Genomic DNA, 63,705 nt, shown 5'->3' on the forward strand with positions numbered 1-63,705 from the left:
GCTCTGCGTCCTCTCCCTGGCACGCTGGGCGGGAGCCTCTGACCGGGCCTGGAGGCCACCCCGTGGTCCCTGCCCCCAGCAGCCCCCTGTCGGTGACCCCGGTGGCACCGAGGGTCTGGCGGCGCAGCTCGTGGGCCCTGCGCACACACCCTGCCTGGGGAGCTGGCCCTGGGGAGCCGGCCCTGGGACCGTGTCCTGGCCCGGCCGGCATGCTGCCATGGTACAGGACGTTTCCGGCGGGGAGGTCCTTGAGCCGCCGACCCCAGCCCCTGACCCGCTCCGCCCTCAAGATGCCAAGAAGCCTCTGTGCCCTCTCGACTCAGACCAGCACGCTCACCGTGAGCTACCTGTGTGACCCTGGATGGCTTCCCTCACCTTTCTGTGCCTCAGTCTCCCCCTCAGTGAAGCGGGGATACCCGTAGGGCCACTGTGGGGACTAAGGAGCAACTCAGCGGGTGTCTGGCTGTGCTGGTCATCGGGTGCGACAGGTCCTGCATCCTGCTGGGCAGAGGTCCTGCGGGAACTGGCTCCGGCCATCTGGAGACACGCGCCCCTCGCTCCTGCGCGGCCAGAGAACCCCCCGGGAAGCCAAGTCCTTGGCTCTGGTCGGCGGCAGCCACGTGGGCCCCTCCGCGGAGGAGGCGCCTCCTGGGCTCCTGCACCCAGGCTGCTGAGGGCGCTCACTCTCGGCAGGTGCGCAGGTGGGGCTGCCCGCCCCGGGCTGCAGGGGCTGTGTCCGTGTTTCCACTTGCACCTTGTTTGCCCTCAGAGGCTGGGTCCTGGGCACACACAGGCACACGCGGGCACGCCTGCACAACACTGCTCGGCTCCAGGCCTCAGGTGGGCCGATGAGGCCCCCCCCATGTAGTCCCGATCTTCTAATCAGGGCTGCTTCACATAGTTGTGCACGTTGCACACTGCACAATCCCATGCTGCGCTCCATTTACCATGCTGTGCACCAGCTCAGGACGGCAGCTTTTCCAAAGGGCACCAGGCCAGCCCTCAGAGACGGGGTTCTGGTGTGCGGGCCCCCCGTACCCCCACCCTGCAGCCGCACCCTCTTCTAGCCCCTGCCCGCACGTCTGGGCTGCTTCCTTCTGGTGCTCCCGCCTCCCTGTGCTGGGTGGTGCCCAGCGTCCGAAGCCCCTGCAGAGGGCACCTGCCTCCCTCCCACCTTGCTCCCTGCCTGCCTTCTGGAAACACTAGGCCCTGCCCCCACCCGGCCCCTGCCCGCACACTCGCTCTTTTGGGGACAGGCTCCTCTCTCGCTGCAGTCCCGTGGGTCTGGCCACAAGTCCCTTCCCCCCCCCACCTGCCCCTGCAGCAGTGGACTGGCCCCAGGAGGGCACAGGACCCCACCGCGCCCTCCGAGCTGTTCCCCGGGCTGTCGTGAAGCACAGCCAGAGGAGGGATGGGGTCCTCCGTGGGTGCTGACCATAGAGGGGCCCCCAGGGTCCGTGCTTGCTTCCCTCGTGGGACGGAGGGGTCAGAAATGCCAGGGCGGCAGTGCTGCTCCCCCGGGCTGTGCGCCGGCCCACGCGTGTCTGCTCGGCTGAGGGCCTTCCGTGGGACACGGAGGGGCTGAGACTGCGCTGCCGCGCTCTGGAAGTGATGCCCACCGAGGACTGTGGGCGGCCCTGGAGCCCGCGGGGGGCGTGCAGGGGTGGGTCGGGGTGGGAAGGGCCCCTCTCCCGCTCCAATAGCCCCCGGGCCCCCGCTTCCCCTCTCGCCGTCCAGAGGAGCTCGGACAAAACCCAACCAAAACCAAACACACCAAAAACATTGAGAAGAGCCCCCGGAATCTTCCTGAGACCTCCCGGGGTGTGGTCCGCCCTTCTCAGCCCGTGTCCAGGGGCCGGGCTGGGCGGTGCCCCTGTGAGGACTGTCCCCGCCGTGGAAGGTCTGGCCCCGACGCTCCTGACCCGGGGACCGCTTGGGGTCACTGCGACCTCAGCCGGGACGTTGGCGATGGCCGTGCTGTCGGAGTCCAGGACGGACCCACAGCCTCGGGTGCTGGGGCTCGGGCCCTGGCCGGCCCAGGGTGCTGCGCTGCGTGAGCTCGTGCCATCGCCCCCTCTCGCGGGCGGGGTGCCCCTGGGCCCTGCGCCTGGGCCCTGCGCCTGCGCCCTTGGCCCGCCCGGTGCACCCGGCCTCCGCCGCGACTCGACGCCTCACGCCAGGGAGGTGGCCCCTCCGGGGAGGCCGCCTGGGCACCCGCCCCTGCCCCGGGAGCCGCAGGAGGACAGGACGCCCCCCGCCCGCAGCCCCCCGACACCCGCCCGGCGGGGAGCCCGCGGAAATTACAGGCTGAGCCGCGTGTTGAACGGCGTCCACCTGCGCCGACAATGCAGCAGCTGTCCCCGCGCCGCTGCCCAGGGCCGGGGGCAGGACGCTGCTCTGTGGCCGCGGGAGCCTGTCCGGACCCCTCTGTGGCCGTGGCGCGTCCTGCCCTCCGGCCGGCCCGCGGCGGATCCTCACGCTCCCCGGCGACACTCCGGCCCGTCCCGGGAGCTGCCCGCCCCCCCGCCCCCTGCGCCGCCAGGCTGCGGCCCCTGCAAACTGGCCTTCTGGAACGTGCCGCATCCACGCTACCCCAGGGGGCTGCATCGGGGCCCACTGGCAGGGGCGCGTGGCCCGGGGATCGCGTGACCCCTCCCCCCAAGAGCCCCTCCTGATTGAACGTAGCCGCCTGCACCTGTTGGGGCGAGCCCGGCGGCCGCCCCGCTTTGTCCTCAGCGCCCTCCGTCCTTTCCGCCTGCTTCCCGGGCTCTGCGTGTGTGGGCCACTGTCCCCGGGCATCCAGGGGCGGCTGCGCCCTCAGACCCCAGCTCGGTGGCTGCCCGCTGAGTGCAGGGGACCGAGCCTCGGGCAGGGGCGCGTCTCTGGCACCCTGGGGGCAGCCGTGTCCTCGACGGCTCCTCCCCGGGCCACTTGCCCCTGGGAGCCCCTCGGCAGAGCCCCTGGCGTCACCTCCGCCCTGGCCTGAGCAGTAGCTGAGCCCCCTGCCCCCCCACCAGCTGGCCCCGTCGCGCCCCTGGTTTCCACGCGACAGAAGACCCGCGGCCCCGCACAGCCTCAGCCCCAGGCAGGCGCCTCAGCCCTCCGACGTGGTGCGCGCCCTGCTCCTCGGGGCACAGAGACACCTCCCCGCTTTCCACCTCGGTGGCCGGAGCAGGGCTTCTCCCCAGGAGCTCGTGGCGTAGGCCGCGCCCGCCAGACGTTTCCTCTGCCCCCGACAGAAGGTCAGCAGGGGCCTTTACGAGCACCCACCCGACGCCCCCGGGGCGTGGGCTCCACGTCCACCAGCCCTCCTCCCTCAGGCCTGGGGCCCAGCAGAACCGCGGCTGAGATGTTGCTGTGGGTGCGTGGAGCTTGTCCTAGGATGGGACAGGCTGTGGGGGGGTGTGGGGGGAGTGGGGGAGGAGAGGGAGGGAGGGGGAGGGAGGGGAGGGCAGACAGGCACCCCGGAGGCCCCCAGCAGGGGGTGAGCCAGGGCCGGGGCCCTCTCTCTGACTCGGGCGCTTCCCGCCCGTGCTGGGGTCCTTGGGCTGAGAACTGCCTCGGCTCCTCCTCGGGTGCAAGGGGCTTTCCCCGGGGAGGGAGCAGAAGGCCTCCAGCCCGTCCCACACCGGTGGACGGAGACACGCGGTGGCTTCTGGACCTTCTGGTGTCTCATGTGGTTGCATAAAGCACTGGGCAGGGAGCTTTCGGGCTGGAGCTCCTCGCGCCGCGGCTGGGGGGCAGCACACTTCCTCTGCCGCACACGGACTCGGGGTGTGAGGGGGCCGCCCTCCCTCGGGAGGCTCCTGGGGGAGCTCCGCGCTTGCCCTCACCCTCTCCCTCTGTTCTCCCCGAGTCCTCAGGGTCCCTCCCATCTCGGCCTCTGCCTCCCTCCCCACCGTGTCCCCATGTCTCTGTGCAAAGCCCCAATCCGCATAGGGACACAGGCGTGGGCTTCAGGGCCCACACGACCCCACGACGCCTGGGTTTACCGTCCTCGCCTCTACAAAGACCCGTACTTCCTAATAAGGTCACATTCACCGACAGGGCAGGGGTGGGGGGTGGGGGTGTCAGGACCTCCATCCATCTTTTGGGGGGGGACACAATTCAACCCACAATGCTCCGCATCCTCTGGGCAGTGAAGCCACCACTGCCCTTGAACCCCAGGAAGCAGGACCCGCCACACGGGAAACGTGCTCCACGTGGGGCAGCGTCCCCCCGTAAGGCCCGCGGAACCAGGGCAGGGAGGAGCAGGCTCTGGGAGCGCGGGGCGCGGGGTGCGGGGTGCAGGCCTAGCCGCGTGCAGCACCCACCGGGGGGCTGGGGGCGGCGGGGGCGGCGGGGTCCGCAGCCCCCTCTAGCACCCTCGGGCTGCTTTGCCTGCGGAGTGTCTTCATGAGCCACAGGTGACGCCCAGCTCAGGCTGCCCCCTCCTGGATCTCGCGTGTCCCGGGGGCCCAGAAATAGCCCCGAGGGCCAGCTCCCCGCCCCAGGGGGCCCCGGCCCCAGAGGCGCAGCGAGGGGGGCGAGCAGGGGCGGGAGGAGCGCCCAGCCAGCCGCAGCACGGTCGGGCCCGGGGCGTCGGACCCCTGCTTTCCTCACCTGGCAGGCTCCAGGCCCCGAGCAGGGGCCACCTGATGGGCAGGAAGGCCGGGACCTGCAGCTTGGGCGGGAAAGGGGGCGCACCCCTCCCGGTTTCTGCCTGGAAACCGCCTTAGAGGCCACACGGCATCCACAGGGAGTGGGACGGCCGGCAGCACGGGCCCGGCCGGCTCACGGTGACCGCCCTGCGGAGGTGCCAGCCTGATCCCGAAGGGCACGTGGGGACTCTCAGACACGTCAGTGCACGTTCTGGTGACTTTGACGCCTTTCCTTCCCAGCTGCAGGGGCAAGACGGTGTGGACGCTCGAACCAAGAATGTGTCCCTCCGAGAGCTTCTGCTGCCTGGTCCCATCTGGGTGCAGGGAGCTTGTCCGACACGACCGGCTTGGGAACGTGCCCCCTCCGGTCCCTGTGCCCGGGGCCAGGGGGGAGCGGGGGCGGGTGCAGACCCCAGAGGGCACTGGGCGGGCGCCCCTCAACCCTGCCGGGTGTCACGGCGGCCGGCGCGCTTCAGCAGGGCCAGTGCCACCAGGGTCTTTATTTTCTCAGAAAAGCAGGGAATCTTTCGTTTTTAATACCATTCCTCCCAATTTTTAAACATTGGCAACGATTTCGAAGTCACTTAAAACCCTGTTTTGAAAGCAAAAAAAAAAAAAAAAAAGAGTGCGCCTGATGGGGTTTGAGCCCCTGGGGGAGGAATTCAAGCCGGGCCTGGGACTCAGGGGGTGCTGGTGGGAGGCCACACCTGCTTCAGAACGGGTTTCTGGGAGCTCGGGGACTGAGCGCCCGAGACCCCGGCCTCCCCATTAGGAGCTTCTATCCTGCACCCAGGAGGGACCCGAGGTGGGAGAGGGGGGTGGCTGGCTGGGGGCCACCCTGGGGGCGGGTGACAGCTGGGTCTGACATGTCAGCTGACCCACCCGCCAGCCACCCGGTTCGTTAGCAACGGGCGTGCAAAGGGTGAGGATAGGGGTCTGTTTGGGGGAAGGTGTTTGGGGCCCTGATCGTACATGTCCTGTTGCCATTGTTGTGTGTTCAGAGCAACAGCCCAGTGGATGGGACACAGGGCTGGGGGGTGAGAGGTGGGACAGGTCCTGGCCTCTCTGGGCCCTGTAGGGCTCTGGGACAGGGACCCGCGATGCTCCCCCATCTACCGCACCACTTGGGGCTGGGGTGAAGCGGGATCCGTGGGCCCAGGACTCCGGAGGCTGTGGGAGGGCCCTAGGGGACAACACCTGGTGTCATCTCCCAGGTTGCTCCAGGTGTGGCTGCTGCTGAGCGCCACGGGCCCTGGACCCGCCAGCCTGCTGCCCTCCCCATCACGGCTCAGTCACAGAGCTTGCACACCTTTACCAGCCCACACCGAGTGCGTCCCAACCCCAGCCCTTGCACTCGCTGTTCCTCTCCGTGGGACAGCCTTCCTCCAGAGTGTCGCATGACTGACCCCTCCTCCCCAAGCAGGAGGCATCCCTCCCCAGAACGTGCTTCCCTGAGCTCCCTGCCTCCCCCATCTGTTGTGACACTTGCTGTCTCCTCTGCATGGGACCTACTGCTCTTGTATCTTGCTCATTGTGACCTTCCTGTCCTGGGAATATCAGCTTGTTGAACTCAGGGATCATGGACTATTTGTTCACTGCTCTAGCCCCAGTGCCTAGAATAGTGCCTTCTACACGGTAGGTACTCAGTAATTATGTGTTCTGTGAATTACGCTTAGCGGATTGTTGGATAGGGATGGATGGGTGGATGGATCATGGATGATGGCTAGGGATGGTTAGGGATGGATAGATGGGATGGTTGGATCATGGATGGAGGGATGAATGGATGGATGGATGGACCATGGATGGTTGGATCATGGATGGAGGGAGGGAGGGAGGGAGGGGCGGATGGATGAATCATAGTTGGAGAATAGGGATGGATGGATAGGGATGCGTAGATGGATGGATCATGGATGATGGATAGGGATGTTTAGGTATGGATGGATGGATGGATGGCTGGATCATGGATGGAGGGATGAATGGATAGATGGGTCATAGATAGTTGGATCATGGATGGAGGGAGGGAGGGAGGGAGGGATGAATCATGGATGGAGGATAAGGATGGATGGATAGGGATGGATGGATCATGGATGATGGATAGGGATGGTTAGGGATGGATGGATGGATGGATGGATCATAGATGGATGGATAGGGATGGATGGATGGACTATGGGTGGATAGATAGATGGATGAGCAGTTAGATGGACAGACAAGTGCATAGATAGGGATGGATGAACAGATGGGAGGAGAGGTAAAGAGGGAAGGAGACATGGACGGAGCTGGTCCTGGGCAGTGGAAGGGCCAGCTAGGTTGAGATAGTCACCATGGCAGGCTGGTGCAGGGGTCCCAGGCTTGGGCCTGTGGCTCTGGCTGCCTCCCAGAGCAGAGGAGGTGGCCCAAACTTGGTGCCTGGGGCTGGTCCAGTGCTTCTCCCTCACCAGGCGACTTCAGGAAAGTCTTTGCTCCTCGGGGCTCAGGTTCTTCCTTCATTGTCCATGAGTTGCAGTCCTCAGGCTGCCTTCCTCATGGGGTAGGGGAGGCTCAAAAAACATGGCATTTGTGGCTGCTTGGGGACCTCGAAGCAGAGGCACATGCATCCCAGGAGGCAAGGGCAAGTGTGCTTGTGGTGGAATCCTTTATGACAATCCATTAGGAAGACCCTAAATGGTCACCCACTCAAAGTGGAAGCCCCCACTTGTTGTCGGGTACCAGGCAGCCCTCACATGCTGGCCAGCCCGCGACACCTGTGTGGCTCCTGGAAAGGAGCTTCCCCCGAGCAGGTGCATTACAAAGAGGTGCCCCCGCCTCTAGGCCAGAGAGCAAGGCTGAATTCAGCCCCCACTCGCCCTTGGCCTGCCTCAGGACGCGTGACTGACAGCACACGGCGGCCACGGGAAGACCTCCAAGGCACGTGCTGGGGGGAAAAGGCAAATTGAGGAACAATGTGGTGCCGCCGATGAGAGGGGAGCCCCGGGAAAGTTGCTGCAAATCTCTGTGTCTATCGATCTATCTGCCGCCTGTTCTCTCTCTCTCACCTGGATCTACCTGTCTGCGGCCCATCCCTCTCTGACTACGTGTCCATCTGAGCTGGCAACCGGCCAAGTACATGCGTCCATGTACACACGCAGGATAACAATCCAGCAGTGACCCCCCCAGCTGGGTAAGACCGGAGAGGTGTGGGGCGCACGGGGTCCAAGGGACGCTGGCCTTACTGCCGTGCCCCATCAGTCCTGAGAGGAGGCCAGATTCAGGTCCCAAGCAGGTGCTTAAACGGTAATAAAACATCGAGCGCCGGCCCCGGCCCAGGTCTCAGTACCTGCTGGATCAGAGAGGAAAGCCGCGTCTCTGCCGAGTGTTCAAATGGCCCCACCAGTGTCACCCCTTCCCCGCCAGCTGTCAGGGGAATTCCGCAGGGGCCCATGAGGATGGCGGCGCTTCGTAGCCGTGAGCTGACGGGAGGTTGGTGTGGACGCTGTGACAAGTTTGCTGGTAACGATGCTTCAGTGAAAGAGGCTGTTTTTAAAAACACTTAGCCAAGTTGCTAAAAGTCACTTTCGTTATGAGGACTTGAAACCCTAATATGCTGCTGGCGTGGCCGTCACGGCAGGGGAGGAGGGCCTGGGTGCTTCCAGCTGCCCCGAGCCAAGGCCTCCGGACTGGAGGGTGGGGACACCCCTGTCGTGCCTCTGCTGCCCTGGGTCGTGGAGGGGCAGCCCAGGCCTGGGGCCGCCGTGGTCCCCTCTGACCCTCCCCCCTTCCTTCTGCCCCTGTCCTTTCGTTTATACGACAGCGTACATATGTATCCTAGGAAATAAAGGGAAGGCGTCACCCACAGGATTAAAGTTCTTCTTGACCCGCACCCGAACTCCCCAGGGGCTGCTACCTCCGTCACCGGGTTAACTTGAGTGTTTCCAGTTTTGTTCCTCCTTTAGAGCAGGGTGGTTCAGCCTTGGCACTACTGACACTTGGGGCTGGATGATTCTGTGTTGTGGGGACCGTCCTGAGCTCTGTGGGACGTTGACATGCTGGCTTCCACCTGCTCAGGGCCGGTCACACCCCCTGCCTAGTGGTGACAACCAAAATACCCCCCGACGTTGTTACGTGGCCGGTGGTGGTGGGGGGGGGGCAATACCACTCTGCTGTGGACCTAACCGGTTCTGTACCCAATTCCCGATGTCAATGTGTGTGTGTGTGTGTGTGTGTGTGTGTGTGTTGGGGGGGGGCTGTCCCGCAGCATCAAGCAACGCTCTGACGCCAGCTGGGTGCCCTCCCGTTCAGCCTAGTTCTGACGCTACCTACTGGGAGCCCAGGGGCAGATCCCACAGAGCCGGCCGTCCCCTTGTACTTAGACATCAGCCCATGTCTGGGTTGTCTCCTGCACTTGTGACCCAGCGGAGGTCCCTCGGCCTCCTCCTTGGGTTGGATCCGCTTGCTAGAGCGACTGGCAGAACTCAGAGAAGCATTTTACTCCCTCGATCACTGGTATATTATAAAAGGGTAGAACTAAGGAGCAGCCGGATGGAGGAGGTGCTTAGGGTGAGGTACGGGGAGGGGGCTCAGGGCTCCCGTCTTCCCCCAGTCCACCACGCCCCCCAAACCGCCACGTGTCCGCCAGCCTGCAAGTTCTTTGGGTTTTTATGGAGGCTTCAATGCATAGTTATGATGGATTAAATCACCCGCCACTGGAATTGGCTCAACCTCAGGGGGTCAGGGGGGTGGGGCTGAAAGTCGCAGCCTTGAAATCACAAGGTTGGTTCCCCTTGGCGACCAGATCCCACCCTTGGGTGACCTAGGGGCCTTCCCCAGGTCACCTCAGGAACATAAAGACACCTTTAAAGCTCTCATCACCTGGGAAATTCCCAGGTTTTAGGCGCTCTCTCTGGGACAGACAGGGACAGAGACCAAATACCTATTTCTCATTATAGATCACAGCATCACAGAGCCACAGCCCAGATGATGGGTAATAGTACTTTTTTTTTTTGCCAAAAAAAACCAAAAATAAGTAAAAATAAGAATAGAGTCTTGTCATGTGCATGTCATTCTTTATTCTCTAAGATAGTCCAGGACAGATGTGAAGAGTGGAACTGCTGTATCCTAGAGCACGTTTGTTTAAAATGGTTAAATACACTGAAAAGTGCACCAGAAAGTCCCCATTTACACTCCCGTCCTTGGCGTACTTGCCCAGGACCCTCGCCAACACTTGCTATTATCCTACTTTCCCATTTTCGCCAACCTCGTGTGTAAACGCGGCATCCCCTTGTTGTGTTCCCCGGTGTCTGCGCGTGAATTTGTGTGTGCACTCGGCTCTGGTTGAGCACCTCTGCTGGGTGCTGGGGCCGTGGGGTCAGGGCAGCAGAGGTCGAGGTCAGACTCCAGGTCGGGGCCGCTGCCCGGAGGAGGTGCGGTGGGGAGGAGAGAGCGTCCAGGCCGAGGCAGCAGAGGGCCCGGCCCGTGGAGCCTGCGCAGGGGTCCCGGGGCCGGCAGGGCAGGGCGGGGCTTAGGGACCCTGGCGGCCGGGCTGGGTCCTGAGGACGTGGCCACGGGAGCCCCTAAGAGTCTGAGCCAAGGGGACTTCACGGAACAGCGGGGCCACAGGCGTCTGAGCTGCCTCCCACGGATGCGCTTTCCGAGGCTGCCCTAACAGAGCACCCTCGGTGAAAACTGGGTGGCTTTTTCTCTTAATTCAATTAATTAATTTATTTGACAGAGAGAGAGAGAGAGAGAGCGCACAAGCAGGGGGAGCAGCAGAGGGAGAGGGAGAAGCAGGCTCCCCGCCGAGCAGGGGGCCCGCTGGGGGCTCGACCCTGGACCGAAGGCAGACCCTCGGCTGCCCGAGCCGCCCCGGCGCCCCTGGGTGGCTGAACCCACGGAACTGCATTCTCTGCCTGGGTTCTGGAGGCCCAAGTCCGAGAGCAAGCCTGCGCCCCGCCCGTGCCTCGTCCCGCTGCCGGCGCTCCAGGCTCTGGGCCCGTCTGTGTTCCCGCCTCCTGGTCTCCCGTCCCGTCCCGCGAGTGCACCTGCCACGGCTGCGGGCCCGTCGGGGGGCCCAGGGTGATCTCTGCGGAGCCTTCACACCCTGGCCAAGGCCCTGTTAGCTGACTAGCAAGGTCACAGTCACAGATTCCGGGACGTGGCCCATCTTCCCGGGGACCCCCCCATCACCCCCTTGCGGAGCCCGCCCAGCCCTGCTGTGAGCCTGGAGCAGAGCAGATGAGGCTGAGAGCCCACGGGAGCAGCAGGCCCCTGGAGCCCCGGGAGGCAGGTGGCCCCTGCCCTGCCGACCTCCCGAAAGAACGCCCCCCCCGCCCCCCGAAGCTTCGTGGTTTGTGGCCAGGTGGGGATCCGGCTCTGGGTTCCCAGAGCTTCTGAGTGCGACTACCAAGGCAGGAAGCACCCTGGATCTTTAGGTGAAACGTCTCCTGGCCTCAGGACGTTTTGAAGCCCCAAATAACGGGTCGTTGACCCCCCTCTGTTGGTGGCTGCTTTGCCCTGTGCGCCCTACACGCTCGCTGGCTCAGGAGGCTCACCCCTCTGCAGGCCTCACCCCTGTGGGACGGGTCTCGCTGTTCTCACCCCAGCCTAGGCGGGGCGCCCTTCCAGGTGAGGTCACCTGCCCAAGGTCAGGTCCGGCAGAGCTGGAGTTTGAGCCCGGGCTGCTCCCCCCTCTGCCCCGAGCTGAAGGGCTTCAGAGCAAACACCATAGGCCCCTTGCAACCTGCTGGCTCCCTTACGGCTCCATCCGCCCCCCTGCCCCCCCCCCCCCCCGAGGCCTTCGAGCCTCGGCCATCTGTCCGCCGTGCCTGGGCCTCGGATGGCCCGTCTGCAGTGCGGGGCTGATGCGCCCCGCCCGGTGGGGCACCCCGAGGCGCCTTGCCAGGAAGGGCCCCGGGGCGGTGCACAGGCCGGGGCGCAGCAGCCCGCGTGCAGGGTGGCGCCGCTCCCGCCGCTGAGGCTCTGGCTCCGGCTCCCCGGGACCTCCGGGGGTGCGCTGACGCTTTCTCGCCCGCCTTGGCTAATTTTCTCAAACATCAGGCAGAGGGGGGAAAGCTGCATTTTCAGATGTAAATTTTTCTCTGAACCACAGAAGCTTTAAAACCACCAGATGAAGTATAGAAAGTGCCTGACGATTTCTTTAGGACTCTCTCGCTCTCCGGGTTAGGGCATCGCGCGCGACTGTGTGTGTGTGTGTGTGTGTGTGTGTGTGTGTGTGTGTGTTTTAATCCTGCCATCATGAGCAGCAGGTAGCAAAATGTTGATCTTTAATGTGTTAGTAAAACAGCATACATTTGAATATTGGCTTTTTCTGCCATCTGCACCAGTTGACACTGTTTTTCATACCAGCTTATTACATTTCTTGTACAAACATACTTTTGGGTGTCTCTGTTGATTTATGCTATAGTTGCTCTGGTAGTTGTGCTAAAATAGCATTTTGAAACTTATAAAATATTGCTATTTATTCCCTCCTTGATTCTTTGCCACTTGACAAGCTCTGGAGCAGCGTATGCTTCCCGAGGACCACATCTTCCGCCGCGGTTGTGCCGAGGGGGCCGCGGGCGGGGGGCAGCGGCCCACGGCCCGGGGGTCGCGGCCAGCCGGGCGCTCCCACCCTGCTGCGCTCACCGCCGCCCCCGCCGCAGACCTGCAGATTCCCCAACGGTGATTTTTAAGTGCAAAGGAGAAAAATGGAAACAGCAGGGGCCGGGAGGGAGGGTCTCCATAAAGCTGGATTTGCTCAGTGTAAAGAACTTTTTATTCTTAAATTCTTAAATCCTCTTTCCCTTCCTCTCGGTGAACTGAAGACGACTTTGGATGATAGCTTTTGGGTTTGTTTTATTTATTTTTTTTCTTTTCTCCCCCCTCTCCAATAGCTTTCCTTGGCAAAGCCGGGAGCCCTGCAGTCGGTTTGGGGGAGATGCTGTCCCGTGTGCGCTGCGCAGCCCGGGGGGCCCGAGCCGCCTTCCAGGCTCGGAGCTGCGTGGAGGCTGCGGGTGGGGCCGGGCGGGCATCTGGGAGAGGGGTCCTCACCTCGGGGGAGGCTCTGCGGTGGCGGAGGGAGCCCGCCGCCGGCTGGCGTGTGGATGAGGCATCCTGCCACTCGGGGGGGAGATCTGTGCAAGCGACCACAGATGGGAGGAAGAGCCGGTATTCAAATTGGAGGCTGTTTTGCTAACACGTTAAAGATTAACGTGCTTTTACGGGCTGCCGCAGACTGTAGCAAGACGAGTTTTCTTCTTAAAAAAGAAGGAGAGGAAAAGAAAAGAAGGCAGAGAACTGGTGCTGGGCGCGGGTGGCGGTGCGGGGCGGCCGCCGGCCTCCTTTGCCCCCTCTGCCCGGGAGAGCCCCGCATTCTGCAGCCTGCGAGCCCTGGCCCTCTGCTCCGAGATGCTCAGCCCGCCGCGTGCCTGGGGGGAGGCCGCATCCCGCCCCCTGCGGCCAGGTTGCCGAGCCCTTCCACGGAGGCCCGGCCCCAGCGTCACACTGAGCGCCCAGAGCGCGTCCACGCGGACCTGCAGGCCCAGCACCCGCTGCCGTGACGTCCTGCCGAACTCCCTGACAAGCACTCCTAGCGCCCTCATTCTGTACAAGGGGGAAACTGAGGCACAGCGGTTAGTGACTTGCCCAGGGCCACGAAGCTGAAAACAGGGTTGAGTCCCGGCCGAGGGGATCCAGAGTCAGCCTCTAACTTTTTTTTTTTTTAAGATTTTATGGATTCATGAGAGACACAGAGACAGGCAGAGACCCAGGCAGAGGGAGAAGCAGGCTCCATGCAGCGACCCGACGTGGGACTCGATCCCGGGACCCCGGGGTCACGGCCTGGGCTGAAGGCAGGTGCTCGACCACTGAGCCCCCCGGGCTGCCCAGCCTCTGCCTTTTGCAGCAAAGCTCTGCTGCTCCCTCCTACCCCCAACCTGGCCCGCAAGACCCTCTCTTCCGTGGGCTTCATGCCCAGCTCACATTCTTATCCCAGGGGTGGGGGGTGGGGTGGGGGGACTCCTGACTTCTCAGAACTCCCCGCAGGGCCGCAGGGGGCAGAGCAGAGGTCCGTGGGTCTTTGTAGCTTGAAACACGGCTCCCCGTGAGGGATTTACTTTTGATTTTTGCAAAGTAGCACACGAGGTGGGGAGCTGGTCAGGGAGGTAGGACTCGTAGCAGGGGCGATGGCGGAAAGCCTGGTCTCAAAGCTCCCATGGGGCCCGTGTGTGTGTGTGTGTGTGGTGTGTGTGTGTGTGTGTGTGTGTAGATGCTGTCCCCGGGCCTGGGGTCCAGCCGGGCTGCTTTCTTCTGGAAGATGCTTTGGGCCAGCTCTCCAGGAAAAGGAGCCTCCTGAGCGGGTCTCCCAACCGGCGCCCTCGGAGGGCCCGTGGTGGTAGTTCAGCCCGCCTCACCCTGGGGCCCAGGGTCCCGGAAACCGGGGTCTGGGGCGGGCACCAGGCAGAGAAGGGCCTTCCAGTGGGCGAGGACGGTGGGGTGCAGAGGCGGGCACCTGCCCTTCCTCATGGTCGCCCCGGGATGCCCGCTGCGGAGTCAGGCCCCGACAGGCTCACCCCCAAGCCCCCTGCTCATCCCTCAGGCCCTCGTCCTGGGCTCCGAGCTGGCTCATAACACAGGCCCGGCTGGGGCAGGGCGACCCTAGTGGGTGCTCTTTAGTCTAGTGAAACAGAAGCAGGACCGGCTCTCAAAGACACAAGAACACCGGCATCGGTGGAAGCTCCCTCCCCCCGCGCCCGGGGCAGCCTGGGTGGGGAGGCCTGTGGCAGCGGCAGGAATGCTGTGGAAACTGGCTGATCTGGCTCGGCCAGGCCCGCCACGCCCCCCGTGCCTGGCCCCGTGCAAGTCGGAGCCTTGGTTTCCTTATCTCTGTAATGGGCACACGGGCGATCTCGGAGATTACGGCCTTGTGTGTCTGGACCCGGATTCCAGTGACCACTTGCCCTCAGGGTGACCCTGGCAGTGCCAAGCGTGGTCTACAGGGAGGCTCCCCAGCTGTGGACACGGGGTAAGGGTGCCCACGTGCACGCGGCCCCGGGCCTGGCTCTCCAGGTGCCCGCTGTGTCCTTCCCGCCCCCCCGCGGGCCGTCGCTGGTGGCTTCGTGCTGACCCTGGCCTCTCGCCCTGGACCGCCACGGCCCCTGCACCCAGCTGGGCGTCAGCAAGCAGTCGCCCAATGAGCAACCGGGTCCCAGAGGTCACCCCGGCCCGGGCCCCCAGCGCGGCCCCCCTCGCCCCTCCCCAGCTCTCTGGGGCCCTCGCGGGACCTCACAGGTTCTCAGCGGGAGCGAGGGCAGAGGCGGAGGCTGCGCGCCGCCGGCTGCGGCTTGGTTGGAACCAAAGCTCCACACATGCCGTGTTCCACCTGCCGCGACGGGTCCAACAGCACGACCACCCCGAAAGCCAGGTTCTGACTCAGCAGTCGGGCCCGGCCGCCCACCCGGCCTCCTGGGCCCCCACCCCTGTCCGGGCTGTGCTGTCCCCCTCGTGCAGGGGCGCCGCCGCCCGCGGGATGCTGGCTCTCTTCCCCCGACGCCGCCCCTCAGCCGCCCCTGGGGCCCAGGGCACAGCTTCTCCATCTGGACACCGCTGACACTTTGGGGCTGATGAGTCCTTCTCAGGGGCCACCCTGGGCACCGCAGGGTGCAAACACCCTACACCCTCGGCCTCTGCCCACCTCTGCCAGGAGCACCCCTCCTCCAGCTGCAAACACCAAACGTGTGCAGACACGGCCGAAGGGCCCCGGGAGGCAGTCACGGCCCCCGCCGACCCAGAGGAACACAGTGCTGAGGTCGGCTCGGGGCCCAGGAGCAGGCCTGGGGCTGTTCGGGCAGGACGTTCCAGGTTGTTAGGTGCCCAGCGTGGTCGGGCACGGGGCCGTGTCTGTGTGGGCACGTCCCCTCGGCCAGGTGGGATTCCCACCTCGCGGGGAGGGACAGGCCCGATGAAGGCCGTCCCTCACTCACGCACGGTGACAGGAGCCCACGGGGCCCACTGCCTCCCTCGTGGCCGGCCCTGACCCGTTCAACCTGCTTCCAGAATGAGGCCGAACCCCTCCCTCCCCACCCCCCTCCCCCAGCAGGTAACCCTGATCCCGGGGAGTCCGCGGCTCCCTCCTCCCTGAAGTCCCCCTTGCCTGCAGCCCCGGGTGGTGCGCGGCCGCCTCTCCGGGTGCCCAGGGTAAGTCTTGGCAACACACGGGCGAACGATGCTTATATTTTAATAGTTCCAAGTGCTTTGCACACGTGCCTAGAGAAAAATAGCCCATCGGGCCTGCGGTGTCCCTGGCGTCTTGAGGAGGGAGGGGCTTTGGGAGGGTTGGCTTCCTAGGGGCCGAGGCTAGAGCACGGCGGGAGCGGCAGGGATGGCGGCTGCAGTGACTCGAGACGCGCGAGCAAGGCGGGAATCTGTGTCTTCATAGTGACCCTGGAACACGGGGAGACCTGGGGGCGCCCGGGTGGCTCGGCCGGTCGACCTTCTGCCCCTTGGTTCCGGCTCGGGTCACGCTGTCAGGGTTGCAGACTCGAGCCCCGGGTCAGGCTCCGCGCTCAGCATCTCCCCCTCCCCTCCCTCCCCGCTCATGCTCATTCTCTGTCTCAGATGAATACAACTCACCAGCCCTAGGGACGGCCCCACACAGGGCTGCTGGTCCCGCCTGCACCCCGCTGCCTCGTCCACCTCAGCCCCCAACCACGTCCCCTGAGACATGCGGCTGGTCCCTCAACGTGTCCTCGTCGCTTGGAGGGACTGGGCCCTGTCCTGGACGTGCAGTTGTCCTGTTTCTGCACCCCGAGCGCTGGGCAGCATCCGTGACTCCTCCCCCGTCCACGTCCAGGCGGCCTCTGTATCCGGGGTGTGGGTCCCCCGCACCGTCCATCAGGATCGGCCCGAGGACTGCGTCGAGGCCGCTCCCGGAGCCCTGCCTCTCAGCCCAGCGGTGGCGGCCCGGCCGGGCTCCTCCTGGGCGCCCTGTGGCCGCGGCCCAGCCCCCCGCCTCCCTGACCGCCTCCTCCTCCACCCCAACCCAGGGCGCCGGCCACGGTCTGTGCGAGGACACCCCCTCCCTGACCCCGGGACCAGGACCCCTTGTGCAGGCCCCAGCCCCACCTGGCAGGTTGGGGGGCGGCCCCCGGGCCTGCTGCGGCCCCACCGGTGACCCAGGGAGCCCCCGCACTGGGCGGAGAGGACTCTGCTTTGAGGCAACATTTGTGAGTCTTAAAGTTGATTCAGGCTCGAGCTGTCAGAGTCGTGCGTTGGCCGAGTCCGCGCAGCTGCTGGGTTGTTGCTCCCAGAACCACTGGAGGGGTGGGAGCGCCTGTGCGAACGACTGTGGTGTGGTGGCCGCACTCCTGGAAGCGGCACTGGGCTCGGGGGCCCGGACCCCAAACCCGGCCCTGGCCTGCAGCCCGCCCTCCCTCGGGACCAGGGTGCCACGGGGGCAGAGCGGGGCTGGCGCCCTTCCTCCTTGCCCACCGACCCCGGCTCCCCGGCTCCCCGGCCCCTGCAGGCCGAGCCCCTTCCTCACGGTGCCTCAACACGGCCCCTGCTTTCTGGCTATTGTGAGAACCCCGGGCCCCCGCCTAGTGCCAGTTGGCTTCAGGGACCCCTTGTGTCATTGCTTGTACAACAGCCTGGGTGACACCGGATTTGGGGGAACAAAGAAGTAGGACCAGGCACCCAGCGATCCTAAGACGCATCATGATTCCAGCAGGTGAGAGGCTGGGGACCCTAACCAGGTAATCGGGCGTGTGCCCGGGGCCCGCATGCCGGGGTACGGTGGCCTCGGGACCACCTGCAGGCCCTCCCCAGACCCCCGGGGCGTGGGCGGCAGCTATGGTCCTCCCTGCCATCAGGGGAGCAGCCAGGCCGCTGGGGACGCCCCGGAGCTGCGGGGCCCCGACCTGTCCCCATGCTGGAGGTGACCGGCGGCTGGGGGTACGGGCGGCCTCCTGGGGTCGCGGCTCCTCTCTGGGTCCTTCCCCTCCTGTGACGTGTGGCGGCCCCAGGGGCCACGAGCTCCTCACCTCCTGTCCCCTCTGCGTTTGAACGGGAGGGGAGTTTCAGGTCGGGGGACGGTGGGCGGGGTTGAGGGCGCCGGGCACGGGGACGGGAGCCCTGCACCCCCTGCTGACCCGCGCCAACGTGCTTCTCTGACGGCTCGGATGTCCGTGTCGCCTGGGCCTTCCCACCTGTGGCAGGCGGCGGTCCTGCCAGTGTCGCGGAGCTGGAGGCCCGGTCAGCCCCGCTGCCCTTCCCAGAACTGCTGGAACCTTCCGCCCGGGTTTCCTCATCCTGCGTCCGGGGCGGTGGTGCTGCTTGTGGGCTGACCCCGGGGCGGCCGGACTGTCCCGTCGCAGCATCCCTGGGGCCAGCACTCAGGCCCCGCAGCGGTCGCCCAGGAGCCTCTGACCCGGGGCTGCAGCCGATTTCCAATCGGTTATCAAGAATCGAGAGCCGGAATCCTCCCCGGGAAATATTAGTTCTTAGTCTACAAAGTGTCTTGGTTGTAAATACACATAAAAACGACGTTTTGCGCGGCCGGATTTATTCTTCACCCGGTCGAAGGATGGCAGCACATCCGACTGCGTAAATCTGCCACCGCCTGGCACCTGCGGCCTGCGTGGGAGCTCACGGCGTGGCCCCGCCCGGCCCCAGGGCGCTGGCCCCATGGGGACCCTTCCCGGGGCTGCTGGGGGCTCCGAGGATGGGTGGGGACTGGGGGCGCCGCAGGGAGCCTGCCTGGGGGGCTGCGGGGTGGAAGGGAGCCCCTCCTGGAGGCCCCCCGAGACCCTCCTGGCCCGATGTCCACGGCCTGCCACCCCCGGGCCTCACCTCCACAGGCCCTCCTGCCTTCTCCACGATCCTGCCCCGTGGACGCGGCTCGCCCCTCCGCCTCCCCTGCCCGCGTGGACACACAGAGACCCCCGAGCATTTCTTCCTTCTCTGTCGCTCCCAGGAACACGCATCATCTGGAGGCCGAGCTGCAGCGTCTTGGCCCCGGGGTCGCCTAGGACAGGGCTGACACACAGCCCGGTGTCGCCGGGTCAGCGAGTCCCTGGTGGTGACGACCAGCGCAGCGATTGTCCCTATTCTCTGCCCACTGCGCACGGTCGGTCCCTGTATTCGTGACCCCATTTAATCGCCGTGGGCTCGGGGTGTCTACACTCGTTTGGAGACGGGCACACGGGAGCTCGGAGGCACCAAGTGGCCCGGCCAGTGACCCCCGGCCGGGCCTGAGACCCCGAGATGCGGGCGGCCGTCGGGTCCCGCCTGGCGCCCCCCTCGCGGCCGTGTGAGCGGAAGGGAAAACACGCAGAGGGGGCGGTTCCTGGAGCGAGTCGGGGGGCAGCGGTTCAGGAGAACGAGGTTTGGGCTCACTTCAATGCTCTCTTTGGGTGTAGACGTGGCTCCTGACACCGTGGCCGGTTCCACGTACTGATCTCTGCGTGGTGCGAAATGCAGGCATCTGGCCGGCATCTGCGACCCCGCTGACACGGGTGAAGGCACAGTCGGCGCCAGGGCAGGGGCCGGGCCCACGGGAAGCCCGGCGTCCCAGGGGCCGGGCTGCTGCTGGACCACGGCTTCCCCTCCCACAGACGCTCTCTGCGTTTTTATTCCAGACATTTAACTCGCACAGTTGACAGAAAGGCTATAGATTCCCCCCAAATATCCATTTGCCTTTGCCATTTATCTACTTCGATCTGAGATACAGAACATGATGGGTGCCCGAGGTAAATCAAGCATTTCCCGTCTCCCGAAATGGGTTTGCAAACGCTTATTTCATGCCATTACCATTTTTTTTCCCTGTTTCTAACAGTAAATCAAAAAAGTATCGCCCATCCATCCACTTTAAAAGTAATGCCTTTCTTATGCGTAATTACACATACCCAGTGGAGGTCTGTGCGTGCGCACCGTAAATCTCCTCCTTTAAAAGGTTTCCCCTTAAGTACATCGGTGACATAAATTGGTGTAGAGCGAATTTATTTATTTAATAGGTTTATTCTTTTAACTGGTCTGATAACCATTACTGTTCAGTGTTTGGTTTGGGGGGGGGCGGGGGGGAGGAGAGAGTTCTTACTAATTTATCTGATTTATTTCCGTGGCGGATATTTATGTAAAAGGGTTCCTCTGGAAATGAGGGTGAATGTAATTTATCGGTTTAGCAGGTTTATTCTTAACTGGCCTTCAGGCGGACCCGCGCGGTGCTCACGGGACCCAGGAGAGTTCTTGAAATAATCGAAGGGGGAGAAACTACCCTTCGGAAGCTGCTTTCTTGACCAAAGTCCTCCCGAACACTGCAGTAAAGGCGCACGAGTCTCAAAACCTGAGATGATTTAAAAAAAAAAAAAAAAAAAAGGAAGGAGAGAGAGAGAGAGAGAGAGAGAAAGAGAAAAGAAAGTGTCTCAATAATAACATCCCCAAAATGTTTTGGCAAATTGAAGAGAAAAGAGAATCTGCTAATCAGGCCCGTGTAAACTTGCTCGCTTTTGTAAATCTTGTTTGTAGCTCCTGATGGTGTTGGAGTGAAAGCAGACAGGCCCAGCTGGTGGAGGCGAGGGAGAGAAATGCTGAATTTTTAGCAGATCGGGGTTATTTTTAGGCATTTAAGAGTATCTTTAGCTTCCCAGTAAATGAGTCCATCAGAAGGCCGGGTATGAACTAATCAGAACGCAAACGTACGGAACAGAGAGCCGCCGCCCGCGGGCCCCGGTGTGCAGTGCGGGACCCGTCGGCCGGGCACGGCCGGGGACAGGCCCGCTCCCTGCGTCTGGCCCCGCTGCCCAAACCCGCCTGCAGGAGGCCCAGCCCCGCCGCTCACCGTCCCCTGGGCCCTGCTCCTTCTCCGTCCTTGTTCAAGGGCCCGGACTGGCGGGCGGGGGACAGTGGCCTTGCAGGGAGCGGGGCCGTGGGGGACGGGGCTGGGAGCTGAGGGGGTGGCCGTGGTCTAGAGCTGGCCGGGGACGAGCGTGCAAGGCCGGGCACCCGGGAGGCGTCTTTCAGGACAGGGGACGGGGTGAGTCTCGGAGAATCTTGGGAATCCGAAGAGAATCTGAGGTCCTGAGGTCCTGCCCAGTGGAGGCCAGAGGCTGGTGATGGAGGTGACCCACCTGCTGGGCCCACGTTGATTGGGTCCCTCTGCCCACGCAGAACCGGGAGGCCCGTGCCAGCCTCCACTCCGTCCCCAAGCGCCAGGTGTCCCCAGGAGCGCCGCTGCCACGCAGCAGGCCTGACCCGCGAGCCGCGCTGTACCTGGTGACACGGAGCGTCCTTTACAAGGAAAGAACTATGGAAGCGTGTGCCAGGCCCCGTGCTGGCTGTGGGGGTGACGCACCTCCAATCCGTGCTGGGTCCCTGCCCCCAGGGTGGGCTCCGGGTCCCGGGTGGGGGACTGGCTGACGGCGGCGAGGTGGGTGCATCCGTGACACGAGCCGGCTGCTGCCAAGTGCTGCGGAGGCCAGAGCTCTACTTTGAAACTTCTTCCTTCCAAACTTTGCTCCCGTGACCTCGAGCCGGGCCCACGGCAGGGGTTTCGAGTGCGCCCGTCGATGCCGAGCGACAGCAGCGAGGCCGGCAGGGCGCAGGCGGCCTCCCAGCTGCACGAGTGCGGGACCTGCTGAGGGCCGTCCGTGTCGGGCCACCTGCCTAGTGGCCCTGCCGCCCAGCCTTGCCCCGAGGGCCCCAGCCGCTGCCCGGGGGGGGGGGGGTGCGTGCGGGCAGCGTCCAAGCTGCTTCCAGGCGGCCTGGGTCGAGGCCTGCGGACCCGCCGCGGTGCCTCCCCGAGCACCTGCCACCTCAGCACAGCCACCACCACGCGTGCCGGGGCCGTGGGGCCACCGAGCGGCCGGCCTCCCACGGTGCTGCGGGCGCCCTCGGCGGGGTCGGGTCTGCCAACGTGAGCATCCAAACCCCCGACGGGTCACAACGACCGACGACGGACAAGACGACGGGCCGTGGTCCCTGTTCCCCCGGGGCCGGGGCCGTGGACTCGCTCCTGAGGTCGGAGAACGACGAGACCCCCAGGTCCTGCCCGGCCCGCTGAGGACCGAAAGGGGACGTTCCGGGTGGGAACTCAGGCCTAAGACGCCCGACGGGACGGCCCTGCGGCGGTTTATCATCTGTTTGTGTGGGTCTCGGGAGGCCCCGGGGTGCTGGCCCAGCCTCCGCCTCCCCCTCCCCGTGGACAGCAGGTTTGGGTGCCCTTGTGCCCAGCGGCCCAGGGAGCCCCGCGGGCGAGGCCCAGTGTGCAGGGCTCCTGGGCTCCCCACCATCCCCGGGAGCACCTCCGTCCTCTGGCCCTGGCCCTGGCGGTCCCTGTGCGCAGCTCCCTTCCTCAGCTCCCCGAGTCCCCACGTCACCTCCGGGAGGTCTCCTCGGACCCCGCGCCAAGGTGCCCTGCTCCCCAGCCTCTGACCGGAGCCTCCACTGTTATCTGGCTCGTCCTGTGCGTCGGCCACGTCCCTCAAGCAGGACGTGGGCTCTGTGATGGCAGTGACCTGTCTCTGCACCTACCGCTCGGGTCGAGGGTGGGGACGGGGCCCAGCAACTCCTGCCACGAGCTCCCGGGAGGCCCCTGATGGGTCCGTGCCTGTGCCCGGCCCAGTGGCACGCAGACACGTCTCCCTGTGTCCCCGGGGCTCGGGCTGGTCTTTGGCCATTCCCCTGGGGACAGAGGCCCCTCCTCCAGGGATGTGTGCACACAGTCGGGGCCTGAGAGCTCCAGGGCCCGGGCCACCCATGTCGGTGGATGGCGCCGACCACACACCCACGGGGCCTTGCAGGCCATGCACGTGCCGGTCACCACGTCCCTGAAGCCACGTGGGAAAGATGGCCCGGGACCCCGCGACGACACGAGGGCTGTGCGTGGGCTGGCGGGAGGTGGGGTTGGGGGTCCTCTGAGCCCCTGGCCTGGGGGCCCCGCTGCACCCCCCGATGTGAGGGGGGTGAGCCAAGGGCCCCGAGGGAGGAGGTGCAGCAGCGACGCCAACAATTAGGCCGTAAGCTCCCTGTGTCAATTTGCTCTGGCAGCGGCGGGCACGTCTTTGTCGGGTGGAAGCTCATCTTCGCACGCGGGGGCTGCGGAGGGTAAGCATTTTAAGCTGCCAATATTGTTATTCATAATAGGTTGGCAAATATTTTCCGATTAAGCCAAGTGCCAACCTCTGGAATTACGACGCTGAATCCTCCCGCCGTCCGGATCCTTCCTCTTGCCCCGTTCTTAGGCGGGGGCCGGGGCCGGCGAGCGCTGTCCTGGGGCTGTGCCCACGGCCTCCCCGCGGCAGGGGTGCCTCGCCCGCGTGCCTCCCGTGCGCCTGCGTGTGCCGCGGACCCCTCTAGGCGGGCCACCCCCACCCTCCGAGGCGCGCTGGCCTGCTCCGGCTCAGCAGATGCTCCGGCGACCGTGACCCCCAAGCTCGGGCGTTCGTGGAGCCACCCACACCCCTCCTCGTGTGTCTGCCCGGCACCTGACCATTTGCCGGGACTCGGACACGGTTAAGGAGCTCAGCCCCATCCCGGGGGCGCACACGTTGGAGGGGAGTGGGGGGCTGGGGAGCTCAGGACAGAAGGGGGGACAGACGGTGGCTTCGAAGGACGGATACAGCCTGAATGTGCAGAGGTGGAGGACGGGCATGGCTTGTCCGGGGAGCAGCTGCAGCAGGGCGCCCCGTAACCCAGTGCCGCTCTCTCCCGGCTCCCAGGCACAGCCCCAGCGGCCCCAGCACCGGGCCCTCCCCCCGTAACTCCGCCTCCGCCTGCGGCCCTCCAGGCGCCCCCCCACAGCAGGGCAGCCCGTCTCCCTGGGGCTCCAGCGGACACCTGGGGGTCCCTCCTGACCCCCTTCTCTTCTGTGCCCACAGCAGCAGGCGTGTCGTGCCCCCCAGCTGCCTCTGCCCAGGCCCCCCAGCTGTTCACAGCCAGGGCCCCAGCCCTCCTCCTGGCCCTCCTGGCCCAGCCCGGGTGCCTCCCGGAGATGCCGGCGGGGGCGGGGGGCCCGTGTTTCCCCACAGCCTCGAAGGCAGAAGCACAGAGCTGGGCTCCGGGCCACACCCGCCCCACTGGGAGGGAGGCCAGCTCTGGGCTCCCCGCTGATAAGGACACTAATCCCGTCAGGAGGGGCCCACCCTTGTGATCTCAGCTACCCCCGGCACCTCCCAAGGGCCCCACCTCCTAAGACCATCACACTGGGCTTTAGGGATTCAGATATGAATGGGGTCGGGGCCAGCCCCCCAGGCTCCTCGACCCCCAGTCCCTGCTCCTGTCGGGGGGCAGCTCTCCCGCAGGCCCCACCTGCCCCCACCTGCCCCCACCCCGCCCAGCGGCCCAGCATCCAGGACAAAGCCCCATGACCCAGTGGGGCCTGCAGGCCCGGCCGGCCCCTCCCGCCGCAGCTCGTCCTGACCCCCCCAACCCTCAGGACACGGGGGAGATGAGAGACGGGAGAGACTCGCGCAGCCGCCGTAGCAGAGATGCTGGACCGTGAGGGGCCGAGGGCCTGGTTCTCCCCGAGAGCCGGCCCCTCAGCCTGGCCACTTCCACGTCGCGAGGACAGTCCCCACTCCGGGGCTCTGTCCGTGGGCAGGGCCTTTAGGAGCAATGAGACGGGACCTTGTCGAATAACCTGCACTCACGGGCTGTGAGGAGCCAGCGGGCCCCTCTCGTCCTGAACGGGGGCGGCGGGGGCCACAGGGTCCCCGGGGAGGACCCGCGCAAGGGGGTTCGCGGGGCACCTCAGCCCCAACCGCGATCAAAGGGCATCTTCCTAGCAAGTCCTTGTGGCCTAGACTTGATCTTCATCCCTCAAGGCAAGACAAGAGGGAGCCTCTGCTCCTAACTGAAAGGTCGCGCTGGGGAAGGTGGCCCGAGGGCAGCCTGGGCTTTGCCTGCACACGCCCGGGTCCCCCACGGGGCTCCCAGTGGCGGGTCTGGGCGGCACAGCGGCCCCTCGGCCGGACACCTTGAAGTCTGGACCCCAGGGTGGCAACTGGGTGCAGACCGGCACCTACCAGGAGTGAGCGGGAGGGGGCAACGGGCAGGTGGGGGACCGGCTGAGCGATGCGACCAGCTGAGCAGCTGTGGGAAATCCTCTCCCCCTCCGAGCTTCGCATCCCCCCCAGCCGGTAAAGGGTGACAGGTGGCTGCACGAGGACCCTCCGGCCCTTGAGAGCTCCTGCAACAGTGCTCAGGGGGCCAGGAGCCACAGGGCTCTGGGCGAAAGGCCTCTGCAGCCGCCCTGGGCCGCATCCGTGAAAGGGGGGCCCTGGCCAGCCCTGGGGCTCGGAGGAGGGCGCCCCCAGAGTCCAGTGGCTGCACAGCCTGCGGTCACGTTAGCTGTCGCTCCCGGGACTGTCCCCAGTGTCACTGGAGCCCAGGGAGATGCATTAGAAGCAGCAAACGTCCTGTTAGCTGGGGGGCCCCTTGCCCCAAAGGCAAGGACGGTCTGGCTCCTCGGGCCGTCGGCGTCCAGGAGAAAGGATGGTGGCCACACAGACGGCAGGCTCCAGGTCCGTGACACGGTTGTGGCCCTGCTTCCCGAGGGGCACGGACCCTGCGCAGGGAGCCCCGGGCTCAGGCGTGCGCTGCGGAGCCTGAGGAGTCGGTCGCAGGGAGAGACGGGGCGCCTGCGGGGAGGGGGCCGGCCCCCAGGCCCACCTCGGAGCCTGCTGGGCCCAGCACAGGACGCCCGCCGGGGCTGTGTTCCAGGGAGCCAAGGAGGCCCACGTGGGCAAGGGGTGCCACCTTGGGTGAAAAGGTGGAGGACGCTGGGGTGTCCTGAGCAGGGAGCTGGGGGACTGGCATGGAGTGAGCCTGGGACGCGGGATGGGGCCTGTGCCCGCCCCCCAGTCCCTGCAGTCCCCGGAGAGCGAGGAGCTCAGCGCGGCCCCGGGCTCCAGGACAAGGACCAGGGGCACAGACGGGCGGGGCCTGGGATGGACGCGGAAGGTCCCAGATGGCCCCAGAGGGTCCGTAGGTCCCAGGGGCCAAGATGAGGTTGAGGGCCCCAGGGGGTGGGAAAGGGGACGGCAGGGCTGGGGGTCCTTGGTAAGAGGCGGTAACTGCTTCTCCGTCAGCGAGCTGCACACGGGGGGCCGGGAGCCGACCCCACAGCCCAGGGCTGGCAAACCAGAGGCGGCGACAATCCTGGCCCCCAAGTCCAAGTCCCGAATCACCTTGAAACAAATCCTCCCCCTGTGTTAGACTTAGCTCTTTAGGGCAGTTTTAGGTTCACGACAAAATTGGGGGAAGGTGTAAAGGTTTCCCACCTACGCCCTCCACCCCCTGCCGTCAGCGCGCCCCCACCCGGGGGTGCATTTGTCACTATGAACCAAGCTGCGCTGACACATCGTCGTCCCCAGAGTCCACGGTTTCGGGGGTCACTCCTGGGGCTGTTTGCTCAATAGGTTTGGGCAAATGTACACTGACCTGCACCTACTCTGGCACCATACAGGGCATTTCCACCCTCCTAACCCGTCCATCCCTCCCCGGCCTCCCTTTTCAAAACCACTTTTTGAAAGGCCCCAACCTTCACTTAACACTTATTTTGAGTGTTAAGAATTGAGGATCGCCCGGGGTGCGTGGGGGGCTCGGTGGGTTAAGCCTCTGCCTTGGGCTCAGGGCGTGATCCGGGAGGCCTGGGATGGAGCTGACGGCACACGTCCCAGGGTCCTGGGATCAAGCCCCGTGTCCGGCTGTCTGCTCCATAGGGAGTCTGCTCCTCCCTCTTCTTCTGTGCTCTCTCTCTCTCTCTCTCAAATAAATTAATCTTTTTTAAAAAAGATTTTTTATTTATTTATTCATGAGAGACACTGGCATGGGGAGAAGCAGGCTCCATGCAGGGAGCCCGATGGGGGACTCGATCCTGGATCCCGGGGTCACCACTTGAGCTGATCGCAGAGCCACCCAGGTGCCCCAAATTAATAAAATCTTTTAAAAAAAGATTGAGGAACTCCCAGGAACCAGGAAGGAGGATTTTGATCCATGGTTAGAACCATCTGATTGAAAAAATTAAAATTAAAATTAAAAAAAAATAAAAAAAAAAAAAAGAACCATCTGATTGGAAAAGCCGCTCGTCTCTGTCTCGCCCTCGGTCTCCAGCAGACCCCATGGGGTCCCCGATTCCATAGAATTAGGAAGCCCGGTGAGTGCCAAGCTTCCTACCAACTCCTCAGAAGATAAGTCGGGGCTGCTCCGTCGCTTAGAGAGCGCGCAGGGCCCCCCTCACCCCCGTGGCTTCAGGGGCACAGGCAAGGGAAGCAGAGGCCTCTGTGTGCACACGGATCACCCAAACTTCATTTTCGTCTCAACACCAGAATCTCTCCCTGCCCAGCACGTCAGCACCCGGCTCCGACCGGAGCGTGTTCGAAACTTCCACCAACAGAAAGGAGGTGGGATGCAAACTGTCTATGGAATGGGGCTGAAAATCCTGACAAAGACCAAGGACTTTGTGAAGTTGATGAAAATGCTGTTGGAGAGTTTCTGGGATCATGTGGAAAGCCCTGAGCCTCTGGCCAACTTAGATCAGATAAGGATCAAAAGAAAGAAAATCGACAAAAATGTTGACTTGTAGGAGTTCAAAGGAGAATGATTCAAATATCAAATAGTTGAAACCTCACATGTTTTTAAAAAGAATGATATTTTTGTGATCACCCTGTAGAAGTCGTAAGCTAAGGGGGCCACAGCATGTCATCATGCGCTTCGGCCAGAAAAGCCTTCTCTCCCTAAAACTAAGACAGTTAGGAACAACAATACAGAAGTTATAAATAAAGTATAATGAAATAAATAATATAAAATATAAAAGTTATAATAGGGAATAGTCAATTCATTCTTTGTCCTAATATTTAGAGCATAGTGGCCATAATAACCTAGATTTTAGTTTAATTTAGTAAATTATTGAAAACAAACTTATTTTCAAATAGTTGATAGGTTCAATTTTGAGGGCAATAACCAAATCATATTTTTTACTCATTTTTATTTTATTTTTTTATTTTTTTAAGATTTTATTTATTTATCCATGAGAGACACAGAGAGAGAGGCAGAGACTCAGGCAGAGGGAGGAGCAGGCTCCGCGCGGGGAGCCCGATGTGGGACTCGATCCCAGGACCCTGGGGTCACGCCCTGGGCCGGAGGCAGACGCTCAACGGCTGAGCCCCCCCAGGTGTCCATTTTAAGTGGCTTCTGTTTGAAGCTTTCTGTCCAATTCTATGGACAAATATGTCCCAAGGAGTCAGGCTTATTGTTTGTTTTGGCTTTTGATTTTAATGAACATGATGATTTATGACTGATCAGATTGGTAATTTAAATTATTAATGTATTTATTCTCAACTTTTATTTTCAAATTATCTCAAATTTCATTAAAAATTGCAGCAATAGGGATCCCCGGGTGGCGCAGCGGTTTGGCGCCTGCCTTTGGCCCAGGGCGCGATCCTGGAGACCCGGGATCGAATCCCACGTCGGGCTCCCGGTGCATGGAGCCTGCTTCTCCCTCTGCCTGTGTCTCTGCCTCTCTCTCTCTCTCTCACTGTGTGCCTATCATAAATAAAAAATAAAAATAAAAAAAAATTGCAGCAATAGAACAAAGAACTTCTATCTGTCCCTCACTCAGCTTCTCCCAGTGTTTTCACGTTACCACATCTATCTTATCACTCTCTCTTAATTGATAGAAATATAGTATCATTTCTTTCTCGAAACACTTGAGAATAAGTTGCTGATCTACTTCCCCTTTCTTAAATATTATTGGGTATATTTTCTCAAAACAGACACATTGTCTCATACAACCACAGTTCAATTGTCAAAACCAGGAAACAACTGCTGATATAATAGTGTTATCTAATCTATAGATCTTCAAATTTTTACCATAAGTTGCTCTTTTGACCTTGTGGGAACCTACTGATGTCTTGGGAGAAGTTCCAAAGAGATGGAAATCCATTCATGTATTCATCCAACCAACCAACCAACCAACCAACCAACCAACCAACCAACCAACCAACCTTTACTGACCCTTTCGCCATGTGCCAGGGACTGGGCAAGGGCTGGAAACCAGAAAGGAATCCTACATAGACCCTGTCCTCAAAATGATTTTATAAAACTAAGAATCAAAATGCCATGAATAAAATGATACCTCGGGATTCTCTACCACGATATGGTCTGAACAGCACGATGGTGTCCATTATGGTGTTAGGCCAAGTGCACCTGGTGAGCAGCAGGCGGCAAGCCCTGGATGTCTTACTAAGACGACACTTGCATGCCGAGGGCAGGAGGTGGGGGGTATTCAGGGCACTGCCATATGGGTGAGGTTTTTAGAGGTCTCACTGGCCTGCCAGTTGGCAGGACTCCCTTCTAAGGTAAAGCGTGAGCAGTGGCAATGCTGGATCATCTCCTACGGAGAAAGAAGCCCAGAGCTGGGTGCACTCCTGGGATTCCAGGAGAGGCACACTTGGACATATTTCTCCAAATCCATTACTCAGATGACTTGGAGGCCTGCCCGTTTTGAGGGAGTTCAGAGCAAGAGCGGGCTCTTCAGCAATCTGCTCTTCTACTAAGGTTGTGTGACCCAGAGGAACCAAAGGTGATGGACTCAGTATCCATGATGACGGAGAAGGGTTCCATGCAGAGTCTCTGGCGAGCCCCAGTGGGAGAGTCCTAGTCGTCCTAGTAGAGACCTTCAGCTTTCTGGAGAAAGACCCTTCCTTCTGCCGCAGAGAACTACTCTGGTGTGAAAACCAGCTCCTGCTGTGCAGCTGGGTCGGCCAGAGACTTAGCGCCGACTAAAGGGAGAGCAGCGACTGTGCCGTTGGACTAACCATAATGAGTGGGCAATGGCCAGACTCAACCAGTCACTGGTTGGAAGGGCACAATAGCAATGACAGCCATCCATCATGCAACGAAAATGGCGTATTTGGGATCAGGCCCAAAGAAGTCTAGTAGGAACGTAGAAGTTGTGTGAACAGGAGGCCCAGACCCTTACATCATCTGTCTCTGACGCAATGACAGGTCTCCCTCCGCTCACACTTACAGCCTCTACGGTTTGAATGTTTGTGTTCCCTGCCCCTCTAGTTCATATTTTGAATTCCTAAACTCCAAAGGTGGTGGTATTAGTAGATGGGGCCTCTGGGAGGCCGTGAGGATGGAGTCCTCATAAATGGGATTAGTCCTCTTATAAAAGAGGCCCCAGAGGGCTCCCTAGCCCTTTCCACCAGGGACACAGGGAGAAGTTGGTGGTCTGCAACCCATAGGAGACAGTCACACGACACCAAAACTACTGGCCTCATGACCCTGGACTTCCCAGCCCCCAGAACTGTGAGAAATAAATGTTTGTCCCCGACGTTTTGTTACAGCAGAGCCCGAAAGCACTAAGATCGGGCCGTGTAGGCATACGGCAGGGTGGAGGACGCGTGTGCCTGTGTCCTGCTGATGGAGGAGGAGAAAACTTGGACCTGGCTCATACGTAGGTGTTAAGTAAAAATAAACTGTTGCCCTCAGGCTGGGACAAGGGTGGGGACACACCTTGGGTGAAAAAATTTATCACTAGTGAAGATAAATGTTACTATGACATTTAAGTCAAAATTAATACAAAAACATCCATGATGAGTAAAATACCAAAATCTGCAATAAGCACAGGCTCAGTAACAGCACTGTGCTGGGCTATACTGAAGCTTGAGGCAAAAGGATAAATCAGTGATACTAATCTATGGGAATGGGAACGGGTGCACCAATCTTTGGATTTATGTTAAGGGTTCACCCTTCCCCCTGCCCCTCGTTAGGGTTAGGGTTAGGGTTAGGGGTTAGGGTTAGGGGTTAGGGTTAGGGGTTAGGGTTAGGGGTTAGGGTTAGGGTTAGGGGTTATGGGTTAGGGTTAGGGTTAGGGGTTATGGGTTAGGGTTAGTCAGAAAACATCTGCAGAGGAGACTCTCGGCACTGAGGTAGATAATATGATTCATCCTGCGGCTCTATCATCAGCCACCTCACTGCTTGGGCAATAAACGCTTTCCTGATTGACATGGCCAAGGTGGCAAAGATCAGGCCATCGGTGGGCCCAACACCATGCGTTCCTTCTTACTAAAGATAGTCTGGCTGCTGCGACCGCTCAGTACCTTTTCTCCAGCAACATAAACCAATATGCAGGTCCTCCATGTGACGCCATTTCTTAAGGAGACCAGCCACCGGTGTGAAGTTAATCAGATTCCTTCTGCCCGCGAGGGACAGTGGCTACTCTTCGCCAGCATCAACACTTATTCTAGATACGGATTTCCTTCCCTGCCGTAGTGTCTTCACCAGCGTGACCATCCGAGGACTTACAGACGCCGGGTTTATTGGCCTGAGTTTCAACCATTGGCTCAAGCCTGGGGATCTGTTTACTAGGAAAGGAGGTAGACAATGGGCTTGTGACCACAGGATTCACCCAGAAGCAGCTGACCTGATAGAAAATCGGAATGGCCTGTTAGGAGGCCGTGAAGGGAAAACCCAGGTAGCTGGGATGCCATCCTGTAGACGGTAGTTCGTGTGCTAAACCCCAGGTTGGTCTTCTCTTCCCAGCAGCTGAGACACATGGGTCTGGGAACCAAGAGGCAGGCGTTGGAGTGGCTTCTCTCACCTTCCATCTTAGGGACCAACTTGAGAAATCCGTGCTTCTTGTCCTCACGACCTCAGGTCGCACTCTGGCAAATTAGCCGTCTTGGTTGTTGACGAGGGTGGAGGCAGTGGAGGACACACTCTTCCACAGGGGGACGTTGGAAACGTCACTGATCTTGACAACATGACTGCTGCCTGGTCACCTTGGGTTCCTCACGGAAGTGGGCCAGATGCAAACAAACAACTCCCACGACGAAAAGAAATTAACACAACTAGAGGGACCCTCTACCTCACACTGCCCACAAACACCAACTCAAAATGGATCGATGACCTGCGCTCAAGAGCTAAAACCATAAGACTCCAGGAAGAAAACATAGGGGCAATACTTCTTGACCATGGGTTTGGAAATGGATTCTTAGATTATGACGCCAAAAACACGCAGAACACGAGAAAAAATATATTGGACTTCATCAAAACTGAAACGTGTGCATCAAAGGACCTTAGCGAGAATGTGAGAAGATAATATATGGAATGGAGAACATATTTGTAAATCGTATAAGAGGTTAATATCCAGAATACGGATGACTCTCGAACAATGTAGGGGTTAGGGCCCTGACCCCCACGTAGTTGAAGATCTATGTACCTTTTCTTTTTTGGAAAGTCTTTTTTTTGGGGGGGCGGGGATTTTATTTAATAACATTTGGGGAGGAGCAGAAGGAGAAAGACAACAGGTCCCACATTGAACGAGGAGCTCACCGTGAGCCTCGATCCCACGACCTCGAAGTCAGGACCCAAGGTGAAAACAATGACTGCACAACTCAACCGACTGAGCCACCCAGGCCCCCTAAAAATCCACGTATAGCTTTTGACTCCTCCCAAACTTGACTGGTATCCTACTGTTGACCTCACCAATGACATGAAGAGTTGATTAACACATATCGTGTACGTTATATGTGCTGTGTATTATATTCTTTCAATAAAGTCAGCTGGAGAAAAGAGAATGTCATTAAGAGCATCACAAGGAACAGACACCACATTCATACTACTGTAGTATATTTATCAAAAAATTCCATGTGGAAATGGACACACATGGTTCAAAAGCGTGTTTTTATGGGTCAACCGTACATAAGAACTCCTACAACTCAACAACAGAGAGACAAATCAATTGAAAAATGGACAAAGGACTTAATAGACATGTCTCTACATAAGATGTACAGGTGCCCGGGGATCCCTGGGTGGTCAGTGGTTTGGTGCCTGCCTTTGGCTCAGGTTGTGACCCTGGGGTCCCAGGATCGAGTCCCGCATCAGGCTTCCTTCAGGGAGCCTGCTTCCCCCTCTGCCTGTGTCTCTGCCTCCCTCTGTGTGTCTCTCATGAAAGATTTTATTTTATTTTATTTATTTTATTTAAAATAATTTAATTTATTATTTAAAATTTTAAATTATTATTTATTAAAATTCAAAATAATTTATTCATTATTTATCACAATTTAAAATAATTTATTCATTATTTATTAAAATTTAAAATAATTTATTTATTATTTATTATTTTATTTTATTTTGTTTAAAATAAAATCTTAAAAAAAAAAAAGAAAGATGTACAGGTGCCCAAAAAGCACATGAAAAGATGGTCAACAGCACCGGTCCTGAGGGAAATGCAAGTGGGACCATGAAGCAGACACGGCGTCACACCCGTTAGAAAGGCTCGTACAGAAGGAAGCAAAGGACAAGTGGTGGTGACCATGTGGAGACGTCGGGGCCCTGGCGTGCGCCGTCGGCGGGAATGCACCAGGACACGGCTGCTGTGGACCACAGCGGGGTGGTGGGTCCTCAAGAAATTAAAAACAGCATCAGCAGCAATTGCACTCAGGGGATAGACCCAAAATATCGGACGCAGGGACTCGGACGAACGCCGGCGGCCTCTGCAGCAGTATCCGCAAGAGCCCCAAGGGCGGGAGGCACACGAGTGGCCATCGACAGATCGGACACTAATCCAGGGTCGACGCGCAGAGGCTCGACATTCGGCCTCAGGAAGGAATGAGATTCCAAGACCCGCTGCGGCGGGGATGGACCTGAGAACACGACGCCGCGCAACCCACGCCGGGCCCGAACGGGCAGCAGGTGCGACCTGCTCGCGGGGAACGTCCAGAGCAGGCAAGTGCACCGCGGCAGCGAGCCGACGGGTCACAGGGGCTGGCGGAAGGGGAAGCAGGGCTTGCTGCTTCCCGCCGGCCAAGACGAGGGAGTCCGGAGTGGCTGGTGCGGGACGGGGGTGATGGCTATCGCCGTGGCTCCAGGGCCATCGGCCGCGGGGACTGTGGCTGGTCTCTGCCTTGAAGACCTGTCGGCAGATGGGAGCTGATGCAGCGCACAGGGTGTGAGGGGGGCCGGGTGGACTGTGCCGGACAAGCCTCTCGCTGCCCCACGTCCCCCTTGGCCTCAGCTCTGACGCCAGCTGCGGCTGTGGGGCAAGCCTCAGCTTATCTGGCCCTGATAGCACCTTTGCCTCAAGTGTGTGGTTTGCTGTTTGCCCCGGGGTCTCCCTAACGCCGTGGCACCAGGCGGCAGACGGCACGCGGGGCACAGGTGCAGCCTAGGAGGGCGGGAGGTGACACTCGGGGAGCCTTGGGGGGTGGGCCATCGAGGGGGGTCGGGGCCGGTGGGGACGGGGGATTAGCTGGGGTCGGGGCGGGGGGCGGGGTAGGCAGGGAATCCGGGAGTCTGCGTGGGGCTGTGCCCTGGCCGCCCCCAGCAGCACCCACCAGCCGAGGCCTCGCATCCTTACACCTGCTCTCCCTCCTCTTGGGCCGCGTCCCCCCGACCCTCATCCCTGTCCCTGGGGTGGCCTCTCAGAGCAGCCATCCTGGGTCAAGGCCTTTCCTCGAGCTCTGCTTTTTTGCGAAGGACCTAGGTTAAGCCAGAGTCTCCAAACTCCCCCTTCCCCTGGGAAAGCACCCCCCATCTGTCCCCGTGGGGCCTAAGAGGAGAAAGCACGACGTGGGAGGCTTGTGCGCGGCCCGCCGCGCTGTCCCTGGAGCCAGCCGGAGACCCTCGGCCTCGCAGGGGCGCGTGTGCCCCGTCCGGGCACGTGGAGAAGAATCCATCGGAGCACCATGGCGAAGGGAGACTCGGCGTCGCTGTCGCTGCGCAGCCCCCCCGCAAAGCGACAGCTTCGTCTGTTGGACCAAAATCCAGAGCAGCGCCGGGCTTCGGGCTTCGGGGCTTCGGAGCCGCGCTTCCCGGATTTCCAGATCCCGAGCTCCCCCTCGTGGTGGCTTCCACTCATGCTCCGAGCTTGGCCGTGAAGCCTCAAATTTCCAGCCCGTTTCAGGGCTTTTTTCCTCTAAGGACCAGTCATCAGGTGTTTGAGTCTTTGGTGCTACGTCTGTGTTTAGAATAAATAACCGTGTTTTATGCTCCGTCTGTTCCTGGAGCGAGTAACCGTTGAGTGTCCGCGTGGCTGCCGGGCCGAGATGTCGGTGGAAGGCGCAGCCCCTTTCCGCAGAGGAACAGCGAAGGAGGCAGGTAAAGCGGCATCCACGCGGGTGGGCGCAGGGGAGACAGCGGCCACTGCTTGCTTCCGTCCCAAACCCGAATTCGTCCTCCTGCCTCGCTCAGGAACAGGCACGGGGAGCACATGCCCTCCTTACAGTCGGCCCACGGCCCACGCGAGCGCGTGAGGGCGGGGTGACGTCCACTGCCCTAAATGTCTCACGGAATGAAAAGGCGCCTTCGCCTTAGCGGGGCTCAGCAGCTTCCAGTGCAGTTGGGTTGAGGCTCCAGCACAGTCCAGCGGGGCCGACTGTCACGCGCTTCGGGTAATTCATATGCATGAGGAGACGTCATCATTTTTGGTGCAGTTTTGAAAGGAAGTATTAAGGGCGAGAATCTGATTTTAAGTGATGGGAAGAAAAAAAAAAAGTTGCGAATTTAGCTCCAGACTCTGCAGAGGATGAAAGAAGATGTTATATTTCTGTTTGAGACGTCGCAACGCCCTCTGGCCCCCTGCCCCGGCGCACCTGCCCACGGAGCGCTGGGGACGCGCTCAGTTGCGCCACTGCTCCCATTAACAGCCTTGCAGGACAGAGCGTCTCCGAGACGCCCCGGGTCACGGCAGGGCAACAGATGGCTCTGCAAAGCGATGGCGTGTGTGGGATACACCGAGAGATCTTTTACAAAAGTAGTTGTATTTATTTTTTTTAAGATCTTATTTATTTATTCATGAGGGACCCAGGCAGAGGGAGGAGCAGGCTCCATGCAGGGAGCCCGACCCGGGACTCGATCCCAGGACCCCAGGGTCACGCCCTGGGACAAAGGTGATGCTCAATTGCTGAGCCACCCGGGCGTCCGTCAAAAGTAGTTCTAAAGTACCCAAGATTTGGGGCGCCTGCATGGCCGGGCGGAGAAGCAACCCACTCTTGGTTTCGGCCCAGGCCTTGAGCTGAGGGCCCTGAGATCGAGCCCCGTGTCCGGCTCCACACTCATCGGGGGGTGTGCTTGAATTGTCCCTCTCTCCCTCCCTCCCCCTAACCGACAGACCCCCTAACCCTAACCCTAACCCTAACCCCAACCCTCCCTCCTCCCGCTCTCTCGCTCTTGCTCTCAAATAAATAAATAAGACCTTACAAATGAATAAATAAGTACTCAAGATTTGTCGGTTTTCTCAAGACGCTATTTCTGTGTTAATCAGCTGTCCTGCGGGCACGTCTGTGTATCTACGAAGACCCAGAATTTAAGATTTGCTATTTTAAAAACCGCATAATAATTGATGGGGGTGCGTGCGTCTCTAAGGGGAAGGGCCGTTACCTAACCCGCCGTGGGACTCCAGGCAGCCGTCTCGCCCACGGCTGTCCTCGAGTGGACGCACGCCCAACAGTGTGACCTGCTAACCCGAGGGTAAGGACTTAGTTGCAGCCTTTGACCCCCAACCGGGGAGGAGCATCCACCCGGCGCGGGCCTTGGGCGGGGGCGTCCAGGGTGACAGTGCGGGGGGCTGGCCCCGGGAGGGCAGGTGTCTCAGTAGCATCTCCCCCGCTCTGGCCCCCGTAAACCCTCCACGTCCCCGACAGCAAGCGCACGGGGGTTAGAGACGCCTCGGGCAGGAGCCGGGAGGCCCTGGGCGCCCCAGTCCCCCGGGCCAGGCAAGCGGAGCGGGAGGGGCCTCCGAGCGAGCAGCTGACACAGGAGGCTGAGGGGAAGCGGGACGACCGGGGGCTCCCGCCCTGCTGCCGCGCTCCTCTCTGGCGGTCTGTGGGGTGCGGCGCCCACGTTCCACTCCACGTGGGCTGGGAGCCTCGGCCGCTTTTCCTCATGAACGTGCAGGTGCCTTGCATGGAACCTGAGCGACTTGGAGACACCCACGAGGCTGACGCCTGCTAGACCATGATAGGTAACGACCAGCGCTGGTGGACTCCAGTTACGCCTGGTCATTCGGTGGGCGCCAAGGACACGGGGGAGGGAAGACACAGCCAGTCCCTCTCCCGTGGGTCTCACGTTCGGGAGGGGGAGTGTCGTGCCAACGCGGGCGCCCAGGAGAGGGGGATGCTATTAAAGTCCGCCTAATCCAGGCTGTGGTTGAGCTGACACGTTGGCCTGCAGCCACCCCACTGCGTGCACGGTCATCGCGGATTTCCAACGAGGTGTGCGGACCCCCAAGTACGGCGCTCGGCCTGGTGTCCTTCCGAGGCCCCACTGCCGGCGACACCTACAGCCCCTCTACCGCACTGTAGCACTAATTGCCGCCCGTTTGTCTCCTCGTGTCCTCCCTAAGGGACGCACGATGAGGAATCTTGCCCCTCTTGACTACTGTTCTATCCCCCAATCCGGAAGGGGCCCCGAGTCCACGTCTGTTGGACAGATGGCGGCTTGGCTGCGACACGGGACACCATTAACAGTAAGCGGCCACGTCGCTTCCGTCGACGACAAAGACAAACGAGAGATGGCGGCGTCAGCCATGTCGAACCGCCCTCCAGACCCTCAGAAAACCCCTGGAAAGTAGAACTGATGGTCATCGCTAGTGGTGACCAGTGTCCACGAGCGCTCTCCGTGACCCTCACCTACCGTAGTCACATCCCGGGCAGCCCCGGCCAGACTGACGGAGGCTGGGCCGCACGACCCCTGGGATGCGAGGACGTGAGGATGTGTAACTCTCAAAGCTAGAGCGGGAGGAGGAGATGGGGCCTCTGCTCTGTGCCGGGATCACTGGCTCGGAGGATCCTGCCGCCTCGTCGTGAGGGTGCTCAGGAGGCCCTCCGGCGCGGCCCGCGTGTGAGGAGCTGAAGCTTCCACGGCCATAGTCGCCTGCCGTGGCGGAGGCCCATCCTCCAGCCCCAGTCGAGCCTTCAGATGACGGGACCCCAGCCCAGGGAAAAGCCTTTCCAAGCTCTTGACCCTCAGAAAGAGCTGGGAGGAGATGTGGGGCACCCTTACCGTTGCCCTAAGCCACTAAGTCTTGACGCGACCTATCACGCAGCGATGACCCCAGGTAAGGTGAGGTTGGTGCAGCTCCGTGAGCCAATGATGGGCGTCTCCTCAGCCTGACGCGGCTTAGAAGAGCAATTTGAGAACGTCGCACATTATTAAACGTTGCAACGTGGACCGCAGGGGTGTGCTCCCTTTGCGGACACAACTTGAGAGAAGCCCCTGAGCCTCCTGCTCCTGCCAGGATGCGGCTGCCCCTGAGCCCCTCCTACGTAGATTCTGGAGCTTTCCCGGCAAGAGAAGCAGGCTGGACAAAGTGAGAGCGTTGACTCCCCCGGCCGAGGCCGACTCCCCCGGCAAGAGTTGGCGATCTGGCTCAGAGGACTGAAGCCGGGCTCTGGCCCGGAGGACACCTTCCCTCTGCCCCCCCGCCCCTGCCACCCCCGCGTCCTGCCGCAGCCCCGATGATCTCCATAGCACCGGAGGAGGACCGTGTGCCCGGGGACCACAACACAGGCAGGGCCACGACGCATTCGTGTAGGACGACCCGCAGACCGCCTGCCGGAGGGCAGCAGCAAGCAGCGGGGGAAGGCAAGGGCCCGGGCGCGTGGCCGCATCCTCGCAGATCCACACACACGAGGGTCCGCGGGGGCTTCCTGCAGGCCCGGCGCTCTCCTGCCAGGCTGCGCCCCGTGGCCCCGTGCTTGCTGGGGGGGGGGGGCAGAGCGGCGCCCTCCCCTGCCCGCAGCAGAGGCCCCAGGGCCTTTGTCCCGGGGAAGCAGCAGGCTCCCCGCCTGGTGCTGGGAGTGGGGCACGGGGTGCCTGCCGCGTCCGTGCTCCCTGCGCCGCGGCCTTGCCTGGTGCTCCCCGGCGTCACTGGAAGCGGCTTTGCTCCCACCGCGTGGCCTGTCGTCTGCGAGGTTCCTGGAGACGTTCTGAGGAGCTCGCTCGACGGAAATGCCTGGCTCCCGCGGGCCACCCCGACCCCGCCGGCCCAGCAGGGCCCCCACCCAGGCCGCAAAGGCCTCCCCCCCCCCCAGGCAGGTGGCCCCGGGCCTGCGGGCCTCGCCCCGGGCTGGCTCCCCTGTGGGCTCCGCGGCCAAGCCTGAGGGCAGCTGCCAAGGGAACCCGCGTGACGGGTCCGGCGTAGGCAGGGGGATGGGGGAGTGGCCGTGGCCAGAGCAGGGCCTGGGGGACACGGTGCCCCTCGCATCACTGACGTCCCGACCCACGGAAGCTGCACAGACGCCGCCTGCTTATCCGCCCAGGCCTCCACCCGGAGTCCGCCTGCTCAGGGCCGCGCGTGGGGGTGACGGAGCCTCGTGCACCTGAGGCCCCAGCCGGGAAGCCCTGGGGGACCAGGGACGGAGTCTCTGCTGTCCCGGCAGAAAGGGGGCCCGAGAAGGGATGCGCGCCCACGGCACCCCTTTCCCCGCCGCCTTCCAGCCTCAGGTCCGGCGGGTGCCCCCCAGGGGAGCAGGGACAGCCAGCTGCCGGCGGGAAGGGGCGTGGGGGCAAGGGGAGACCCCGGGCAGCTCCCAAGGCTGCGGCGCCCCAACAGAGCTCCGTCCACCGCGGGGCGCCCCTCTCCCAGGAGCTCCCACCGTGGGGGCGTCTCCTTGCTGGAGAATTCCCGGGTCGTTCTCCTGCCGGTGGCTCAGTTCATGGGGGGGGGGCGTGCGTGCGACCCCGCAGCCGCCCTGCCTTCCACGGCCCCCAGCACCCCGCAGGGCCCTCCATCCCGTCCCTACTGCGGGGAGAACGGGCGCCCAGGGGTCTGGAGGTGTGACCTCACTCTGTCGCGAGCTGTGTAACCTGGGAGAGGCCATTCCTCTCCCTGCATCTTGGGGAGCCTGAGGAACCATCTGGAAACCAGGGCGCCGAGAAGACGTGAGCTCCGTCTAGTGGGGGGCTGTGGCTGGGAGCCTCGGCCCTTCCCCGGGGCCAGGACGTGTCCCCGTCGGTAGCTCTGGGTCTGAGCTGACAGCGCGGTTCTCCAGGGACGCGCGGACGTGGCGGCGGTGGCAGAGGTGCTGCTGGCGGTGCTGGAGTGTGTGGGCAGGTGTTGGGGGACCCCTCGGGGTCCTCCCACCTGTCACTGCGGGGGGGCCCTAAACCAAGAGCGGATGCCCAGGATCGGGGGATCACCCTTTCCCCAGGGGCGGTGACGTCCCGGCTGCCATGACCTTCGTGCTGGAGTCAGGGACGTGCTTCGGGATCCAGGCCGCGCTTCCAACAGGGGGTCAGAGGGCAGTGAACTAAGGGGGGCCTCCTGCCCGTCCCCCGTTCTCCCCACCGTGGGCTCCCGCCTGAAGGAGGAGGTTACATACCTGAGCTGCGCTGCACGTTTCAGGGTCTCAAGCACCCACTCATCATTTACTGCTTCGGAAATGTTGCCTATGAGGCTCCCCGACACCAGGGCTCTGGGTTTTCTTCAGTAATAACAAAACTTCAGCGCGATGCCCTGTGTGCCCCCAAATTCACGTGGAGGCAAATTCAGCGTGACCGTGCTCGGGGATGGAGCCCATCAGGAGGCACCTAGGGTCCGTGAGGCCCTAAGGGTGGGGCCCTGGTGTGACAGGACGGATGGTCTCGGAAGGGAGACGGCAGAGACTCGCACCCTCCGTCCCGGGACACCCGGGACACGGGCCCCGAGGGCGCACCCCGGACTGCAACCCGCCTCGCCCCACCCTCGCCCTGGCGGCGTCCGGGCTTCCAGGCTCCGGAACTTGGGGGAATCGGTGTTGGCTAACCCCCCCCCAAAACAAAACAGAAAAAAGCCCCACATTTCCTCACAGAACAAAATCACGAACACGCCAAAGTTTAAAACAAGAAAGAGAAACCGCGCGGGGCGCGCTGAGGGAAGAGCTACTTGGGAGAAAGAACCCCCGCCCTCCGAGCACCCGGAAACACAGGCCTCAGCACCCCGCAGTGACCCTGGCGCCCCTTCTGTGCTGGAAGGTCATTCCGACGGACACGGCCGGGCGGTAAGAGTCCTGTTGTTCCAGAAGCTGTTCTGACGGCAACGGGATAATTCTAGAAACACTGGCGTGAGCCCGGCCTGTTCTACAGAACCATGGAAAATCATGCATCTCGGACTGAGGATCAGTGCTCCGGGGGCACAGGCCTCCTCAGCGAGCTCCACACGGAAGACCACAAGACCACGTGGATTTTCCTCCCAGCTCTTTTGCAGCAGCTCCGCCCCCCAGAGCCCCCCCGGGGCCGTCCGCGGCTTGACCCCAAGGGCCCGGCCGCTCCGCTCCGGGTCCCACACTTCACTTGGTAGGGTTTGGAGGAGGGCACCTCTCTGTTCTCTCCGCAAACAGATTTTAGGGTGCATCTCGGCCCTATCAGGCTCGCTGCGTAGACCCTAGCTGAGAATTCCTGGTTGTGCCGCAGGGGACCTCTGGAACGTTCCGCGGGGATGCAGTCGTGCGTGGAATGCATCGCGGGTACCGCCACGCTCCCCGCTTTGCAGTTTATGAAGCGCTTTCCACTCTGGCCCTCCTCCGAGGGCGCCGAGGGCGCCGATTCTCAGCGTCATCTCGTAGCCGAGGGCGCTGGGGGCCGTCTGGGTGGAAGCAGGGGCAGGGGAGTTGTCTGGAAACTGCTCTGGCACCGTAAGCACGCCGTTTTCACTCGGCTCGTCTGTCTATTTGATGTGGCTTTGGGGAAAGTGACAAAAATGACGGAGGAGCAGGAGGCCAGAGGGCCTGTGAGCCGTCCCCTGTCACCTGACTACTGACTTCCGACGGTTCATCCCGGTGACTTGGAGCGTGTGGGTGGGACCTGGAGGAAACTCACGCGGCAGTGATGGTGGCTGAGGGACCCAGGGAGTGTGCAAGGGGGACATAATAGCGAATAATACTATGAATGAGGATGACACACTCAGCACATGGCAAATCGGTGGAGAGGTGCTAAGCGATGACAAAGGGACAGGACAGCCGTCGGCAAATATCGCAAGGACGTAAATACCAAGGAAGAGGACGACTTAAGTATTTAGAAGGACGAGGAAGCCCGGGATGGGCTCGTAACCAGTCCCAGCCAGCTCGTCCCACAACAGCCCTTGCTGAACTAAGCTCCCTGAGACCAAAGGCGGGCGGCCCCGTGGTCCCTCCACGACTTTGACGCCTGGGCTGAGCCTGAAAGTTCCTTGTGCCCCAGGTGCCATGTGCATCCTCGCACGCTTACCTGGCATTTGTGGAATAGCTGCGTTTGGCCTTGAATCGTGTCACCCTGGAGAGGCATCTGCAGCCCTGACGCTGGTACTTGTGCGAGGACCTTGTTTGTGGTCCCTCGTCACGGGGCTCTAGCCGACCCATCCATCTCCCTGCTACGTGGCCAGCAGTGCGCCGAACATTCCACGTACGAAGGGAATGGCGTGCGTCCCCGGAAAGACGGGGCCACGGAAGGAAGGGTGTCCTAGGCCGCACCCCGTCCCATGAGCCCCTGTCCTCTACCCCAGCCCGCACACGGTTGAGATGGACCTTGCACCCTGCAGAGCTTCTGCAAGCCTGGAGAGCCTCCGGGGACTGTGCCTCCCTTCGGCCTTTGATCCAGGCTCTCTGAGCCTCGGGCCCAGGGATGCCCCTCCCCGTCCTCAGCAGGCACAGGACAGAGTCCAGGGACCTCGGGAAGCCCAAGGTGCTCAGTTAACGTGCGGTGAGTGATGGGCCGACGTCCCACACGGGCTCTGTGGACGCAGCCTGGCATGCCGGGGGCCCCTGGACCTCCAGCATGGTGGACCGTGTGTGGTGGGGGTGGGGGTGGGGGTGGGGGTGGGGGGGTGGGGGTGGAATCAGTCTCCTGCCTCCCCGGGCGCGAGGCTCCCACTGCGACTCTGGAGATGGGCTTCGTTTTCAGAGTCTATGACATCAACAAGAAGGATCTAGATGCCCGGGCATCACCTCCCCGAGTCTCCAGAACGACCCTATGGGAAGGCACTACTATCGTTGCCATTTCCCGAACGAGGAAACTGAGGCATAGAGCAGCTGAATGACCTCCGCAAGGTCCCCCAGCCAGACCTCAGCACGGTGGGCGTCACGGGGGCACTGTCTGGATGCCGCGCCAGGGCACCGCGCCTGTCATTCTCAGGCCCGCTCTGCAGGAGGCCTGGCTGCCACGAGGAGACCGCGGTGTCACGCGCTACCCCGACGGGCTTGTGCGCGTGTGACCCCACGACTTCATTCATATCAGGGTGCAGGTCCCAGGTGCAGAGGTGGCGGGGCTGCCCGCAGCTCGCCTGCCCTGGAGGACCCTGACTGCGACTTTCCCTTCCAGCATCTCTCCTGCCTTCCCACCTCGGGGAGTCGGCAGCCCGATTCCTTGAGGAGCCGCCAGAGGGAGCCGCCCGCAGGGGAATGGGAGGCTCCCCCCCCCCCCGCCCCCGCCCGGCCCAACTCGGGGGGGCTCCTACTGGGAGGCGGTGGGATATGTCAGGGCGGGCAGGGAGCGTCCGTCCTGCCCCTGCTAAGACCGTGCGGTGGACAAATGTAAGGGCCGCAAGCCCGCCGTCAGGTGTGCTTACCCTGCGCGCCCACAAGTGACAGTAATAAGGAGGGTGGGAAGAGACTTCTGGAGGGAAGGATAGGCTTAGGGGGTGGCTGGTGACATGGGCTCACAGGCGTCTGCCTAGCCCCCAGCTCACCGGGCCGCACGCGGTAAAGAGGTGCAGCTTTTTAAAGTCGCCACGTGTGTACCTTTTTAAAAGAACCACCTTCCGGGCCGGTACATGCTATCGCACAGGTGCGTGCAAGTGCGCGCTGTGTGTGCGTGCACCTGGGCCGCAGACGTATGGTGTAGCTGCGTGTGTGGACACACACACTCCCAAACTACTTTCCGTTCTGAAAAAGAAAAAGAAATGAGAGGAGCCAGGCGGTGTGACGGCGGCCCACGGCCCGGGGTGCCAGGCGCCCGGAGGGCAGGGCTCTGAGCCAGGGGGGGCCCAGCTGCAGTCAGGCCCCTCCAGCCCCTACCTGGGTGCCCCGGGGGACCCGCCTCCCTGCACCTCACTGCACGGGGGGCTGATCAAGCGGGGTGGTCACCGAGGGACCCCGGGGCCTTTTTCAGATTTGGGAGGCTTCCAGGCCAGCCTGAGTCTGTGGGTGGGGGGTGGGTGGGGGTGAGGGTGCGGGTGGGGGTGGGGGTGTTGTCCACACCCCCTGTGACCTATGCCCCGCAAGCCAGGAGTAAACCCAGGCCTCGGTCTTTCAAAGGCCCAGACCCGAGGCCCCGGGGGGCACCGGGCGGGGCGCGCGCGGTCCGGGTCACTGCGGCATCCGCATCCGGGCTTGGGGGTCGCGGGGGTCTCGTGGCACCGAGGGGCGCCCGGGGCAGCCGCCTGCGGCCCAGGCCGCGCCCGGGGAAGGGGCGGGAGCCCAGCGGGAGCCCAGCGGGAGGGGCGCTGCGAGGTCGGGCACCTCGGTGCTGCCGCCCAGGCCAGGCCCCCAGGGGGAGGGGCGCGGCCGGAGCCCGCGGGCGGGAGGGGCGGGGAGGGGGAGGGAGGAGGGGGGAGGAGGAGGGAGGAGGGAGCCGCGGCGGCGGAGCGGACGCCGGAAGGGCCCGGGCGGGTGAGCCGGAAGGCGGCGGCGCTGGGGTGCGGGCGGGTGCGCGGGGACGGGGGAGGGGGGTGCGGGGACGGGGACGGGGACGGGGACGGGGGAGGGGGAGGGGCGCGCGGGGCGGGTGGGGGAAGGGGCGCGCGGGGCGGGTGCGCGGGGGCGGGGGAGGGGGAGGAGGTGCGGGCGGGGGCGCGGGGGCGGGGAGGGGTGCGGGGACCGGGGTGCGGGCGGGTGCGCGGGTCGGGGGGAGGGTGCGCGGGGCCGGGGTGCGCGGCGGCGCTGGGGGCGGTGCGCGCCGGGGCGGGGCTGCGGGCAGCAGGGCCTGGGGGACGCGGGGCCTGAGGAGCCGGAGCCTGTGCGCCCCCGGGTCGCGGCCCGGCAGGTGCAGGGCCTGGGTCCCCACAGAGAGGCCAGCGCCCGGGGCGCGGTGCCAGGAGACCAAGGGGCTGCAGGGCCCGCCCCCCGGCACCAGGTGTCCAGGGCCCGTATGAACCACTGAGGCACGGAGAGGCCGAGTCACGGCAGAGGCAGCGCCAGCGGCCTAGGGGGCTGCGACCCCGGGGGCGGGACTCAGGGCGCTGGCGCCGAGCGGGGCGTCCGCAGTGGCCGGGGTGTGCGCGAGCTCCGGGGTCACCGGCTGTGCGCCCTCCGGTGTGTGCAGGACCAGGACGGCGTCCTAGGAGGATGCGGGTGCCAGCGCCCCGGCCCGCCCGCCGGAAGTCCCGGGATGGGAGGATGGTGAAGATTCCCGGGGGGGGGGGGGGGGGGGGGGAGGGCAGCCGGGTGGCTTGGCCTTTAGCCCTTTAGCGCCGCCTTCAGCCCAGGGCGTGACCCGGGATCCCAGCGTGGAGCCTGCTTCTCCCTCGGGCTGGGCCTCTGCCTCTCTCTCTCTCTCTCTCTCTCTGTTTCTCATGAATAATTATAATAATAATAAAAAGATATCCGAAGGGCTGGAAGTTTTCTTAGCCTTTATAAAAAGACATGGGGAGATGCCAAGACGCCAAGAGGTCACAGGGTGACCTCCCTATGGCTGGGAGGGCAGGGACGGGGCACAGGGAGGAGGCACCTGCTCCCCTAGGGCAGGGGTCAGGGCGGCCCCGTGCTTGGTCAGGACAGGTCAGCGCAGATGGCCGTGGACGCCAGGGTTTCAGCACCAGCCACTCCCCGTCTCTCAGGAGTTGGGGCTGCTGCGACAGGGCCACGGGGGCCGTGGGGACATGTGCCCCGGCCTGCCAAGGAGGAAGACAGGCCTGCCGGGACCCTATAGAGCCCAACAGAGAAGAGGCGGGACTGAGGCCACATCCGGGCTCTGCGAGGCCGCCAGGTGCCCTCCGAGCCTCCCCTCCTCCGACCGTCCCCCTCCCCGGAGCCTCCCCCTCCTCGCACCACCTGGTCCAGCTCAGAAGCCGCGCTGGGCTCCCGGGTGGGCTCACCTCCCTCTTCCCCGGAACCAGCCGTGCAGCACCCCAGCCTGGTGCTGGTGACATTGGGGCCGCCAGTTGGCGCTGCCCCTCCCCCTCCCCCCCCAGCCCCCGGGCAGCAGAGGGGCTCTCTGGGCCCAGAGCCCGTTTGTGCGTGAACCTGCTGGTGAAATACGTGCGCCGTGGGGAGGCGCCGGCCCACCCTGAGGCCTGTCCCCCCGCGTCCCTGCGGTACAGACGGCAGGCGAGGAGTGGGGAGACGCAGCACCGACTTCCCACCCCGCGTGGTGAAGTCACGAGTCAGGAGCCGGGCTTTCAGCGAGGCCCCGGGCCCCGGGTCCCAGCCCTTCCACGGGGTCGGGTGATGCTCTACCTGCTAATGAGGCCCCAAGGAGCTTCACCCAGGGGTGTCTCGCAGTGAGGCCTCGGTGGGGAGCCCCTGCACCCGGGCAGAGGTGGGCCGCTCCTGCCCGGGCCCCGGAGGGGCCGCGTCCACCGCCCGACACCGGCTGGCTCCCCAGCTCTGCGCAGCCCTGGCCTGTGCCCTGCTGGGCCCGGGGGGCCGGGGGTGCCGTTTGCACCACAAGGCCTCCCTAGCCCCTGGCGTTGCTGGGAAGTCATTCAGAGCAGCTGGGGAGCTAGGCTCCCTGAGGGACACTGGGGGGGCCTCTCCTGCCCCTTTCCGCGCATTTCCTCGCCCGCAGTGTGAGTGCGGGTGCGCCCTCCCCACCGGTGAGGGCACGCCCGCAGCCCCGCAGCCCATGGTGGGCTCCTCGGGAGCCCGCAGCGGGCAGCTCACCGCCGCCTCCAGAGGGCCTGCCAGGACTGCCCGCGGCCTCCCTGCTCCCCAGCACAGCGGACGGCCAGAAAGCCGGCATGAGCCGGGTGTGAAGGACACAGCGGGGACCCGGGAGGACCGCTCGCTCTACGAAGGGACCTGCCGTGAAATGAGACCCGTGGGTTCTCAATACGCGAAATACATTAGTATCTGACACAAAACTCATTTTGCTGGCATAGCTGCGCAGCACCTGCGGGCCGGGTAAACCAAGTCCCAGCCCGCGCCCCCTCCTCTCTCAGGGACTCGCGCCAGGTGCAGTCCGGTTGCCCTTAGGACGCTAGTGCGTTACTGTGACGCGTGTGTGCACGGGGCTCGCCCGTCCCGGCGGCTCGCTTCCAGGGTGGAGGAGGGGCCTGGACTCTGTGCCAGGGCTGCAGTGCGGGGAAAGGAGCCGGGGCGCCACGGGTGTCCTGGCAGGTCCGGGACGCAGGGAGCCAGGGCGGGGCAGGCGCACCTGACCTCCTCCAGGCCCTGGAGCACCCTGCGCGGCCTCCACACCCCACCTGGTCAAGCAGACACGTTGGGGGGATGTGGGTGGCGCTTTGTGAGCTCGAGGGCAACGTGGCAGGTGGCAGGAGCCCTGGGTCGTGCTCTCCTAAGCTCTTGCTGTCCACACTGCGGTTAGGACGCCAGCTGGAGGCTTGTGGCAAAGGCAGCAGCTCAGCCTGCACCGTGGCTGTGTCGCCTCTCAGGTCGTGGCCCTTCCCGGGTCACCTGGCCCTGCCTTCGCAGCCCACATGCGGAGCCCCACTGGCATCAGTGGCGTGTCAGAGGCGTGTATGGGTGAGAGAACATCCGCCAGGGCCACCCTGACCCCCGCTGGGTGCCCGCCTCCGATCCCTTCAGACCTCGGGAGCTCAGCCTGTAGCTGGTGTGTCTGCACTTCACACGCAGGACTGGGCGAGTGTGCTCAGGGGCCCAGGGCGGGCACACGTGCGTCCCCGCATCCAGAGCCTCCCCCTGCCCCGTCCCAGGGCCGGCATCGAGGCCGGGCAGTTGTGCCGCCTGCCAGGCTCCAGGCCCCGGGGATGCGGGAGCCAGCAGGAGGCCGCAGACGCCAGGAGGGTGCACTGGCCTCTGCGGGTGACCGGGGACGTGCGTCCTGGCCTTGCTCCAGCCGAGCTGCCGCCGTCCACGCGAGACTCGGCCTCGACTCTAGGGGGAGTAGCGTTTGGGTGGAAATAGTCCGATGCTCATTAACACTCTCCCTTAGAAATGCTTCCTTTGAGGCTCGCCAAGATGCCCCTCGTGGTGGAAGACGTCATGAGGCTGCTCTGCTCCATCGCTGAGGAGAGGAAAATGCAGGCAGCCATCAAGCACTCTGGGAAGGGCGCCCTGGTCACTGGGGCTGTGGCCTTCCTCGGTGGTCTGGTCGGAGGCCCACCCGGACTAGCTGTTGGTAAGTGCAAGCTCCGCGCGGGGCAGCCAGCCTCCAGGGCCTCGTACAAACAGCCTTGACGCCACAGAGACCCCACGGAAGGGTGACCGTGTGCGATGCTTTGAGCTGAGGTTGCTTCTGTGACATGGTCTCCGTGTACCTAACTCATCCTATGGGAAACACGGGCTTGAGCCTGAATGTCTCAGGAATCCGGGCATCCTTGCAAATGGCACGTGTCCACCCAGACCCGGGGCGCCTCTCCCCGCAGGGACGTGTCCCAGCGTCCGACAGTGGGGCCGTGCTGGGTCCCCGCCGGCCTCCTGGCCCTGGCACCATTACGTGTCCCTGCAGAGGGAGCCGGGGGAGGCTGGCACGGCCGAGCACCCACGAGCAGAGCCGGGGGGGCCCTTCTCCACTTGCTCGTGGGGAGAGACGGCCGGGTCCGGAGCAGACGGGCCCAGGCCGGAGCAGCAACAGCCGTCCAGGTGCAGATGAGCGCACCTGCCGCCGGCTGAGGCGTCTCTCGGGCGTCGTGGGGGACGTTCAGCAGACCTTGGGAACGACTGCTTTCCCCTCCCGAGTCCTCCTTCCTCTGCGGCCGAGGGGCAGCCTGGCCGGGGCCGCGTTCCGCCTCCGGGCCCGAGGCCGGCCTGGCTCCGTCCCGGGGAGGAGCGGGTTTCCAGCTGCGTCCACGCCGGGCCTCCTGGGAGGCTGCAGGCTCCCGCCTCCTGGCGGGGTCCACCCAGGCCCGGGCCCCTCTGGCCCCGGTGTCTCCTTTCAGAGAAACCCTTCACCTGGACCGGGCCGGCGAAGCACAGAGCGGCTGGCGGACCGTGCGAGAGAACCCCCCAAACCCCTCAGCCGCTTCCGTTCCCCCCACGTTCCCATCTTGCGTCCTTGCGGTGCATTTGTCACAAGTCAGCAACCAGCCCCGACGCGTCACTATTCTCCGTTCCCGGGCTCGATCGGGACTTTGCTAGTTCTCGCGTCAACGGTCCCTTCCTGTCCCAGACCTTCGGAGGAGGAGGGGCGCCCGGCTCATGGCCCCTTTTCAGGGACACGGGACCTCCACGGGGCCTTCCTGGGGACGCCCGCCACGACCTCTGGTTCAGGGGGTCCTTGCCAGGTTTGTCCACGTGACCCCAGCGTCTCTCCTGTCCAGGCTCTGCCCTTTCAGGGTCACTAAGTAGCTGCGCTGCATCCATTACCATCTCGTCATGATCTTTAGGAATCACGGGATTTTTAATGAAGAAACCTCGCATCTGAGTGGTAGCCATGGGCCAGCAAGGGGTAGTCACCGTCCTTTAGGCAGGGACCCAGCTCCCGGTCACTCATAGGCTCCCTGAGCCGCCCTCATTCCTGCCTGGCCCCAGAGGGCACCTGAGTGTGATTCCCCCGCCCCAGGGCCCCTTCCTGTAGCAAACCTGCAGCCCACCCGACCAGATACAACCGTCCCTCGACACAAGCCCTCGAGTCCCCAAGTCGTGCACCCGAAACTGGATCCTAAATTTACCTTTAAAAATGTCGATTATGCCCCTTTGAGGTTGCGGGAAGAGTAGGAGTAGGGTAACCTACATTGGATGATTATCACCATACAACTCTGGAGGGCTGGCGTGGACAACCACGGCCTCCAGAGTACGGGTCTCCTCTGTCCCCAGGGTCCCTTAACCATGTGCTTTCAGTTGACATTTCCAAAGTTCAGGGACAAAGAGTGCATGATGGGGAAGACCCAGCCCCACCACGGAGATGATTCTCCTTGAAAATGCACCTGCTTCTCAGCTCTCTGCGTTCAGACTAGAGGGTTCTGTGGGAAGCAGGAGACCTCCAGGCCCTGGGGAAGATTTTAGTTGGCGCAGCTGCGAGGAGACACCTCGTGCTGCACCTGTGAGGGCAGAGCTTAATGATGGGCATGCTGGGTGTCAATTATCTGAGCCAAATGGACCAAAGTCCCCATAAACCTCTGCCCCCCGACTGTGGGTGGAGGGGACATGAGGCCGAGGCTGTGCTGGCCTGCTCAGGAATGTGCCCACTCGTCATGGCCGCGGGCGTGCTCCCAGCAGGAACCTAGGCCTTTGTGTATGGATAAGGCCCCACTCATCGAAGCCGTCCTTGTTTTGCAGGGGGGGCCGTTGGGGGCCTGTTGGGCGCGTGGATGACGAGCGGACAGTTTCAGCCGATTCCTCAGATCCTGATGCAGCTGCCGCCCTCTGAGCAGCAGAAGCTCTTTAATGAAGTGACCGCCATCGTCAGGCACCTGGAGTGGACGGACGCCGTGCAGCTGACCATGCTGGTCATGGGCAGTGAGGCCCTGAAGCAGCAGCTGCTGGCCATGCTGGTGAACTACGTCACCAAGGAGCTGCGGGCCGAGGTCCAGTACGGTGACTAGAGGCTCCTCCTGGGGGCGGCTCAGGTCCCCTGACGCACAGGAGGGGACGCGTCCTTGGGAAACCCCACATCGCCCGTGTAGTGCCGTAGATGGAGTGAAACGCGCTGGAGACGCTACTACTGTGCTGCATCGTGTACTGGAAATTATTTATGAAGACGCTGTTCTGGGGTCCTGACACCCCGATCGCCGGGAGCCTGGCCAGGAGCAAATCTGTGCCTGCCGCGGACGTGGGGGGCGCTTCCTGAAGCCTGCTCTGGTGGTTCCTCTGCTCCCGTGGGGGCCCCGTCCTCAGCACCTGCTACGGGACCTGTCCCTCCCCTGCGGCACCGCGTCTCGGGACCTGGGAGCTGGCCCCCACGGGAATCCTGCTTCCGTCGTGTGCCCCTTGCTGTCACTGCCTCGAGCCACCCCGCCGACGGACGGTGGCCCGGCGACTGCAGCCACAAGCGCCCAGGCACCCGTCCCGTCCCCAGGGCCTCAGTCTCCCCATCCAGCAGGCTGTGGTAGTTGTTGAGTTTTGCTCTGTAAATTAAATGCCTCCAGTCGAGAGTATTGGTCTTTCTGCAGTGATAGGATCTAGGAAGTGCGTCCACCCGACACGGTTCTTATTCTGGGTTCCCTTTGCTCTCAGAACCGTAGCTGGACTCGGTGTCATCAAATTGCAGTAAATGTCTCCGGACGGGCCTTTTCCGTAAAGCGTCTCCAACATCCAGGGTCGCTCGCACGGAGCACAAGGGAAGGGGCTGGATTTGTGCCTTTAAGGAATGACACAAGCCTCCCAAGTCCGGTGCCCGAGGCCTGACCCTGCAGGCTGCCTGCTTTGGCGCCCCTGCTGCCCTGTGCCCACACGGCCACAGGCATCCCCAGGCCTCCCCGAGCCCGTGCACAGTGTCCCTTGGGTCCCCAGGCCTGGGCAGGGCACCCGGCCCAGGCCGCCCTGGGGTGAGGAGGGGCACCGCTGCCGAGGAGACGGCATCTTGGCACCTCCAGGGGGGTAAGGACCGTGTCAGGCTGAACTAGAGCCCACGCGGAGTAAGGCCAGACCAGGGCCTCTGAACTAGGACCCTACGACCCCTGGGTCTGGGAGAGCTGGGCCCAGCGTGAGCAACCAACCGGGGCGGCTTCCCTCGACCCCCCCCCCAGGCACCTTGTGTGACAACTCACGGCCCCGGGGTCCTGGACGCCCCGCACTGATGTCCCCGGGAGCCCCTCCCACCCCCTGGCCTGCCGGCCTTTATTCCTGGGAAAGACACTGACCCAACTCCTGACCAGAGTTGAAGCAGATGGAGCAGCCCTTCCTGAGTGAAGTCACCCGGGACCAGCAGGGTCCTGGGGTGCCCTGGGAGGGGCTTTGGGCCCAAGATGCGCAGAGCAGACCTCCAGTCCTAACTCGGGAGGAGAAAGCACTTTCCTGGCTCTCCCTCCGGCTCTCCCCTCGCCTCCTGTGCTTTAGTGTTTCCTTCTGTGTCTCCTTTGCAAAATCTTCATTTATTTATTCTTTTAACAGGTAATTAGAGCCTGGTGCAAAACTCGGAAGACTCCAGAGAGGACAGATGGAAAGGCGAGGCTTCCCCCTGCATGCAGGCCTACCCCAGCCCCCTCCCCGGGGGCAGCCACCGTGCCCCGGTCTTGGGTTTTCCCTTACTCCCCTTGAAATGGTCTTTGGAAACCATAATCATTTCCTTGCGTTTGTGTTTATTGATGAAAGCTTAGAAAAATGCAGAAAAGCATCAGGAGACCACTTTTCAGTGTTACCATCCAGAAAATCACCCTTAAAGGACTGTGTTACACATTCCTCCAGCTTCAGCACAGCTTCTAATACCACGTGTCGGCATCTCCAACACACTCACGTTCTTCCCGTTCAGACTTCTTTGCACGTTGTTACCAATTAACACCAACATCTGGGACGTCGTCCTTCAAAATGTCTTGTAAATATGCGTCATGGCGTGGAGCATCCCGGCACCGAGCCCGGTCCCCGGTGTGGTTTTCACTGCTGCAGCGAACATTCTGTGTTCACCTTCCGTCACATCTTGGACTCGGACAGACGGTCGTTCAGACACATTCCCCAGAGTAAGACTGCCGGAGCAAAAAGTCTGCGAGGTTTCTGAAGGTCTTACATTCAATCAAAGTTCTTTCGAGACAGGGAGTGTCCGTAAGGTGCCCTCCCCGCCACAGGGTTTGGGGTACACATCTCACTGCATCTGCACCAAGACACAGGAGGAGGGTGTATCACAATTCCTTATTAGATGGGTGCTTGTGGACATCTTGGTTGGATTCGGTTTCCTTTGCTAATGGGGGTGACAAGGCCGGGGTGGCCTCCTGCTGGCCCTCTCCCCAGGTGGTGTTGACGCACGCCCCCCAGGCCCAGTGGCTGACTCCCAGCAGAGGGTGAGGGGGTCCCAGCCTGAGCAGAGGGCTGGCTGTGGGCTGGCCCCTACGCTGGCAGGGTGGTGGCAGGTGGGCAGTGACAACGGGGTGGCTGGAAACAGCAGGGGGCTGCCAGCAGGGCAAAGAGGCAGCCGAGGAGGAGCCTTGGTGGGGGTGGGGGACCCAGTAATTATAGAAAGAAACCATCTGTTCGGGCCGGTTATTAACCTGCTTTGGGTGTAGACACGACAGCGCCGGGCAAGGCTCTTCGCGGGCAGATGTTTGTATTTTTAGCTGGAATGAGCTCTTTTATTTTTCCGTTTTCTGAGATGTCTGGGTTGGATGTAAACACGACGGAGGTGTGTTGCAACGTGGGGGGGGGGGGCAGTGAGGCCTGGGGCTCCAGGGTTGGAAGGAGGTGGTCCTCTCCCCACTACTTGTTGAGAGGAGCCATCTAGTGGGCAAGGCGGCGCATCCTCTCCCTTCCCTCTGCCTCCCTGGGTCACCTGCCAGGCCAGCAGGTGGCTCCTCAAGGATGCCCTGTTAGGACTTCCCCTGGGCAGGGGGCTGGGGTCTTCCTGAGGTTTGAATAAGCCACGAGCACAGCGTCACCATGTGTCCTGCAACGTGTCTGCAGAGAAACCAGAACGTGTCTCGATCCGGAACAATCAAAATATGGGAATGAAGATCCGCCCGGACTGGCCTAAACCACCCCGGGAAGGGGGCTGTGGGGAGGTAAATGGCTTTACTGGCCAGAGGAGGCTTCTCGGAAGACTTGCTAACAGCGGGTCAGGTGTGAAGCTGGGGCCCGGCCGCCTGACTTGCAGCTTCGGGGCAACCGTGGGGACCCCAGATGCTGGCAGGCAGGGGGAGCCGCGAGGGGTTTCTCTCCACTACTGACGTGGTGGCTGTTTCTTTCATTCGTGTGCGTCTCAGGGACGGCCTTTCCCCCTTCTCCTTTGCAACGAAGCAAAAGCCTGAACGAATTAATGGGTGAACGTCCATACAAATGACCAAACCCACCTTTCTTTTTCTCCTCTGGTCCGAGGTGCTTGGGGAGCCGCGGGCTTTGGTGCAGACGTGGCCAACCCCGAGAACCATACCACGCACAAGCAGTCATGAAAATGGCACAGAAATGGCATCAAGAAACCCCAGTCACAGGGGGATCCCTGGGTGGCTCAGCGGTTTAGCGCCACCTTCAGCCCAGGGCATGATCCTGAAGTCCTGGGATTGAGTCCCGCCTCCGGCTCCAGGCATGGAGCCTGCTTCTCCCTCTGCCTGGTCTGTGCCTCTCTCTCTGTCTTTCATGAATAAATAAATAAAATCATTACAAAAAAAAAAAAAAAGAATGGAAAGAAAGCTCAGTCACAAAGATACAAATCTCTTAATGGGGCAGACCCCAAGTTCCTGAGGAACATGCGCTTTGCCAAGAAGCACAACAAGAAGGGCCTGGAGAAGATGCAGGCCCACAGTACCAAAGCCATGACTGCACGTGCCGAGGCTAAGGCTCTTGTGAAGTCCAAGGAGATTAAGCCCAAGATCCCAACGGGCGGCAGCCCCAAGCTCAATCGACTAGCCTACACCGCTCACCCCAAGCTTGGGGAACGTGCTCATGCCCGCATTGCCAAAGGTCTGAGGCTCTGCTGGCCAAAGGCTCAGGGCAAGGCTCAAACCAAGGCCCAGGCTGCAGCTGCGACCCCAGCTCCGGCCCCTGCTCTTTCCTCTGCAGCGCAGGCTCCCAAAGGTCCCAGGCCCCCACCGAGACTACAGTGCTGGGCTTCCATGTGCACGGGCCTGGTGTCCTCCTGTGCTGTTTGTACAAATAAACCTGCGGCAGTTATCTGTCAAAAAAAAAAAAAAAAAGAAAAGAAAAAAGAAAAAAAAAAGACCTAACCCAAACTGGCAGGGCCGCAGGATGACGACGCACACAGAGCGGCGGCGACCACGCGCCGGGACACGGTCCTCTGGGAGAGAGGCTTGAAGAAGAAAAGGCTCAGGAACCAGGAAGCTGCACACACTTTCCAGCCAAGACACTGCACTTCAGGGGGACAGGACGAGACAAGAATCTCCATGGAAACGAGATCAAGACGCCCAGGGCCCTGCTGTTCGGGGCAGCGGGAGAGGAGGGAGCCGCCCCAGGGCCGAGCACCAGGGAGGGAGTCAAGGTGCCTCCTGGGCAGCCTCATCACTGACTTCAATGCGGAGGAGACGGGGATGGGCCTCTGGGATTCAGATCGGCTGCCTACACCGCGTGTGCCCCACGGCAACTTCACACTTACGGGCTTGGGGGGAATAAAGAGAAAGACAAACGGGAACTGGTGCTGGGGACCTGCTCGGGGTTCCCGGGCAGGGAGAGCCTGGCTCAGAGGAAGCCGCACAGGTGGACCAGGATCTCCGGGTGTGGCACCTCGTGTAATTCCACGGGGGGATTCCAGGGTGTAAACACGTGCATTATGCACCTGTCCCGAAACCAAACAGGAACCAGCCTGGCCCCCAGCTCCCGGGGCTGCCTCCCAGGGACCGTCCACCGCCGCCCCGACTGGCCTGGAGGCCCTCCCTCTCGGAGGCCTGGCCCCGCTGGCACGGGAACGGGTCCCGCTCATCCCCAGGCGGGTGGCACAGGCACCTAGGCTTCCGGGCAGGAGGGCCTGCCGAGCCGGGGGCCCTTTGGGACGTGGGGTCTTCTCTCTGGTGTCTCTGCTACAGGACGTAACACAAGCCGCAAGTGCGAGCCACAGCTATAACTTTAGGTTTCCTACTTGCCACATTTTTTTTAAGCAATTTTTTTATTATTATTTTTTTTATTTATGATAGTCACAGAGAGAGAGAGAGAGAGAGGCAGAGACACAGGCAGAGGGAGAAGCAGGCTCCATGCACCGGGAGCCCGACGTGGGATTCGATCCCGGGTCTCCAGGATCGCGCCCTGGGCCAAAGGCAGGCGCCAAACCCCTGCACCCCCCAGGGATCCCCTACTTGCCTCATTTTTAAAGAGTAAGAAGAAACAGGTGAAATTCACTTAGTAATAGAGTCTAGCCCAGCGCCACCAAGCGATTATCGCCTCAACGTGTAATTGAGATGAATGGCTCTTGAGATATTTTCCTTTTTTTAAAAATATTGAGGCTTTGGAACCTGCTGTGTAGCTTTTACGCCTGCACCACATCTCCATTCTGAAGCCACGTGCCACCCGCGTATGGCCAGTGGCCGCCACCTCGGGCCTCACTGCTCTGCAAGATACAGGAGAGAAAATATAAAGCTGGAAGATGGTCCTTTTCCACTTTGGCTTCCGGGACGCAGACTCTCCCTGTGAGGGTAGGAGCCTCCTCCTCCCGTCCCTTGTCTCAAGCCCAGCAGCTGGGCTCCCTCGAGGTCAAGAGCAGCTGGGATGGTGCTGTGGACTGAACTGTGTCCCCCAAAGCCAAATTCTGAAGCCCTAACCCCCAGTGTGATGGCATTTAGAGGAGGGGCCTCTCGGAGGGGATGGGGGGAGAAGCATGGGGGGAGGCCACAGTGGGAAGAGGGCTGCTGCAGGCCAGAGCCCCCCCAGGGTCCGGCCGGGCTGGCCACCTCTCCCGGGCCCCCAGCCTCCACACCGTGAGCCACGAACGTCCACCAAGAGGCTAAGTTCCCGGTCTCCGGGGCTTCCTTGTGGCAGCCCAAGCCCCCTGAGACAGAGGAGGGGCCCTGGGACAGTGAGGACCTACTGGTGACTCCCTGCCCGCCCTCTCTCACTAGATGGAGGGGCAGTGGCACTGTCCCCCGGTCTCGAGGGGACCGGCTGGCGGCTGCAGGCTAAAGACCTCCTCCCTGGCTGACCCTGACCATCGTCAGCAGAGGGCTGCTTGCTGCAGCCACTGGACCCGGCCTTGTCCTCCTGCCCCCACAGAGAGCCTCAGAGGCCCCGGGTCCCTGCACTCTCTCCCCCTGCACCTGCCTCCCTGATGCGGCCAAAGAACAGTACGTGACCCCACGGACCGGGGTCACTCGGTTCATCGGGCGCGGCTGTGTTGCCGGCGAGCACCCTGGGTTCCCCACCCACCTTCACTGCCGCTCACCTCGTCCCCGGCTCCCGACCCTCGATCTCGGCCTCGGCCCTGGCGGTGCTGCCTTGGCGCCCATTTCCGTGCGGACACGAGAGACAGGTCCCTGTGGACACTGTGCCCATGTCCACTCCTGGTCCTACACACTGGCCTTGACCTTGGCGGGCGCCAGCCCCTCCGCTGGGCACCCCTCTCCCTCTGGACGCCGCTGCTCCCGTCATTCCCTCCTTCCCGCTCACCACCATCCACACCCGCCTCCGTTCCTCCCGGAGCAAAGCACAAGAACATTTCAACGAGGTGTGGGGACGATTCCAAGGGGGGGGGGGTAATTGTCTCGTCAACATGCAGAAAAGGGAAGCCGGACAACCCCCTGTCTTGCACCATATGATGACAAAAGAACTCAAAATAGGGCATTTCTTGGATGAAGACATGAGAACAAGTCTTTACGACCTTGTATGAGGTAGTGGTTTGTCGATATGACGCAAAGCCACAGGGGACAAAAAAGACCAGTGGGATTTCATGGAGGTTAAAGACTCTTGTGCTTCGAAGGACACCGTCAAGAAAGTGGCGGGGGGGGGGGCAGAAAGCACAAGATGGGACAAAAGATTTACAAATCATGTATGTGGTAAGGGACTAGTATGGAGCATATACGAAGAACTCCCAGCCCAGCCATAAAGAGACAAAAATGGGCAAAGGATTTGAACAGACATTTCTCCAAACATGGCATTCAGACGGCCCGCAGGTGCATGAGAGGGTGCTGCCCGCCTTCCGTCGTCAAAACCACAGCGAGATGCCGCTTCTCACCTCTGGTGGCTGAAATTGGAAAGGAAATGACAAGTGTCGATGAGGGGAAGAGGCTGGACCCTCTATACGTTGCGGGTGGGACCTAAAATGCTGCAGCCACTTTGGGAAACCTCTGGGCAGTTCCTCAAGATAATAGTAACCACAGAGTTGCCCTGTGACCCAACAACTCCCGGCCCAGGAATGCCCCCCGGGGAACCCGAAACGTGTCCACACGAAACCTCGAATGTGAAGTGGCAGCTTTATTTCGTAACAGCCGCAGCGAGCACACCCGCCGCCACCAAGCCGCTGGGCCCCAGGAGCGCAGGCCCCAGCCCTGGACCCGCTCACAGCCGCACCCCGGCCACCAGCACATTCTGCTGCTCCTACTGCCGGGCCCTGGAGACCCATCTCCTCCCCGGCTCCCGGCCTCCCCCTCCCGCCCCCTCCGCGCCCCCACCCCGACCCGGCTCAGGGCAGCGGGTGACGCCGTCAAAGGAGAGTCGGTGCCACTTCTCCACCGAAACAGCTCCCACGGCTTCTGTTTCTCACTCCAAGCAAAGCCGAGTCCTTAGGACGCCTCCGGGCCCTACTTCATCTCCACGGGGCCCTCACGGCCCCCCCGCCACCACCCCCCCCACTCTGCCAGCCACACCGGCCTCGGCCTCCTCCCTGCTCCTTCACCAGGCTGGGGACATCCCCACCCCCACCCCAGGGCGCTTGCACTCGCCGCTTCCCCTGCCCTGGATGCTCTTCCCCCAAAGGCCGGCCCCATGTCCGTCAGGCCTTCACTCGGGCGCACCTCAGTGGCGCCGGACTGGCCACTCGGCCTGGAACTGTGCCCGGGCCTCGCGGCCCCCGTGTGGCACTCAGTCCTCGGCCGCCCTCCACCACACGCTTGTTCCCGCCCCCCACCCCGCGGAGAGCATCTACATCCAGGGCACGAGCGCCCAGATCACCCTTTCAGAACACAAACCGGCGGGTGAGTAGATGCAGAAGCCGAGGCGTGCAGGGCCCGGAGCCGGAGGAGGGGGAGATGGCACCGCGTGCGGCCATGTGGACCGAGCTGCAGGCCATCGTGCTGCGGGCAGTAAGTCAGAGACAGACAATTCTCCTGTGATCTCGCCCATACGGGGAATTTAAGAAACAAAGCAGACGAGCACAGGGGAAGGGAAGGAAAACTAAGAAAAACAGAGAAGGAGACAAACCACAAGAGACTCTGGGCCCTAGGAAACACTGAGGGTCCCTGGAGGGGAGGGGTGCGGGCGGACTGCGGGAGGGGCACCGGGAGGCCCGGGATGGGGTGAGCACAGGTGCGTGTGCAACTGACGGACCCCTAAGTTCTACCTCTGAAACCAATGATGCATCATATGGTAATTAATTGAATTTAAATTAAATTTTTAAAAGAAGGAAACAAGGGGATCCCTGGGTGGCTCCGCGGTTTGGTGCCCGCCTTCCCCCAGGGTGTGATCCTGGAGTCCTGGGATCGAGTCCCGCGTCGGGCTCCCGGCATGGAGCCTGCTCCTCCCTCCTCTTGTGTCTCTGATAAATAAGTAAATAAATAAATAAATAAATAAATAAATAAATAAATAAATAAACAAATCTAAAAAAAAAAAAAGAAGGAAACAAGTCGATAAAGGCGCACCCCTGGAGCTGAGCTGGGGAGGGCCCGGTGGGGTGTTTCCACAGCACCCCCCAGGGCTGGGCCCTTCGGTGCTGGAGGAGCCCCCACGGAGAGGAGAGGGTGCGACACCCTCACTTGTCTTCACTCGCGGGAGCTCCACGAGGGGCGATTTTGCCTGCCTGCCTCCCAGCCGTGGCCTCAGCGCCCTGGGGACCCAGGAAGCAGAGTAGAGGCTGCGCGGGGCTCCTCGGGCTTCATTTCCCATCTCCCCTGTGAGCGCACAGGCCCAGCGCTGCACCCGCGCCTCCCGCCCCTGCTCCTCCCGCGTCCCCTCCTCCGGACGCCCTCCCCCCACACCCTCCTCCCGTCCCCACTCGGGCAGAGGCTGCCTCCCACTCACCCCCGAGGGGAGCCCTGAAGTCAGGCTGGCGTCTGAGGCCCGGGTTCCAAGTGACCCTCCAGGGTCACCGCAGGGACAAAGCCCTTCGGTACCGGGTGGCGCTGAGGAGCGGGAGCACCTGCAGCCGCCTCTGCCGAGTGGGCCGCCAACCGCTTGAACCCTGCGGGGACCTGCCCGGCGGCCTCTGCTGGCGCCACCTGGACGCCTGTCCTGGACCCCGCGGCCGGGAAGGGTCCCAGCGCTTCCTCGGTGACCGTGGCCCGCTGGGAACAATGCGGGTGCCCGTGCACAGCGGGGTGGACACAGCTGCGCAGGCTTGGCCCCACGGACTGTCCCCCCCCCCCCCGAGAAGCACCAGCCACAGGCGCCGACATGGGGGGGGGGGGGCCTGCGCTTCATCCGAAGGCACAGACCATGCACACGGTAGGGTCCTGTGCCTATGAAGCTAAAAAAAAATCTTAAAGCCAGAGGACGACTTACGGGGAGCAGTTACCCTTGGAGGCGGGACCCTGGGGGGCCCTGGGTGCTCTGGCCGCCTCTGCCTCTCCGGTGTCCTAACTGGACGGGCCTGGCCGCGCTTGGTTTCCCCAAACCAGGGCTGCACCTGAACTGGGTGTGTTGGCCAGAGCCCCGAGCCCCGCGACCACCCGCGGGCGCCTGGTGAGGTGTCGCCGTGTCTCCGCCTCGCATGAAGGGAGCAGCCCCGCTGCCCGGCGCCCGAGGCTCTGTTCCACGAGCTGTTTTCCCTAATTCAAGTGACATCCGCCCCGAGCCTGCGACAGCCTCGTCCTGAGCCCAACCTGGGCCCCGACTCTCCAGAGGGCCAGGCCGGGCGCCCCCGCCGTGGGACCCAGGGCCTCCCTGTCCGCACCAGGGGCAGGTGCAGGCGGCCCCGGCCCCACCGGCGGTGCCCGGGTGTGCACGGTCGTCTCGCCCAGGCCAGTGGCCACAGCCAGAGGCGGCCCCCCCCACGAACACTCCCATGCCGGCCCCCATGCCACCCCTGCAGGCTCCCGGCGCTCCCGGCCGGCCCCGGCCCGCACCCCGTGCCTGCCTTCCCCAGCACCCAACGCCGGCTCGGGCTCGCGGTGCCCCAGGTCCCCCAGGTCAGTGCGGGCCACACCAGCTGCTCCCACGTCCTCCAGCGGCAGACCCGGGGGTCACCTGGCCTCCTCACCTGCGCAGAGCAATCAGGCTTCCCACGATCCCCTCTGGGGGCTGAATCTGCTGGCAGAGCCCCCAGAACTCAGGGGAAAATGTTAGTTCACTGCTTTATGATAAAGGACAGAGCAGACGACACACATGAACCCCGCCCCGGGGAAGACGTGGGCAGGCAAACCCCTCACCTCTCCAGGGCTGCCCCCTCCAGCGCCTCCCCCCTCCCAGCGCCTCCCCCTGCAGCACCTCCCCATGCCAGGGCCTCCCCCTGCAGTATCTCCCCCCCAGTGCTTTCCCCCTCCCAGAGCGCCCCCCCCACAGGGCCTCCCCCTGCAGCACCTCCCCCCTCCCAGCTCCTTCACAGGTTCCCCAACCCAGAAGCTCTCCAAACCTCGTACTTGTGGGGTCCTCATGGCACCTTCATCACGACTGGTCATTAAATGAGCTTCCGGTGCCCTTCCCCTACAAGTCCCAAGCTTCTGAGCACGGCCTGGCCTTTCTGGTGCCCACTAAGCTCTGCCTCATTAGGGCACAGGCCCCCCTGTCACCCGGGACATTCCAAGGCATCTGGGAGCTCTGTGCTAGGAATTGGGAGTAGAGACCAGTCTCCCCTCCGCCTTTTTTTTTTTATTATTTCAGGCAGGAAACAGCAGGGAGTGAGCGCCTGGAGGAGGAACGAGTGCCCAGGTGCCCCCACCCCACCCGTGCCCCCCACCCCGTGAACCCCCTCCAGCAGGGGGGCAAGGAGGCGGGAGCCCAACCGTGTACCAGGGTGAGGACGTGAGTGCGGAACAGAAGGGCGTGGGGAGCCGGGGCAGGTCCCGGGGTGATGACTGCATCCGGCCCTGCCGGGCTTCCTCTCTCCCAGCGCCTCTGCCTCGACTCCTCTCTTAGACCAGCTCCAGCTCCAGCCTGTGGCTAGTTGGGCCCAAGGCCGAGAGGTTTCCTCTAGTTCTGGGGGGGGGGGGGGTGGCTCCAGGAGGCTTGGGTGGGATGCAAAGGAAAGCATTTTGGCATTTGAAGAATGTTGGCAGTTTGCAAACTGCATAAAGCTTCCTTGTGTAACACAAAGGAGAGTGTGTGTGTGTGTGTGTGTGTGTGTGTGTGTGTGTGACCGTGTGTGCCCACGTGCGTGTGTGGGGTTCCCAAACCCTGGAAGCCTGGGCCCCACCCCCGGCTGTGGCTGTGGGCGGGGTGTGGGGGTCCTGTGGAGCCCCACTGTGTGGAGAGACAGCGGGCAGCACCAGCGCGGAGTCTGGCCGCGAGCACCCCCCCCCCCCCCCCTCCCTCCAGCTTGGGAGCTGCTCCTGGGGCTCGAGCTCAGCTCTGAACATCTGGCAGGACCCCCTACAGAGACACTCCAGGGATTGAAATTTCCCCTTGTTTTTGCCCAGAAATGTCTGGCTTGGTCTCCCCCCAGCCCTCGTCTCTCCCTCCCTGCCCACCAGGCCGCCTGCTTTCGGCATCGGAACATTCCAGTCAGAGCTGGGCTCTGTGGTGGTGACGGGAGCCAGCAGGAGCGGGGACGCCGGGAGGGACACGGGACAGGACTCGGGCCACAGCCTCTCCCTGGCACCGACCCTGCCCCGTGAGTGTCAGGTGCACCTGCCCCGGGGGCCTCGGCTTCCCAGCGGCACCTCCTGGATTTTCATCTCAATTCTGGACTTGAGCCCCACCGTCAGCCTCTATTCCTCCCTTCCCGGCTGCTCCAGAGCCAGGGGGATGGGGGTGGGGGGGGGTAGCAGGAAGGCAGGGGGCAGGCTGGGAGGGGCGGGAGGGGTGCCTGTGCTCACTGTTGCTGGGCAGGAAGGACTCTACCTCGAGGGGCGTGGCCAGGCCCGGCTCTGGGGGCCCCAGTGCTCCAAGGCTCCCCACTTGGGCCTGGGTTGTGGAGAAGGGCACAGGGGAAGGTCGGGGGCCCCCCAGCGTCTGGCTCAAAGGTGCGGGTGCAGGTGCCCACGGAGGCAGGACCAGCTGGTTAGGGGAAGCCGGCGGGGTCAGCTCGGGACCAGGGCCTTTGAGGGCGCCGTGACCCCAGCCGACCCCCCACAACTCGGGGAAGTTCCAAGGCCACCCTCCAGGAGGGACGTCTGTGGACCCCGCTGAGTTGCGGGGCTGCCGGCGAATGATGAGTGAGGGGCCCCCAGCCCTCAAGCAGCCCGGCCTCGAAGGCCCACCCAGGCCCCTCATGAAACACGGAGGGTGGGAGCCGGAGCAGGGCAGCAGGTGCCCTGGGGGGCAGATGGGACGGCCACGCCGGCCCGGGCAGCAGGGAGGCTGCGGGGTGCAGGTGGCGGCGGCGCTGGGGTGCACAGGCCGGGCCAGAGGCCGCAGGCAAAGGCCGAGGCGGGTTCAGCGTCAGCGAGTCGCTGGGACAAGCCCAGGGCCGGAGTCCCTCCTGCGGCCGCAGCCTGCACCCCGAGGGCCGCCCCGGGCTCGGGTGTCCCGCGTGGAGGGGGCCGACCGTGGAGGGCAGCCTGGGCGCGGAGAGGGCCAGGGGCGCCCGGGGTGAAGGCCCGGGACCCGGAGGCGGCCTCCCCGCCCGCAGGCCTCGGGAGGCCCCTTCCTGCAGCCCTGGGGGCGTCGCGGGCCCGCGGAAGTGGGTGCCTGGTGCCGGATCCCGGCTGAGAACGGGGTCAGCCCTGCCCTCACGCCGGGCGGGGGCTGCCCCCCTGCAGCCTCTTCCTGGCTGAGTCCCCAAGAGCAGGCCCGGCGCCCAGAGAGCTGGGGGGGCACTTCCTGCCCCTGCGGCCAGGGTCTGGGGGAGGGGCTGCTCCCCACCCTCCCAGGGGGAGGCGCAAGGGCCATTTCCTTATCCCGACCTCTGCCCCAACGCCCCACCTCACCTCTTACTTGATTCACTCGGTCAATCCACAAACCTCCAGTGGCAGCGACAGGCGGGGACAGGAAACAGGGAGAGCCCGAGCCCCAGCCCTGGGGAGAGCACTGTCCTCTCTGGTAAAGTCCTGCCCTCCTGGAGCTCGACCACACCTCCCCTCCTCCAGGAAGCCCTCCGGATCGCACGACTGTTCTGGGACCTGTGGCCACTGGCTTTGTGTGTCCCTCTGTCAGGGCTCAGGATGGCCTCGTGTACCCTGGCCCCGCCTCCCCGTCCCAGCGCCAGATGGGTCCCAGTCAGTGGCAGCCAG

General features: G+C 62.7%; 2 protein-coding genes and 1 long non-coding RNA gene across 5 annotated transcripts; 2 read left to right on the top strand and 1 right to left on the bottom strand.

The window, feature by feature from the left end:
* Nucleotides 1-42,249: 42,249 nt before the first annotated feature.
* CUNH19orf12 (chromosome unknown C19orf12 homolog) lies at nt 42,250-50,740 on the top strand. Of its 3 annotated transcripts, none has more exons than XM_055309449.1 (3): nt 42,250-42,269; nt 47,640-47,825; nt 49,925-50,740. In XM_055309449.1, exons 2-3 carry the CDS (start codon nt 47,642-47,644, stop codon nt 50,188-50,190), a joined length of 450 nt encoding a protein of 149 aa, XP_055165424.1. In that variant the 5' UTR covers nt 42,250-42,269; nt 47,640-47,641; the 3' UTR covers nt 50,191-50,740. The 3 variants fall into 3 exon arrangements, with proteins under 3 accessions (XP_055165424.1, XP_055165422.1, XP_055165423.1); XM_055309447.1 differs by lacking the exon at nt 42,250-42,269 and adding an exon at nt 44,146-44,202; XM_055309448.1 differs by lacking the exon at nt 42,250-42,269 and adding an exon at nt 44,148-44,176.
* Nucleotides 50,741-52,131: 1,391 nt separating this feature from the next.
* Nucleotides 52,132-55,403, top strand: LOC129500154 (60S ribosomal protein L29-like). Its single transcript, XM_055310277.1, has 2 exons — nt 52,132-52,136; nt 53,877-55,403. The coding sequence occupies exons 1-2, from the start codon at nt 52,132-52,134 to the stop codon at nt 54,448-54,450; spliced, it is 579 nt and encodes a 192-aa protein (XP_055166252.1). The 3' UTR covers nt 54,451-55,403.
* A 1,792-nt stretch (nt 55,404-57,195) lies between these two features.
* LOC129500748 (uncharacterized) lies at nt 57,196-60,420 on the bottom strand. Its single transcript, XR_008662596.1, has 4 exons — nt 59,399-60,420; nt 59,020-59,204; nt 58,351-58,916; nt 57,196-57,407 (listed from the first exon to the last, which is right to left on the bottom strand). It is a non-coding gene; the product is annotated as an uncharacterized LOC129500748 (long non-coding RNA).
* Nucleotides 60,421-63,705: the final 3,285 nt, after the last annotated feature.

This window comes from Nyctereutes procyonoides, unplaced genomic scaffold (genome assembly GCF_905146905.1).
Source record: "Nyctereutes procyonoides isolate TBG_1078 unplaced genomic scaffold, NYPRO_anot_genome, whole genome shotgun sequence".
Classification (NCBI taxonomy): Eukaryota; Metazoa; Chordata; class Mammalia; order Carnivora; family Canidae; genus Nyctereutes; species Nyctereutes procyonoides.

What these genes read in the sequence shown, in the direction of transcription:
- CUNH19orf12 (XM_055309449.1), top strand. Translation starts at nt 47,642, where the DNA reads ATGCTTCCTTTGAGGCTCGCCAAGATGCCCCTCGTGGTGGAAGACGTC. An exon ending in CCCACCCGGACTAGCTGTTG is followed by an intron (nt 47,826 to 49,924) that starts GTAAGTGCAAGC and finishes CTTGTTTTGCAG; the next exon opens with GGGGGGCCGTTGGGGGCCTG.